Source organism: Canis lupus, chromosome X, assembly GCF_011100685.1.
Source record: "Canis lupus familiaris isolate Mischka breed German Shepherd chromosome X, alternate assembly UU_Cfam_GSD_1.0, whole genome shotgun sequence".
In the NCBI taxonomy this organism is placed as follows: Eukaryota; Metazoa; Chordata; class Mammalia; order Carnivora; family Canidae; genus Canis; species Canis lupus.
This window is the reverse complement of record NC_049260.1, coordinates 46592875-46664963: the sequence shown is the minus strand read 5'-3', so window position 1 is coordinate 46664963 and position 72089 is coordinate 46592875. Positions and strand designations below refer to the sequence as shown.

Here is a 72089-nt window from a genome sequence, read left to right as displayed (position 1 = left end):
TTCCCCTAAGATCAGGAACAAGACAGGGATGTCCACTCTCACCACTGCTATTCAACATAGTACTGGAAGTCCTAGCCTCAGCAATCAGACAACAAAAAGACATTAAAGGCATTCAAATTGGCAAAGAAGAAGTCAAACTCTCCCTCTTCGCCGATGACATGATACTCTACATAGAAAACCCAAAAGTCTCCACCCCAAGATTGCTAGAACTCATACAGCAATTCGGTAGCGTGGCAGGATACAAAATCAATGCCCAGAAGTCAGTGGCATTTCTATACACTAACAATGAGACTGAAGAAAGAGAAATTAAGGAGTCAATCCCATTTACAATTGCACCCAAAAGCATAAGATACCTAGGAATAAACCTCACCAAAGATGTAAAGGATCTATACCCTCAAAACTATAGAACACTTCTGAAAGAAATTGAGGAAGACACAAAGAGATGGAAAAATATTCCATGCTCATGGATTGGCAGAATTAATATTGTGAAAATGTCAATGTTACCCAGGGCAATATACACGTTTAATGCAATCCCTATCAAAATACCATGGACTTTCTTCAGAGAGTTAGAACAAATTATTTTAAGATTTGTGTGGAATCAGAAAAGACCCCGAATAGCCAGGGGAATTTTAAAAAAGAAAACCATATCTGGGGGCATCACAATGCCAGATTTCAGGTTGTACTACAAAGCTGTGGTCATCAAGACAGTGTGGTACTGGCACAAAAACAGACACATAGATCAGTGGAACAGAATGGAGAATCCAGAAGTGGACCCTGAACTTTATGGGCAACTAATATTCGATAAAGGAGGAAAGACTATCCATTGGAAGAAAGACAGTCTCTTCAATAGATGGTGCTGGGAAAATTGGACATCCACATGCAGAAGAATGAAACTAGACCACTCTCTTTCACCATACACAAAGATAAACTCAAAATGGATGAAAGATCTAAATGTGAGACAAGATTCCATCAAAATCCTAGAGAAGAACACAGGCAACACCCTTTTTGAACTCGGCCATAGTAACTTCTTGCAAGATACATCCACGAAGGCAAAAGAAACAAAAGTAGAAATGAACTATTGGGACTTCATCAAGATAAGAAGCTTTTGCACAGCAAAGGATACAGTCAACAAAACTCAAAGACAACCTACAGAATGGGAGAAGATATTTGCAAATGACATATCAGATAAAGGGCTAGTTTCCAAGATCTATAAAGAACTTATTAAACTCAACACCAAAGAAACAAACAATCCAATCATGAAATGGGCAAAAGACATGAACAGAAATCTCACAGAAGAAGACATAGACATGGCCAACATGCACATGAGAAAATGCTCTGCATCACTTGCCATCAGGGAAATACAAATCAAAACCACAATGAGATACCACCTCACACCAGTGAGAATGGGAAAAATTAACAAGGCAGGAAACAACAAATGTTGGAGAGGATGTGGAGAAAAGGGAACCCTCTTACACTGTTGGTGGGAATGTGAACTGGTGCAGCCACTCTGGAAAACCGTGTGGAGGTTCCTCAAACAGTTAAAAATATACCTGCCCTACGACCCAGCAATTGCACTGTTGGGGATTTACCCCAAAGATACAAATGCAATGAAACGCCGGGACACCTGCACCCCGATGTTTCTAGCAGCAATGGCCACAATAGCCAAACTGTGGAAGGAGCCTCGGTGTCCAACGAAAGATGAATGGATAAAGAAGATGTGGTTTATGTATACAATGGAATATTACTCAGCTATTAGAAATGACAAATACCCACCATTTGCTTCAACGTGGATGGAACTGGAGGGTATTATGCTGAGTGAAGTAAGTCAGTCGGAGAAGGACAAACATTATATGTTCTCATTCATTTGGGGAATATAAATAATAGTGAAAGGGAAAATAAGGGAAGGGAGAAGAAATGTGTGGGAAATATCAGAAAGGGAGACAGAACATAAAGACTGCTAACTCTGGGAAACAAACTAGGGGTGGTAGAAGGGGAGGAGGGCGGGGGGTGGGAGTGAATGGGTGTCGGGCACTGGGTGTTATTCTGTATGTTAGTAAATTGAACACCAATAAAAAAAAAATCTTAAAAAAAAAAAATCTACAGCTAACAAACCTAATTACTAAAGACAGAATGCTTCTCTTCTAAGGTCAAGAAAAAGCCTGGTACACCTATACTCACCATTCTTATTCAACAAGGTACTAGAAGTTCCACCCACCACAATAAGGCAAGGAAAGGAAATAGAAGTGTACAGATTAAAAATGAAAAAGTAAAACTGTCTTTTATTCACAGCTGATTTGATTGTTTTTGTAGAAGTCCAATGAAATCTACAAATAGCTATACAACTAAGTTTAGAAAAGTTTCAAGATTTAATATCTACATACAGAAATTATTGTATTTATATACACTATCAGTAAATGGCTGAAAATCCTAATTTTATTTTTTTTATTATTTTCTAAGATTTTTATCTGTTTATTTGAGAGAGAGAAAGAAAGCCAGCAAGAGAGCATGAACTAGGGGAGGGATAGAGGGAGAAGCAGGATCCCTGCTGAGCAGGAAGCCTAATGTGGGATTCAGTCCCAGGAACCTGGGATCATGCCCTGAGCCAAAGGCAGCTGCTTAACTGACTGAGCCATCCAGGCACCCCTGAAAATTGAAATTTTAAAAATACCATGTATAATCCTTCAAAAATATGAAATATACTTGGGACTCCTGGGTGGCTCAGTTGACTAAGTGTCCACTCTTGGTTTCAGCTCAGGTCATGATCTTGGGGTCATGAGATCAAGCCCCATGGCCAGCTTTGTACTCAGTGTGGAGTCTGCTTGAGATTCTTTCCGCCTCTCTTTCCCTCTGCCTCTGTTCCTCCTCTCACTCACTCTCTCTCTCCTTCTCTCTCTATAATAAATAAATAAATAAAATCTTTAAAATACATATATATGAAATACACTCAGCACAAAAATTTTTTTTATTAAAACTTAAGCAGAGGACCTGAATAAACAGTTTTCCAAAGACATGCATATGACCAACAATCACATGAAAAGATGCTCAACATCACTAATCATCAGGGAAATGCAAATCAAAACCATAGTGAGATATCACATCTTACACCTGTCAGAATGGCTAGTATTAAAAAGACAAGAAATAACAAGTGTTGGCAAGAATGTGGAGAAAAGGAAGCTCTCATACATTGTTGGTGAGATTTTAAATTGGTGCAACCACTGTGGAAAACAGTATGTAGACTCCTCAAAAAGTAAAAATAGAAATAACATATGATCTAAGAATCCCACTACTGAATATTTACCCGAAGAAAATGAATACGCTAATTTGAAAAGATACCTGCACCCCTATGTTTATTGCAGCATTATTTACAATAACCAAAATATGGAAGCAACCTAAGTGTCCATCAATAGATGAATGAATAAAGAAGATGTGGTATGTATATATGATGGAATATTATTCAGCCATAAAAAAGAATGAGATCTTGTCATTTGCAACAACATGGATGGACCTAGAGGATATTATGCTAAGTGAAATAAGTCAGACAGAGAAAAACCCAATGCCATATGATTTCACTTATATGTGGAATCTAAAATAATTTTTTTAAATGAAAGTAATCCAGAAACGGATACATAAATACAGAGAACAAACTAGTGGTTACCAGAGGGAAGAAGAGTGGGGCAATGGGCAAAATGGATGAAGGGGAGTGGGAGGTACAGGCTTCCAGTTATGGAATGAATAAGCCATGTGGATGAAAGGTACAACATAGGGAATATAGTCAATGTTACTGTAATAGCATCGTATGCTGACAGATGGTAGCTATACTTGTGAATATAACATAACATGTAGAGTTTGAATCACTATGTTGTACACCTGAAACTCATATAACATTGTATTTCAACTACAATAAAAGAATTTTATAAACAGCCAAAAAATATATGAAATATTTAGGAAGAATTCTGGGGAATAAATGTGAAAGACGTGTACATTGAAAATCACAAAATATTGAGAAAAATTGAAGACCTAAATTAAAGGAGGAATATATCTTGTTCATGAGCCAAAGACTCAATATTGCTAAGATGTCAATTCTCCCTTAACAGTGATCTACATATTTTATGCAATCCCAACAGGTTCTTTTGTAGAAACAGACAAGTTGGGACGCCTGGGTGGCTCAGTGGTTAAGTGTCTGCCTTTGGCTCAGGGCATGATCCCTGAGTCCTAAGATCAAGTCCTGCATCAGGCTCCCTGCATGGAGCTTGCTTCTCCCTCTGCCTATATCTCTGCCTTTCTCTCTCATGAATAAATAAATAAATAAAATTTTAAAAAGAAAGAAAAAGAAACAGGCAAGCTGATCCTAAAATGCATATGGAAATGCAAAAGACCCCCCCCAAAAGCCAAACAACTCTGAAAAAGAACAAAGTTGAAGAACTAAGACTATCTGATTTAAAAAATTAGCATAAAGCTACTGAAATCAAAACAGTGTCATTTTGCATAAAGATAGACAAATACAACAGTGGAGCAGAAGCTCCAGGAATAAACCCACACATATATAGACAACTGAGTTTTGACAAAAGCACAAATGTAATGCAATGGAGAAAGGATAGCCTTCTCAACACAAACTGCTAGAATAATTGGGTAACTATACATGGAAAAAAAAAAGATTATGGATCATATCTTATACCGTATGCAAAATTAACCCAAAATGGACCATAGACCTAAATGTAAAACCTAAAACTATAAAACTCATAAAAGTAAACATAAGAGAAAATCTTTTTAATCTTATGTTAGGCAAAGATTCTTTAGGGGCACCTGGCTGGCTCAGTGGATAGAATATGCCACTCTTGATCTCAGGTTGTAAGTTCAAGCCCCATGTTTGGTGTAGATATTACTTAAAAATAAAACATTTAAAAATATTCTTTAGATATGATGTGAAAAGCATGATCCAAAAAAAGAACAAAATGATAAACTTCATCAAAATTAAAATTTTCTTTGGGCACCTGGGTGGCTCAGTCTTCAGCTCAGCCACATAGGGCTCTCTGCTCTGCAGGAGAGCGAGCTTCTCCCTCTCCCTCTGCTGCTCTCCCTGCTTGTGCTCTCTCTCTCAAATAAACAAATAAAATCTTTTAAAAATTAAAATTTTTTCCTCAGAAGACACTGTTTAGATCAACAAATAATGTTGGGAAAACTAGATATTCACATGCAAAGAATGAAATAAGACTCTTACCTTATGCCATATACAAAAATTAATTCAAAATAGGTCAGATGTAAGAATTAGAACTATAAAACTCTTAGAAGAAAATATAAGATTATGACATTGGATTTGGCAGTGATTTATTGGATATAACACCAAAAGCATAGGCAACAAAAGAAAAAAATAGACTATGTCAAAATTAAAAACTGAGCCATTAAAGGACACAATCAATACAATGAAAAGGCAATCCATGGAATGACACAAAATATTTGCAAATCATATATCTGATTAGGGTTTAGTATGTACAATATATAAAGAACCTCTACCACTCAACAACAACAAAAGCAAACATTCCAATTTAAAAATAAGCAAAGAAGGCATTACTCAAAGAAAATATACAAATGACCAGTAAACACATGAATAGATGCTCAACATCACTAATTATCAGGGAAGTGCAAGTTGAAACCATAATTAGATATCCCTTCATACTCATTAGGATAACTACTATCAAAAAAAAAAAAAAGATGCAATGACATGGATGAAGCTATAGAGTATAAATACTGCTAAGGGAAAGAAGTCAGTCGAGAAAGACAAATGCCATATGATATCACTAATAAGTGCAATTTAAGAAATAAAACAAGCAGAGGGAAAGAGAGAGAGAGAGAGAAACCAAGACACAGACTCTCAACTATAGAGACCAAACTGATGGTTACTGGAAGGGAAGTGTAGGAGTGGGTGAAATAGGTGAGGAGAGTAAGGAGGGCACTTGTGATGAGCACAAGGTGATGTATGGAATTGTTGAGTCACTAAATTCACACCTGAAACTATTACACTGTGCATTAACTATACTAAATTAAAATAAAAACTTAAAACAACTGCAACAACACAGAGAAGAAAGACTACGATCAATGGAATGGTTGCAAAGCATTAAGCACAATCTGTGTGTTCAGATAAAAAAAGCTGTTTTTTAAAATTAACTATGGCAATTAGGGCACTAATCAGGGTGCCTAGGATTAGACTGAATATTATAGTGAATTTAGGACAGAAGCAAAAGGGAGGATATGATATATAGTTTGTTATTTTGAACAAAAGAGAAAAGAATAAACCTCTTGTGAAAAAGAAAGAAAATAACAAGTGTCGGCAAGGATGTGAAGAACCTGGAACCCTAATGCACTATTGGTAGGAATGTAAAATGGTGCAGCTGCTACAGAAAACAATATGGCATTTCCCCAAAAAACTTTAAAATAGAATTACCATATGATCTAGTACTTCTATTACTGGATATTTACCCAAAGAAAATGAAAATACTAATTTGAAAATATATCCAAAAAAATGAAAGTAGGGACTCAGAGGTATTTGTACATTTGTGCACAAAGCAGCATTATTCACAATAGCTAAAAGATGGAAGCAATCCAAGTGTTCATCAACAGATGAATGGATAAACAAAATATGGTGTGTAATATAATGGAATCTTATTCAACCATTAAAAGGAAGGAAATTCCGACATAAGCTACAATATGAATAAGCCTTAAAGACATGATGTTAAGTAAAATAAACCAATGACAAAAGGACAAATACTGTATGATTCCACTTATAGGAGATACCAAAAGTAGTCAAATTCATTAGAATGGTAGTTGCCAGAAGCTAGAGGAAGAAAGGAATTGGTGTTTTAGAGGGTATAGTTTCAGTTATGCAAGATGAGATGAGTTCTGAAGATGGATTGTGGTGATGGTCACACAACAATGTGAATGTATTTAATGCCACTGAATTCTACACTTAAAAATGGTTATGGGGGATCCCTGGGTGGCGCAGCGGTTTGGCGCCTGCCTTTGGCCCAGGGCGCGGTCCTGGATATCCGGGATCGAATCCCACGTCAGGCTCCCGGTGCATGGAGCCTGCTTCTCCCTCTGCCTGTGTCTCTGCCTCTCTCTCTCTCTCACTGTGTGCCTATCATAAATAAATAAAAGTTAAAAAATTTTTAAAAAATGGTTATGATGGAGGGGCACCTGCGTGGCTCAGTCAGTTAAGCATCTGACTCTTGATTTCAACTCAGGTCATGATCTCAGGGTGGCAAGATCAAGCCGCACATCAGGCTCCATATTCAGCCTAAGAGTTTACTTGGGATTCTTTCTCTCCCTCTCTCTCTACCTCTTCTCCTTTCTCTCACTCTCTCAATAATTAAAACCTTTTTAGAAAAATGGTTACCATGGGGAACACCTGGGTAGATCAATTAAGTGCCTGACTCTTGATTTCAGCTAATGTCATGATCTCAGGGTGGTGAGATCGAGCTCCACAACAGGCTCCATGCTTATGCAGAGTCTACTTGGGATTCTCTCTCTCCCTCTCCTTCTGCCCCTCTCACTCCTCTCTCTCTCTCTCTTTCTCTCTCTCTAAAAATAAATTTAAAACAATTTTTTTTAAAAAAATGGTTACCATGGGGGGCGCCTGGGTGGCTCAGTAGGTTAAGCATCTGCCTTCCGCTCAGGTCATGATTCCAAGGTCTTGGGATCAAGCCACACATCGAGATTCCTGGTCAGAGGAGAGCTTGCTTCTCCAACTCCTCCCCACTCATGCTCTATCTCTATCTCCCTCTCTCAAATAAATAAATAAATAAAATATTTTTTAAAAAAGAATGGTTACCATCAAGTAACACCCAAGAGCAGCTAAGCTGAAAGCCTGAAAAGCTGAAGAAGACACCTGTGCGCCACACAGCTGAGTGTGCTTAATGGCCCATGTGCTACAATGTATGGCTGAAGTACTAGAAATGCAAATTTGGAGATAATTTGCCATCTAAATGCTTGGCTGGATTAAGTGCCTAATTAGGATGTTTTTTCAACAGGTGGAGTAAGCATGCAATTGTTATTTGGTCTGGGAAGCTATATGGTTCATCTCAAAATATTGTAAGGAAAATTGGTACTAATATGTCTCTGATCCAGTGTCCAAGATAGTGGTTTCAGCTTACCAGCCCTACAGCAGAATGGAGCCCCAGCCATCCAGAATAGGATGTGGTGATGTCTTTGGCTAATGTTGGATGGGTAGCCAAAGAAGGAGTGTATTCAACAAGACAAAGGACAGAGGTCAGGTCAAGGCAACCCCTTCGGGATGACCTTTCTTTCTTTGAGAAGCCCCCAAGCCCCCAAGCAGGCAATTTTCCTCACTAAACCTGTCTCCAGAAGAGCCTCAACTACAAAATGAGCCTACAGCTCTCAGCTCAGAATGCCAAAATTGTGACCCTGCACAAACGGCAGAAGCTCATTTCAGGTGATTTAGATTCTACCATATCTGTTACCATATCACTCTCTGTCCCACCGCCTTCCCCTCTGCCACTTCCCCTGCCCCTTCTTCCATAGGGCTCCACCAAAATGTATCAGTTAAGCATCTGTCTTTGGCTCAGGTCAGGATCCCAGAGTCCTGGTATCAAGCCCCATCTTTGGCTCCCTGCTCAGCAGGGAGTCTGCTTCTCCCTCTCCCTCTGCCTACCACTTCCTTGCTTGTGCTCTCTCTCTGTGTGTCAAATAAATAAAATTTTAAAAAAAGAACAGTCCAAAGAAACCTGATATGCCAAGTATGCTAGAGATCCTTAAATATATGAACAGTGTAAAACTTAGGTCAATAGAAAAGGTCAAAACAAGATATAAAGCCCAAACTGGCGGATGTTAACTGACACTGCTGCCCTCACAGCAGAGACTCTGAGAAAGAAACTTGCTTATCAGCATCAAAGGGATAGCCAAGGTGAACTTGAAAAAGGAATTGCAAAATCTGATTCAGAGGCCACCTTAGAAACAGTTTTGTTTGGGCCACACATGCTAACGTCTATAGAGAAAATGAAGGTTTTATTTATTTTTTAAATTTATTTATTTTTTCATGAGAGACACAGGCAGAGGGAGAAGCAGGCTCCATGCAGGGAGCCCAACATGGGACTCGATCCCGAGTCTCCAGGATCACGCCCTGGGCTGAAGGCGGCGCTAAACTGCTGAGCCACCTGGGCTGCCCAAAAATGAAGGTTTTAACTGAAAATGTTTCAACTTCTAATAGACAATGAGCTGAGAAAAACTATCCTTGTTCAGTTGATTGCTAGTAGAAATCAACACTATGTAGTAAATATCTGATTGTAGTATTCATTGGTCTCCTTTTAAATTTAGAGGATTAAGCAACAACAAAAGCACTCTTAAGTTTATGTTTGCTTTTATGAGTTCTTTTTTTTAAAGATTTTTATTTATTTATTCATGAAAGACACACAGAGAGAAAGAGGTAGAGACACAGGCAGAGGGAGAAACAGGCTCCATGTTTGGAGCCCAATGTGGGACTCGATTCCAGGACTCCAGGATCATGCCTTGGGCTGAAGGCAGGTGCTAAACATGATGAGCCACCCAGGAATCCCGAGATGATCAGTTCTAAAGTTCTTCAAAACATGTATATTCTGATATAACATGTTTTTAATGGGTAGCCAGGATATTTAGCTTTCAAGTATTGAAAACAATTAGATGGATTTCAGAAGAAAGGATATTTCAAGATGTGAGTTTTCAATTCTTAACACTAATTTATCTGTGCAAATGTTTTACATGCATATATTCAGATATAAAACATCTATGTAAAATTTAGTAATGATGGCAGTTGAGGGTACATCATTACTATTCAATGATGGAACAGCTGGTATAACCCCAATTGTTGGAGTAAAATATTTGAGACTGGAGTTTTCTTACCTTGAACAAGAAGGACTTTTACCTTACATTCTTTCTCACATTTTCTTGAAGATGAGGTTTAAATAGGAACTATATATAATGTTTACTGCTAAAAATTCCATGATGCTTTCCTTTAAAAGGAAGTCAAGGATGTGAAAGCTGCTTCCACCTCAGTGTCATCCAGTACTGATAAAGAAAATGTAGTTGTAGTTTTCAAATGGTAAGATATCAAATTATTTAATTAAATCTCTAAAAAGTGAAAACCAGAATGTACCATTTTCTTTTGCTTTATTAATAAGTGTCATCATAAGGATGACTTGATAATATTTCTGGAAATGTCAGCATAATGGAGTTTTAAATTTTTTTAATATTGGTCAAATGTAGTAGCCTTATAATGAAACATTGAATAGGCAAGAGAATTTCCTGTAAGTTGTTTATCATTGGTCAGAATACTGTTTTGTTGAATTTCATTATGCAAGCAAGCCTTAGGTGCTGTTAGAAAGTGGACAACAGCCTTTTCCATCAAGGGCTTTGAAAGAATAGCTGTAAGTGATGTGTTCTCCGGATCCTCAGGGTCACAGGAAAACCAGGGGTACCTGAGTGCAACAGAGTTCCCAGGTATCAGAGTGGGGAAACCAGCTGCAATCAGCCCACCCTGGAGTGGGCTCTCAGCTCAGGGTTGCCATAAAACTCGAACCCTGCCATAGTCAGCAGGACTGCTCTCTGAGCAGGGGCCCAACAAATAGCAAAACCTGCAAGAACCCCTTCCTCCCCCAGGAGGAGCAGCGCAGAGCACTCTGTATGAGTCTGAAGGGTTTGGAGACTCTAAACGGGGTCACATGCCTGAGATAGAAATGCTCAGTCACAGGCTGGGTGAGCACTGAGTGCAGATGGAGACTAGGAGACAGGAGTGACTGACTGCTTTATCCTGAAGGCATACAGAGGAATGGGGCTGTAGCTTTCAGCTCCAGGGCTGAGACTGGGAGACCACCATTTTCACTCTCATCCTCTAAAGCTGTGCAGAAAGCCTTCAGGGAATAAAAGCCACATAGAGCAATTAGGAGATTAGTTAGCCTGGCCCCCTGGCCTGGGCAGTGCAATTCCCCCCAGGGCAAAGACACTTGAGAATCAACAAAATAGGCCCCTCCCCCAGAAGATCAGCAAGAACATCCAGCCAAGAACAAGTTTACCGATCATTGAAACTGTAAAACTCCTGTGCTAGGGGAATATAGCATATAGAATTCATGGATTCTTTTCCCCATAATTCTTTAGTCTTTCAATTTTATTTTTTTCTCCTTCCTTTTTCAACAAATTTCCTATTTTATCAATATTTTTTTATCTTTTTTAATTTTCATTTTTACAGTTACATTCTATCCATTCATTGTATATAATTATATATATATGTTTTTCTTTCTTTATAGTTTTGTGATGTAGTTTCTTCTAACAGACCAAAATACACCCAAAATCTAGTATAGCTCTGTTCTCTTCACGTATCTGATCATATTCGCTTTTTTCCTTCCTTTTTTGCTTTTTTCTGTTTTATTAGTCTAAAATTTTCATCCTTACATTCTATCTTTTCAATGTATTTAATTTTATTTTTGTATACATGTATGTTTTTCTTTCTTTATAATTTTGAGATGTAGTCTCTTCTAACAAACCTACCAAAATACACTCAGGATATAGTGTATTGCTCTGTTCACCTGTCCATTTATATTCCTTATATTTTGTCTTTAATTTTCATTTTTACAGTTATATTCTATTCTTTCAATGTATTTAATTTTTTATACAAATATACGTTTTCCTTTTCTTACAATTTTGGGATCTAGTTTTCTAACAGATGGACCAAAATATACACAGGATCCAGTGTATTGCTCTATTCTGTTCACCTGTCTGATTGTATTGTCTTTCTTTTTTTTTCAGTTTCAGGTCTCTTCTGATTTGTTTAGTGTATATTTCTTTAGAGTTGTTGTTGCCATTTTAGTATTTTCTTTTCTCATTCATCTATTCTCTGGACAGAATAACAAGATGGAAAAACTCACCTCAAAAAAGAGAACAAGAGGCAGTACTGACTGCCAGGGACCAAATCAGGAACATAAGTAAGGTGTTGGAACTAGAGTTCAGAATAATGATTATAAAGGTATTAGCCAGGCTTGAAAAAAGCATAGAAGAAACTATAGAGTCCCTTTCTGGAGAAATAAAAGAACTAACATCTAATCAGGTCGAAATCAAAAAGGCTATTAATGACATGCAATACAAAATGGAGGCTCTAAGTGCTAGGATAAATGAGGCAAGAGAGATAATTAGTAATATAGAAGACAAAATGATGGAAAATAAAGAAGCTGAAAAAGAGATAAACAACTATTGGATCACAAGGGCAAAATTCGCAAGATAAGTGATACCATAAAGCAAAACAATATTAGAATAAGTGGAGCCCAGAAGAAAAGGAATGAGAGGGGCAGAAAGTATATTGGAGGAAATTATAATGGAGAAAGTTTCTAATCTGAGGAAGGAAACAGGCATCCAAGTCCAGGAGTCAGAGAAACCCCTCAAAATCCATAAAAATAGCTCAACACCCTGACATATAATAGTGAAACTTTCAAATCCCAGAAACAAAGAAAATCCTGAAGGCTGCCGAGGACAAGAGGTCTATAAACTACAAGCATAGAAACATTAGACTGGCAGCAGATCTATCCACAGATACCTGGCAGGCCAGAAAGAACCGGCATAATAAGAGATGAATAATGACATTATATAATAATTAAAGGGTTTATCCAACAAGAAGATCTAACAATTGTAAATATTTATGCCTCTAACATGGGAGCAGCTATTAATATAAGCCAATTAATAACAAAATTAAAGAAACATATTGATAATAATACAATCATAGTAGGGGAAGCCTGACTCACAGCAATGGACAATTCAACTAAGCAGAAGATCAACAAGGAAACAAAGGCTTTGAATGTCACACTGGACTAGATGGATTTCACAGATATATTCAGAACATTCCATCCTAAAGCAACAGAATACACATTCTTCTCAACTGCACAAGGAACAGTCTCCAGAATAGATCACATACTGGGTCACAAATCAGGTCTCAACCGGTAGCAAAAGATTGGGATCATTCCCTGCATATTTTCAAACCACAATGCTTTGAAACTGGAACTCAATCACAAGAGGAAATTTGGAAAGAACTCAATACATGGAGGCTAAAGAGCAGCCTACTAAAGAATGAATGGGTCAATCAGGAAATTAAAGAATTTTAAAAATTCATGGAAACAAATGAAAATGAAAATACAACTGTTCAAAACCTTTGAGATGAAGCAAAGGCAGTCCTAAGAGAGAGGTATATAGCAATACAAGCCTTTCTCAAAAAACAAGAAAGGTCTCAAATATACAACCTAACCTTACACCTAAAGGAGCTGGAGAGAGAACAGCAAATAAAGCCTAAACTCACCAGGAGAAGAGAAATAATAATGATTAGAGCAGAAATCAGTGAAATAGAAACCAAAAGAACAGTGGAACAGATCAACAAAACCAGGAGCTGGTTTTTTGAAGGAATTGTTGAGATTGATAAACTCCTGGCCAGACTTATCAAAAAGAAAAGAGAAAAAAAAAAAAAAAAAAAGAAAAGAGAAAGGACGTAAATAAAATCGTAAATGAAAGAGGAGAGATCACAATCAACATCGAAGAAATACAATTATAAGAACATATTATGAACAACTACATGCCAACATATTAGGCAATCTGGAAGAAATGGATGCATTCTTAGAGACATAACTACCAAAACTGAAACAGGAAGAAATAGAAAACCTGGAGAGACCCATTACAAGCAAGGAAATTGAAGCAATATAAAAAAACCTCCCAATAAACAGGACTTCAGGGTCAAATGGCTTTCCAGTGAAACTCTACAAACATTAAAGATGAATTAATACCTATTCTTCTGAATCTGTTTCAAAAAATAGAAATGGAGGGAATCCCTGGGTGGCTCAGTGGTTTGGCGCCTGCCTTCTGCCCAGGGCATGACCCTGGAGTCCCGGGATCAAGTCCTGTATCAGGCTCCCTGCATGAAGCCTGCTTCTCCCTGTGCCTGTGTCTCTGCCTCTCTCTCTCTCTCTCTCTCTCCCTCCCTCCCTCTCTCTCTCTCTGTCTCTCATGAATAAATGAATAAAATCTTTAAAAAAAATAGAAATGGAAGGAAAACTTCCAAACTCTTTCTATGAGGCCACTGTTACCTTGACCTCAAAACCAGACAAAGATTTCACCAAAAAGAAAAATTTCACGCCGATATCCCTGATGAACATGGATATGAAAATTCTCACCAAGACATTAGCCAATAGGATCCAACAGTATATTAAAAGGATTATTGCTGAGTGAAGTAAGTCAGTCGGAGAAGGACAAACATTATATGTTCTCATTCATGTGGGGAATATAAATAATAGTGAAAGGGAATATAAGGGAAGGGAGAAGAAATGTGTGGGAAATATCAGAAAGGGAGACATAACGTAAAGACTGCTAACTCTGGGAAACGAACTAGGGGTGGTAGAAGGGGAAGAGGGCAGGGGGTGGGAGTGATTGGGTGACGGGCACTGGGGGTTATTCTGTATGTGGGTAAATTGAACACCAACAAAAAAAAAAGGATTATTTACCACCACCAAGTGGGATTTATTCCTGGACTGCAAGGGGGGGGGGGTGTTCAACATCTGTAAATCAATCAATAAAATACACTATATGAATAAAAGAAAGGACAAGAACCATACAATTCTCTTAATTGATACGAAAAAGCATTTGACAAAACAGCATTCTTTCTTTTTTTTAAGATGTTATTTATTTATTCCTGAGAGACACACACACACAGAAGCAGAGACACAGGCAGAGGAAAAAGCAGGCTCCATGCAGGGAGCCTAATGTGGGACTCAATCCTGGGACTCCAGGATCACACCCTGGGCTAAAGGCAGGTGCTAAACCACTGAGCCACCCAGGGATCCCCACAGCATTCTTTCTTGATTAAAACTTCACAGTGTAGGGATAGAGGGAACACACCTCAATATCATAAACATCATCTATGAAAAACCCACAGAGAATATCATTCTGACAGCTTTTCCCCTAAGGTCAGGAACACAACAAGGATGTCCACTATCACAGTGGTGACACATCTGTTCAACGTAGTACTAGAAGTCCCAGGGATCCCTGGGTGGCTCAGCGGTTTAGCACCTGCCTTCGGCCCAGGGCATGATCCTGGAGTCCCAGGATCGAGTCCCACATCAGGAACCCTGCATAGAGCCTGCTTCTCCCTCTGCCTATGTCTTTGCCTCTCTCTCTCTCTCTCTCTCTCTCTCTCTCTCTCTCTTTCTCTCTCTCCCTCTCTCCCTGTCTCTCATGAATAAATAAATAAAATCTTAAAAAAAAGAAGTCCTAGCCTCAGCAATCACACAACAGATAGAAATATGGTTGCAGATGATATGATACTCTATATGATACTCTATGTGGAAAACCCAAAAGACTCCACCCCAAAATTACTAGAACTCATACAGGAATTCAGCAACTTGGAAGGATATAAAATCAATGCACAGAAGTCAGTTGCATTTCTATACATGAACAATGAGGCAGAAGAAAGAGAAACTAAGGAGTCAATCCCGTTTACAATTGCACTCAAAACCATAAAATACCTGAGAATAAACCTATCCAAAGAGGCAAAGAGTCTGTATTCAGAAAACTATAGAACACTCATGAAAGAAATTGAGGAAGACACAAAGAAATGGAAAAACATTCCATGCTCATGGGTTGGAAGAATAAATATTATGAAAATGTCTATGCTACACATAGAGCAATATACACATTCAATGCAATCCCTGTCAAAATACCATGGACATTCTTCACAGAGTTGGAACAAATAATCTTAAGATTTGTATGTAACCAAGAAAGACATTTACATTAAGGAGGACACATGATATAATGAGCACTGAGCATTATATAAGACTGAAGAATCACCGACGTCTACCTTTGAACCAATAATTATGTTACGTATTAATTGAATTTAAGTTAAAAAAATAATAGCTGTAAGCAATCATTTGTGAATACTTGATAAATCTTTGTGGTTTTACATATTTCTGTTAAACTCAGCTACAGTTAATGCCAGAATCTCCTGAGTAAATATTTGGATTTATTAAATCTAGTAAAAAAGAAAAGTTATATTTCCTGGGGGGATTGGGAGATGAGAAGTGCAATAGACATTCACTTAAGTTATTGAAAATATGTATAATGTTCTAAATATTAGCTGAGATGTTTTACATGGTTTGGCTTTTCAGCTTAAATTTGAACTGTGGCTTTAGATATGTTATTAATATACATTATTTCTAATTATTTCATATGGCTTAACAATTCTGCCTTTAAAAGAAATTCAGAAAAATTGCCTGACATACATATCTTGACCTCTTGAAAACTTTATATTTGTATCAGTATTGAATTTTGGCCAGTGCTCTAACATAAGAAGTTACTACTTTGAAATGCAGCAAACTTTTTTCCTTGGGAAAAACTGGTTAAGATGGTAAATTTTATGCTATATGTATTTTACCACAATTATTAAAAATTTTTAAAAAATCTATTAAAAGAGGTTTGGGGAATGGAAAATAAAGACACTTTTATAGAATGAAAAGGCAAACCACAAACTGGGTCAAAATGTTACAAAGCATATACCTGACAAAGAACTTGTATCTAGGGCAGCCTGGGTGGCTCAGCGGTTTAGTGCCTGCCTTCAGCCCAGAGCATGATCCTGGAGATCTGGGATCGAGTCCCACGTCAGGCTCCCTGCATGGAGCCTGCTTCTCCCTCTGCCTGCGTCTCTGCCTCTCTCTTTCTCTCTATGTCTCTCATGAATAAATAAATAAAATCTTTAAAAAAAAAAAAAAGAACTTGTATCTAATGTAAATATATAGAATGATCAAAACTCAACAATAAAAGAACCCAATACAAAATGTGGAAGAAAAACTGAACCAAAAAAATGTGTAAGAAATTTGAACACTTTGCCAAAGAACATATATGAATGACAAATAAGCACATGAAAATATGTTCAACTCACTAGTCAGTAAGGAAATGTAAATCAATCTTTTTTAAAAAATAAAATAAATTTAAAAATTTTAAATGAGGCTGGAATTAAGATGGTGGGGACCCTGAGCTTGCCTCCTTCAAACACAACTAGATCAATATCCAACCATTTTGGACAACTAGGAATACAATCTGAGGATTAAAAATCTTCACTATTGGAGCAAGAGAACATAGCAGATGCAAGGTTTGGAGCCATGATGTGGAGGAAATAAAAGACTGACCACGAAGCTGAGGGAGTTGTTTTTTTAGCAAAAAAGTCAGGGAGTGGAAGAAAGTGGAAGAGAGTGCATCAGATGGGGATTGTAAAATAACTTGCGTCAAGGAGATCCCCTCGGTCGCATTGGGAGAGATCTCTCCCTTTTCTGGAGTGCATTTGGAAGACCATATTTTTCCTCTGCAAGGACAAAAGTCAGCCGGGAGCCAGTAAGCGGTGCTCAACGGTAGGGTCAGAGGTTTGCACACAGGGCAGAAAACCTTTTAAAACTTTTTGCTGTGAGCCACAAGAGGCTTAAACCTCTGTCTGTGCACAGAGCAGCTGCTTGTGTGTGGCAGAACTGAACAGAGAGAAGAGACACGTGCAGACTGCAAATAACCTGGCCGCTGCGTTTCCCTGTCTGCTGCAATAGATTCAAGCCTCTGTATGACTGCTTTTCTCAGACAGAACAGAGTAGAGGACAGAGTCATGCTCAGATGCTAACCTGGTTCTAGCTTTTTGCTGAGCATTAAATAAACTCTAGCCTCCGCATAAGTACTGTGTGACTGCTTTTCAGGGACAGAATGGTGCTAGGCACTCCACGAGACTCTCCTTCGAGGGAGGGGAGTGGACTCACACAATACCAGGCCCTTTAAAGGGGGAAGGGAGAAGAAAAGGGTAGGAAATATCAGAAAGGGAGACAGAACATAAAGACTCCTAACTCTGAGAAACGAACTAGGGGTGGTGGAAGGGGAGGAGGGCGGGGGGTGGGGGTGTATGGGTGACGGGCACTGAGGGGGGCACTTGACAGGATGAGCATTGGGTGTTATTCTGTATGTTGGCAAATTGAACACCAATAAAAAATAAATTTATTATTTTAAAAAAGGGCTATAAACACCTAAAAAAAAAAAAAACTTGGGTTTTGGGGATGCCTGGGTGGCTCAGTGATTGAGCATCTGCCTTTGGCTCAGGGTGGGATCCCAGGGTCCGAGGACTGAGTCCCCCATCAGGCTCCTTGTGGGGAGCCTGCTTCTCCCTCTGCCTGTGTCTCTGCCTCTCTGTCTCTCACGAATAAATAAAATCTTAAAAAAAAAAAAACCAACTTGGGTTTTGAGTCCCAGCACACACTAGAGATAAAATACTGGAGATCTATAGCATCAGGCATACCAACACCTGGGAAGAGACAGGTTAAGAGCATAGAACTGATGAAAGCCCAGGACACAAGAGATTGTTCACTACCCTGAGAGGGCCTCCTGAACAGCAGTGGCAGAGCGTTCCCTTCCCTGGGAACAAGAGGGCAGGGTGAAGCCATATTCTTCCTCCACCGCCACCCCCTCCAGATCCCCCCAAGCCCACCTACCAGCAAAATCCAACTTCAGAGAGGAATAGTACATCCAGAGGAGTTCCTTACACTACACCCCACTCCCCTGTAACTGGCTGAAGCATCTTTACAAGGGCAAGTCAGCTTGTGAGCGAGCCCAGCAGACTTCTCCCTCAGAAGATTAACACAGGCTCCCATATGTATCAAGTCTACTGATCAAAAAATGTGCCAAAACATCAACTTATTATGGAAATAGGACAAGGCTTGCTTCTTTCTTTCTTTTCTTAATTTTTAAAATTTTTAATTTTTAATTTTTCTATTTATTTGTTATCTTTTATATTATTTTTTGTTTTATTCTTTTTTGCTTTTTTTTATATCAGGCTTATAATTTTTTGTTCATTTGTTGCTTTGTTTCCTTCTCTTATTTTTTGAATCAGGCTTCTTATGGCTTTTTTCCTCTTCTTTCCTTCTTCTTTCTTCCTTCTTTCTTTCTTATTCTTTGGAATCAGGCTTATAGGTTCTTGTTTGTTTGTTTGCATTTTTGTTCCTTTTTGTTTTGTCTTGGATCAGGCTTTTTTGTTCTTTTTTGTTCTTTTCTTCTCTTTTTACTTTTACAGCCTTACCTTGACAAGCAAATCAAGGTACAACTAATTAAAGGTCCAAACACTCTCCCATACAGACACAGAGGAGCTCTAGAAAGGACAGACCAGTGGGAAAGAGCAGCCAAAACCCAATAGTAGACTGTAAAAAACATACACCAGAAACACTTCCTGAAGTTCTTGTTGTTGTCATTTTTGACTTTCTTCTTTTTCTTTCTTCCTTTCTTTTCTGCACAAAATGACAAGATGGAGAAATTCACTCCAAAAGAAAGAACAGAAGGTAGTTCTCACTGTCAGGGAATTAAGAAAATAATTAAGATATCTGAACTAGAACTTAAAATAAAAATTATAAAGATACTAGCTGGGCTTGAAAAAAGGCATAAAAGATACTTAGAGAACCCCTTACTATAGTGATAAAAGAACTAAAATCTAGTCAGGCTAAAATTAAAAATGCTATTACTGAGATGCAGTCCCAAGTGGAGCCCATGAAATGAGGCTGAACAAAGCAGAAGATTCAGAGATATAGAAGACAAAATGATAGAAAATAAGGAAGTTGAAAGACAGAAAGAAAACTATTATATCACAAAGGGAGACTTAGAGAACTCAGTGATCCCATAAAGAGAAATAATATATGGATAATAGGGGTCCCAGAAGATGAGGAATAGGAGAAAAGGGCAGATTTATTTGAAGAAATTATAGCTAAGAACTTCCCTACTCTGGGGAAGGAAACAAACATTCAAGTCCAGGAGGCACAGAGAATCCCCCTTAAAATCAATAAAAATAGGTCAACAACTTGCCACATTATAGTAAGTTTGCAAATATCAAAGATCAAGAGAAAATCCTGAAAGCAGCTCGGAGACAAGAGGTCCTTAACCTACAAGGCTAGAAGCATAAGGCTGGGGGTGCATGGGTGACTCAGTTGGTTAAGCGTCTGCCATTGGCTCAAGTCATGATCCTGGGGTCCTGGGATAGAGCCTCGAATCAGGCTCCCTGCTCAGGAGGGAGTCTGTTTCTCCCTCTGCTGCTCTCCCTGCTTCTGCTCTTTCTCTCTTTCTCAAATAAATAAAATCTTTAAAAGAAAAGAAAAGAAACATAAGGCTGGCAACAGACCAGCCCACAAAGACCTGGCAGGCAGGAAAGGATTGGCCATGATATTTTGACATGATAAATGGGAAAAATATGCACCCAAGAACACTTGATCCCGCAAATTATTATTCAGAATAGAAGGAGAGAGAAACAAAATGGATGAAAGATCTAAATATGAAACAAGATTCCATCAAAATCCTAGAGGAGAACACAGGCAACACCCTTTTTGAACTTGGCCACAGTAACTTCTTGCAAGATACATCCACGAAGGCAAAAGAAACAAAAGCAAAAATGAACTATGGGACTTCATCAAGATAAGAAGCTTTTGCACAGCAAAGGATACAGTCAACAAAACTAAAAGACAACCTACAGAATGGGAGAAGATATTTGCAAATGACGTATCAGATAAAGGGCTAGTTTCCAAGATCTATAAAGAACTTCTTAAACTCAACACCAAAGAAACAAACAATCCAATCATGAAATGGGCAAAAGACATGAACAGAAATCTCACAGAGGAAGATGTAGACATGGCCAACATGCATATGAGAAAATGCTCTGCATCACTTGCCATCAGGGAAATACAAATCAAAACCACAATGAGATACCACCTCACACCAGTGAGAATGGGGAAAATTAACAAGGCAGGAAACAACAAATGTTGGAGAGGATGCGGAGAAAAGGGAACCTTCTTACACTGTTGGTGGGAATGTGAACTGGTACAGCCACTCTGGAAAACTGTGTGGAGGTAAATTGAACACCAATAAAAAATAAATTAAAAAAAATTTTTAAATAAATCAAAAAACAATAATGATAAGATATCCAACCATTTCAAACAGCTAGATTCACGTTTTGAAGTCCTCACTTTTCTTCAGGAAAAAAAAAATAAATAAAAATAAAAATAAAGCAGGAATAAAAATGTTTTAAAAAGCTAAAAAAAAAAAAAGAGTTAAAAATACACCTGCCCTATGACCCAGCAATTGCACTGTTGGGGATTTACCCCAAAGATTCAGATGCAATGAAACGCCGAGACACCTGCACCCCAATGTTTATAGCAGCAATGTCCACAATAGCCAAACTGTGGAAGGAGCCTCGGTGTCCATCGAAAGCTGAATGGATAAAGAAGATGTGGTTTATGTATACAATGGAATATTACTCAGCCATTAGAAACGACAAATACCCACCATTTGCTTCAACGTGGATGGAACTGGAGGGTATTATGCTGAGTGAAGTAAGTCAATCGGAGAAGGACAAACAGTGTATGTTCTCATTCATTTGGGGAATATAAATAATAGTGAAAGGGAATATAAGGGAAGGGAGAAGAAATGTGTGGGAAATATCAGAAAGGGAGACAGAACATAAAGACTCCTAACTCTGGGAAACGAACTAGGGGTGGTGGAAGGGGAGGAGGGCGGGGGGTGGGGGTGAGTGGGTGACGGGCACTGAGGGGGATACTTGACGGGATGAGCACTGGGTGTTATTCTGTATGTTGGTAAATTGAACACCAATAAAAATTATTTTATTAAAAAAAAACAAAGGAGAGAGAAGTATATAGTAATACATGCTTTCCTGAAGAAACAAGAAAAGTCTGAAAGACACAACCTTATCTTAAACCTAAAGGAGCTAGAAAAAGAACAGCAAATTAAGCCTAAATCTAGGCTTTATTTACCAGGAGAAGAGAAATAATAAATATTAGAGCAGAAATAAATTATATATAAATCCAAAAATCCAGTAGAACTGATCTATGAAATTAGGAGCTAGTTCTTTGAACGAATTAATAAGATTGATAAACTGCTGGCCAGACTTATCAAAAATAAAACAAAATGGACCCAAATAAATAAAATCATGAAAGAAAGAGGAGAAATCACAACCAACACAGAAGAAACATAAACAATTATAAAAGAATATTATGAGCAACTATATGCCAATAAATCAAGCAATCTGGAAGAAATGGATACGTTCCTAGAAACATATAAACTACCAAAACTTAAACAGGGAGAAATAGAAAAGCTGAACAGATACATAACCATGAAAAAACTGAAGCAGTAATCAAGAATCTCCCAACAAACAAGAGTCTTGGAACACATGGCTTTGCAGTAGAATTCTACCAAACATTTAAAAAAAGAATTAATATCTATTCTTCTGAAACCATTACAAAAATCGAAATAGAAGGAAAACTTCCAAACTCTTCCTATGAGGCCAGCATTACCTTGATCCCAAAACCAAAGACCTCACTGAAAAGGAGAATTACAGACCAATAAACCTGATGAATATGGATGTAAAAATTATCACCAAGATACTAGCTAATAGGATCCAACAGTATACTATTTGCCACAACCAAGTGGGATTTATTCCTGGACTACAAAGGTGGTTCAACATCCACAAAGCAATCAATGTGATACACCACATTAATAAAAGAAAGGACAAGAACCTTATGATCTCTTCAATCGAGGCAGAAAAAGAAAAATACAGCATCCTTTCTTCATAAAAAACTCTCCGCCATTTAGTGATAGAGGGAATAGAACTCAATATCATAAAAGTCATATATGAAAGACCCATGGCAAATAATCATCCTTAATGGGGTAAAACTGAGAGGTTTTCCCACAACGTCAGGAACACGACAGGGATGTCCACTCCCACCACTGTTGTTCAACATAGTACTGGAAGTCTTAGCCTCAGCAATCAGACAACAAAAAAAAAGAAAAGACACCCACATAAGAAAAGAAGAGGTCAAACTTTCACTCTTCACAGACGACATGATACTCTATGTAGAAAATCCAAGACTCCCCCCAAAACTGCTAGCACTCATACAAGAATTCAGCAAACTGGCAGGATACAAAATCAATGCACAGAAGTCAGCTGCATTTCTATACATAAACAAGGAGGCAAAAGAAAGAGAAATCAAGGAGTCAATACCATTTAAAATTGTACCCAAAACCATAAGATACCTAGAAATAAACTTCACTGAAAAGGTAAAGGATCTATAATCTTAAAACTATAGAACACTTCTGAAAGAAATTGAGGAAGACACAGAGAAATGGAAAAACATCTGTGCTCACGGATTGGAAGAACAAATATTGTAAAATGTCTATGCTACCCAGAGCAATCTACACATTCAATGCAATCCCTATCAAAAATACTGTCAGCTTTTTTCACAGAGTTGGAACAAACAATCCTAAAATTTGTATGGAACCAGAAAAGACCCTGAATAGCCAAAGGAATGTTGAAAAGAAAATCAAAGCTGGAGGCATCACAATTCCAGATTTCAAGCTGTATTACAAAGCTATAATCATCATGACAGTATGGTCCTGACACAAAAACAGGCACATGGATCAATGGAACAGAACAGAAAACCCAGAAATGGACTCTCAACTCTATGGTCAAGTAATCTTCAACAAAGCAGGAAAGAATATACAATGGGAAAAAAAGTCTCTTCAACAAATGGTGTTGGGAAAATTGGACAGCCACACTCAGAAGAATGACACTGGACCACTTTCTTATACTGTATAAAAAAGTAGACTCAAATATTAAATGTGAGACAGGAATCCATCAAAATCCTAGAGGGAAACTGAGGCAACAACCTTTTGACCTCGGACGACACAACTTCTGGCTAGACACGTCTCCAAAGGCCATGGAAACAAAAGTAAAAATGAACTATTGGGACCTTGGCAAGATAAAAAGCTTTTGCACAGCAAAGGAAACAGTTAACAAAACTAAAAGGCAACCTCTGGAATGGGAGAGGATATTTACAAATGTCATACCAGTTAAAGGGCTAGTATCGAAAAATCTATAAGGAACTTATCAAACTTAACAGCCAAAAAACAAAAAATCCAGTCAAGAAATGGGCATTAGACATGAAAAGACATTTCTCCAAAGACATATAAATGGCCAACATCACAAGAACAAATGCTCAACATCACTCGGCATCAAGGAAATACAAATCAAAACTACCATAAGATAGCACCTCACACCGGTCAGAATGGCTAAAATTAACAAGTTAGGAAATTACAGATGTTGGCAAGGATACAGACAGAGAAAGGGGAACCCTCATACACTTTTGGTGGGAATGCAAACTGGTACAGCCACTCTGGAAAACAGTATGGAGGTTCCTCAAAAAGTTAAAAATAGAGCTACCCTACAGCCCAGCAATTGCACTACTAGGTATTTATCCAAAAGATACAAACGTAGTGATCTGAAGGAGCACATGCACCCCAAATGTTACAGCAACAATGTCCACGATAGCCAAAATATGGAAAGAACCCAGATGTCCATCAACACATCTTCTTTATCAATTCATATATGTATGTATATATATACAATGGAATATTACTCAGCCATCAGAATGAAATCTTGCCATTTGCAATGATGTGGATGGAACTACAGGGTATTATGCTAAGGGAAATAAGTCAGTCAAAGAAAGACAAATACCATATGGTTTCACTCATATCATATGTGGAATTTAATTAACAAAACAGATGAACATAGGGGAAGGGAAGGAAAAAATAAAATAAGATGAAAACAGAGAGGGAGGGAAACCATGAGAGATGCTGCACTTTAGGAAACAAACAGGGTTGCTGGAGAGGAGATGGGTAGGGGGATGGGGTAACTGGGTGATGGGCATTAAGGAGGGCATGTGATGTAATGAGTGCTGGGTGTTATATGCAACTAATGAATCACTAAACTCTGCCTCTGAAACTAATTTTTCAGTATATGTTAACTAAATTGAATTTAAATAAAAACATTTTAAATGAGGCTGGGGCACCTGGGTGGTGCAGTACTTTTAGTGTCCAACTCTTGGTTTTAGTTCACGTCATGATCTCAGGGTCATGAGGTCTCATGACTGTGTCAGGCTCCATGCTCAAACCAAAGTCTGCTTAAGATTCTGCCTCCCTCTCCCTCGGTCCCTCCCCTCCCCACACTCATATTCTCTTTCTCAAAAAAATTTTAAAAAAATACTTTTTTTTTTAAATGAGGGAAAGGAAAAAAATTAAAATGAGGGAAAGGGGCACTTGGGTGGCTCAGTTGGTTAAGCATCTGCCTTCAGCTCAGGTCATGATCCCAGGGTCCTGGGATTGAGCCCCACGTCAGGCTCCCTGCTCAACTGGGAGCCTGCTTCTCCCTCTCCCTCTGCCTGCCGCTCCCCCTGCTTGTGCTCTTTCTCTCTTTATGTCAAATAAATAAAAATCTTTTTTAAAAATTAGGGAAAAGACTCAAGAAACACTTTTTTTAAAAAGTTGTGATGTGGCACCCAGGTGGCTGACTCTTGGTTTCAGCTCAGGTTATGATCTTGGGGTCATGAGATGTAGCCCCACATCAGGCACCACTATCATTGGGGAATCTGCTTAAAATTATCTCCCTCTCTCTGTCCCTCCCACCCCAGAGCTCTAAAATAAATCCTTAAAAAAATAAAAAATAATAAAAAGTTGTGATATGTTGTAGAGAATTTGGGGTCCCACATTTTTATCCTGACATGACTGCTTTAGTTCTTGTTTAAGCCAAATTATGTTCCCATGCTTTTTTTTTAAGTAAGCTCTATGCCTGGCACAGGGCCTGAACTCACCAAGAGACAAGTTGCATACTCTACTAAGCCAGCCAGGCACCACTCCCATGCTCTTTCTTACTCAAGATACCTCTTATGTCTAGAGGTTACCAGTATCTCTTAGGAGCACTAGAAAACATTTTAAATGTTCAACTATGAGGGGCACATGGGTGGCTCAGTGGTTGAATGTCTGCCTTTGGCTCAGGTCATGATCCCAGGATCCTGGGATCGAGTCCCACAGAAGGGTCCCCACAGGGAACCTGCTTCTCCCCCTGCCTATATCTCTGCCTGTGACTCTCATGAATAAATAAATAAAATCTTTTTTAAAATGTTCAACTACGGGGAATCCCTGGGTGGCTCAGCGGTTTAGCCTGCCTTCACCCCAGGGAGTGATTCTGGAGTCCCGGGATCGAGTACTGCATCGGGCTCTCTGCATGGAGCCTTCTTCTCCCTCTGCCTGTGCCTGTGCCTCTCTCTTTCTCTCTCTGTGTGTCTCTCATGAATAAATTTTAAAAATTTAAAAATAAAAATAAAAAATAAAAATGTCCAAATATGAAATGCCATAGAAGTTGTAAAATGGCCTTAGCTTTAGCTATCTATATCCCATTTTTTTCATTGTAACATTATTTACCTACCAGGAGAGTTTGATAATGAGATAGTAATAAGTTGGACCCCATCCAAAAGGACTTGAAGTGGGATTTTTAGCAAGACCGTTTTTTAAACTGACAAAAGAATGCATTCAAAGGGCTTGATAATAGAGGCTGGCACCCCTTAGGCCCAGTAGGTGCTTAATTAATGTTAAGGAGATAGTATAATGCAGAGGAAAGAACCCACACACAGCTTTTTATCACCTCTGGGTTCTAATCCTGGCACCAACACTTAGTATGTCTTAAGTATGTCCTAACAGCTTCCTGAGCCTGTTGATCTTTCCTATGGAGAGACTAATCCCTTACTGGCAGATCTGTATGGAAGGTTAAAGGAACTAACAGGTTTCCAGGGTTTGGTGTAATTTGTGTTCAAGTAGTACTTAATTATCTTCTTTGGCTAGAATGAAGTGGGCTGTACTTTCCTGCCAATCAGTCTGCAGCCTGCTCCAGTCCATCATGTTGTTCTGCTCTTAAGGATTTGAATAGGTAAATTAGGAGGTGACTGAGATGTGGCTATGGGTTCAAAGATGACATGACAGCTTGGGGTTGGGAGAAAAGACTGAAGGGATCTAACGGCCACTCCCTTCAAATATGTTCAGTTTCAGGTAGATTGCTGGGAAAGAGATCATGTGCACAACCCAAACCCTGGTGAAGATGATTGCGTTCCTGGGGCCATCTACTCCAATCCCCTCCTGAGGGCCTCTTGACACTCTTTGATGGGGTAGGCCCCCTATAGGTGGCTAACTGTATTTTAATGGGGTATAATTATCATTTCAGCCAACGGACCCCCAACATGGCAGCCCCCTTGAGGATACAGGCTGTGAATAAATGGTACCAGAACCCTCTTGAATCACAGAATTCAAATGCTGGTGCTAGATGAGAAGTAGTCATGGAAGGTTGGGGCCTCAGTTCAAGGGATTCCCCCAACCTAGTCTGCCTGGAAATGCCCCAAGGAGTGGCTTGCCCCTAACACATCTAGCCACCCTACCAACAGGCACCTTGTTTTCCCTTCATGCAAACAATGTGGAGCTTACCACACTTCAGCAACTAACCAGGCTTATGGTTCTCCCCTCTATCCTATCCCCAGACCCTTCCAGAGACAAGACTCATCACTGTTCCCCCTATTGTTACTGACACCCAGGTGAGGATCTACAAACTTGATGGAAGATGAATAGTCTACAGCCCATCACAGGAATGTCTTGCTGCTGAGATCTATTGCCGACTGATAAAGAAATCGTCACCCACTCAGGGACCCCCGGGTCTACCAGCAGCCTCTAGTTTCCCATGTAGCTGTTCAAGAGGGTTTTGTGAGTTATTCCTCTAGACCAACCTACAGGATGAGGGATAAATTGTTAGCATCAGGGATCTGATAAGTTTATTTCTCTTGTAAAACAGAATAGAGGTTAAATAAAGGGTATGGGGCTTGCTAGTTTCAGCAACTTGGAACTCTTTTTCTTGAAGAATGGAGGTGACAGTGAGAAGAGGCATGGTGGGTGAGTTCTTTGAATATGCAGGTACTTCATGGAGAAACACACCATTTCATCTGTATTCCTCCATCCCACTGGAACTGGTGCTTGGAGGGACAAGGAAGGGTGAGATAAGTCGGATCAGTCACTAGCACTGTCATCAGTGTTGCCAGAGAGGTCGAGGACAGACATCATGGAATCAGATAACTTGCTGGCGAGTTTATCTGCAGATGGAGAAATACAGGCAGTCACTTGGAGGCTGGCTTGCCAACAGGAGGCCTGCAGGACCTGGACTATTGTCTACCTTGGTCTACATCAAACTCCCAAACTGGCTCACTTACCTCCATCAGTAAACAAAACAACTGCGGGGAGGGGGTCTTGGGAGCCAGTGTGCAATCTCAGAGGTAGACCCATTTATCTACCTGTGAAATAATCACTCTAATATAGTTTCTATCTCAGAGTGTAAGACTCACTGGGCTCCAAGTATGTTTATCCCTTCCTAGTATCAAAACAGCAATTTTCTTTCACCGTGTTGAGCTTAACACTCTGACATTACCCTCAAAGCTCTCACAGCAAAGTGGCAGCATGGATGGAGGGGCTTTAAGGCTGAATGCTCACCTCTCATCCTCCAGCCATACCCTGTTGTTCTTCAGGATTCCCCTCAGACATCATCTCTTCCAGGAAGCCTTCTCTGATCACCATCTGGGTTAGGTTCACCAGGCTGAGTTAAGTTTCCTTACTCTGCTTTCTTTGTCTATGAATACTCTATGTTGCCAATGTCTATTTTCTTATTTCTTCCTCATTTCCTTGTAATAAGACCAGGAGGAGTTCAAGGGTAATTCTTTTCCAGATTCCCAGCACACACTGTGAAACCAGGCCAAGAGCAAAGAATTGGACTTATGGGGTTGTAAACCCAATCCTAGGTTTACATTCTGGCTCCATTAAATACTAGTTGTTTTACCCTGAGTGTGCCCTTTAATGTCTCTGGGCCTCAGTTTCCTCACTTACCAATGGGGGTAAGACTTGCAATGAGTCAGTAAAGATTGGTATAGCATTAAGACCTAAATCAGCCAATTACACAACAGACCACCATTAAAATGAAGGAAGAAGTTCTTTTGTGAACTGACATTAAATGGAAACATGATGTGGCAAAGCTATGTTCAGGTAACTAGTGTTTGCATAGAAAAAGAGAACAAAAATATATAGATATGTGCCTCTGTACTTATCTCAGGAATGAGATAGAAGAATTTAACTGGTCACTTCTGTGAGGAATCCTAGATGACTGGAAGACTGGAAGGAGACAAACATTTCACTGTATATCCTTTTCTACCTTTTGAATTTTGAGTACATTGCTTATGGATAAAATAAACATTATATATGACCTGTAGGCTTCCTAACACATGGAAAACAGCTAAGAAATAAATGGTGGCTATGTGGCACAGAGACTAGGCCAATAGTTCTTCAAGTATGGTTCCCGGAGGAGCAGAATTAGCATCAACCAGGAACCAGTTAGCAACACAAATACTCCGGCCCCATGGCCAACATATTCAATCAGAAACTCCAGGGTTGAGTCCCAGAAATCTGTGTCTTAACAAGCCTTCCAGGCAATTCTAACAATAGTTTTAGAAAACTATTTTAGAAAAGCTAAAGTTTGAAAACCACTATGCTAGTAAGTGAGCCTCCTAACCCATCCCTGCTCCTTAACCAGGGTTAGCCTGGCACTGGACACATGGAAATGCTCATTCAGGAGCACCTAATCAAGGCCCAAGGGGGCGCTTTTTTGGAGCCTGGGAAAGAGGGGTATGGTCAGATGCCCCCACCAGTACGCTTCTGCATCTTCTTCTTATTCTTCAGGGCAGATGCAAGAGCCTGGCCCTGCTGCAGGGGGTCTGTCTCCATGATCTTCTGCAGCACTGGGCGGCGGTCCACAGGGCAGACGTCCACCACGCTATTGTTCCTGGGGCAGTGGTCCACATTGCGTTTAGCCCACCCCATCTGATGTCGGTTTGGATTGGTGCAATACCCAGTAAGATCTCCAATCTAGAGAGAGAGGGGACAACAGTAAGGTCTGGGGCCCCAGAGTACCACCAAAGACTTCTGCAGAGGAGACAGGGACAGGTTTGGTTAAGAAGAGGAAACCTAGAGCCACACAGAACTAAGCTTCCAAGTCTGGCTCTATCACAAACTAGAAGGTGCTTAGTTAATCTCTCAACTGCAGTTGGCTCATTTGTCAAATAAGATACACAATGGATAGCTTGTATGGCTTTGACAAGAATAAAATAAAAAAGCAGCTACTCGATCAATGACAATTGGTATTATTCTTTCCTCAAGTAACCCTTCAGTCTTACTCAATTTAATAAATATTTTCTGACATCTATTCTGTGCCCAGCTCTATGTGGGGAAATGTTGAAGAAATGAGTCAGATGCACTCCCATCTTTGAGAAGCAACCGGTCTAAAGAGGATACAACCAACCCACAACACAGGCCAAGTCAGGGTATGTTAATTGCCCACCAGAAAGACACAGCAAAAGTGGCAGAGGCCATGGGGAAGGCAGTGGTCAACATGCTTCTACTGGTGAGAAGGTCATTCCTCACTGTGAACAATGGAAAAGCACAGAACATACCTGAGCACCCGAAAGGGTACCTGCCTGGCTGGCACAGACATGGGTCCATATGGGTAGTAAAAGCTAATATTGATAGAAAGCTCACCATGTGTCAGGTACCATTCTAAGCACACACAAATGTATGTGTGCGTATACATACATACACACACACACACACACACATTAACTCATTTAATCCTTGCAACAATGCTATAACAAACAAAGCACCTAAGGTCACATAGCTGGTAAACAGAATAAATAAGAACCCTACCAGTGAGGCTTATATGCATGTATGACAACTCACTACACTACAGTGGGGAAAAGGCAAAGCTACCAACCTATACAACTCTGGGGTTGCAGCAGGGGGTCACCATTCACAATATGGCACAGTTGTACAATGGTATCTCTCAGAGTTGTACGATGAAATGGTCCTGCTCAGGTTCCCTGAACCTGAGTCTGGAACCTCTAGCATAGAGCAAGGAAGTACTGTAGGTCCCTAAGGAAAAATGGTATATTCTGGGGCTTATGGGCTCATTTGGAAATATCACCAGAGGATGGCCTTAAACAGACAACTTTACACTGGTTTTCCTGTAAGCACCAAGGGAACCTTTAAAACTATGTGAGAATGAGAATGTCATGATTCTTGTCATTACCTCATCAACTCTTATAGAATACAGCTGAGTTTTCCTTCCTAGACCCACTGCCTCTACCCTGGTCCCTTTCTTTCTAACCTGATTTTCACTCTGGCTGCCTGGGTGAGACAGTTCTAATACACAAACCTGACCATGTCATTTCCTTGCTTAAGAAACCCTTCCAGGGGATCCCTAAGTGGCGCAGTGGTTTAGCGCCTGCCTTTGGCCCAGGGTGCGATCCTGGAGACCCGGGATCGAATCCCACACATCGGGCTCCCGGTGCATGGAGCCTGCTTCTCCCTCTGCCTATGTCTCTGCTTCTCTCTCTCTCTCTGTGTGTGACTATCATAAATAAATAAAAATTTTTTAAAAAAAGAAACCCTTCCAGATAGTATGTAGCCATCAGAAACAAAGAATGGCTCTTTAAGTAATCAGGTGAAACAATCTATAAGATGAATTTGTAAGTGAAATGAGCAAAATGCAGAACAATCAAATAGCATGCTGTTATTTGAATTAAAATAGATCTCTGCATCTGCATATATGTACATATGTATATACATAAAGATGGAATAGCTAGAAAAGGACATTCAAATCTGCTAATAGTGACTGCCTCCAAGGAGGGGACAGGTAGCTGGGAGATAGTTGCAGGAGAGAAACTTATTTTTCACTGCATACCCTTTAGTACCTAAATTTTATACCACGTACACACATTACCTAGTCAAAAAATAAATAAAAGGGAAAGAATATTTTAAATAAACAAAATAGGGGGAAAAAGACTTTTTGACAGAAAAAAATAACCAATTTTCAGGGTTTTCCTAATACCCATGGTTTAAAGTCAAATTCAAGCATGTTATGTATGATCTGATTCCAGAAACTTTCCTTGCATCCACTCTCATTCCAACCACCCCACATCACTAACGTTTCCCCCAAACACTACTTTTTTGGGCCTTGGCATAAGCAATGGCTAAGCTCCTCACCAAACTGTAACCTCCCAGAGGACAGAGATAGGGTAACTGGCAGAAGAAGCTGAAAAAGCCTCCAGATATCATAGCATGGCATTATGGCTTAATCATATAGGTGTAGGGAACCATGGAGCCATGACAGAGGAGGTGACATGGTCAGACTGGGCTGTTAGAAACTATGGGACATATATCCAGGTGAGAAAGGGTTAGAAGCTTAGACCAGTTGTTATAGAAATGGTAGGGATCAAAAGAAGCTGATAGCTTCTCAAGAGACTTAGGAGGGAGAAGCCATAGTACTTGCTGACTAACTGTATGGGCTACTGGATGCTAGTTGGAGGGAGGAGTCAGGGGTACCCAGGTTTGCAACTTGAAAAACTGAGTGGCTGAATGGGAATACCTGTTCTCTAGGTTGGAGCCAGGCTGGAAAAACTGCCTGAGAGAGCAAGCCTCCTCCTTGGACTTGCCATTGCCTGGTAAAAGATGCACACTACCTGATGCCCAGGAGCCCACAGGGAATGAGTGAATGACCTACATCTCCCCAACATTACAGGCAGACCTTGTGGGAGCAAGGCAGAAGGGACCAACCACTCCCTAGAGCCCTGGGAAGAGGAGAGGGTTACCATGAAGAAAGGGAGCAGGTACCTTATACACGGTGGTTTTATTTTCCATGGCATCTGCTATTTTCACCATCGGAGAATGGAGCCACTTGATCTCCATTTCGAGCGGGTCCATGTCACCCAACAGTTCATCTGATTCTCCAGTGGCCAAGCCTTTAACACAACCAACACCACTGTCAGGGCCCTAGCTCCTCCCTGCTGCCAGCACCCCCCGCCCCAATATCAGGCCTCAGTGGAAAGGATATGTGGAGCTGCCCAAGGGAGTTGGGAGAGAAGGGCTTTTTCATTTCTGATGGGAGGCCACATGACAAAGGATTAAAGGCATGGGTTTTGCAGTAGGGCATTCACCTGCTGGGAGCTGGTCTAGGAGCCTTAGCTTCCTCATCTGGAAAATGAGAACACCACAAGCCTATGGCTTGGGGCTGCCCTCACAGGAGAGGACACTTGAAACACACTGGCCTAAGACACTGCTCAGTAAATGGCAGCCACTGGGTTTCCTTCCAGGACCAGGCCTCTCCACCTGCCTCCTGGCCCCTTGCCTGGAGATGGCCTCCACTGCAAACCATTCATGTACCCACTGCCTTGGGCCCATAGTATCCTCCCACCTACTTCCAAACTTTGTCTTCATCCCCTTCTAATTCCTACTCACTCTTCAAGATACAACACTAGGGCCAATTCCTCTAGAAATTTCTCACCATTAACCTCTCCCTCTCCTCAATTTCCCCAACCCACCTACTTCCAAACTTTGTCTTCATCCCCTTCTAATTCCTACTCACTCTTCAAGATACAACACTAGGGCCAACTCCTCTAGAAAACTCTCGCCATTAACTTTTCCCTCTCCTCAATTTCCCAGACCTCAATCTTTTGCCAAAGTACATTCTCACTAATGGAGTCCCCCTTGCCCTCACATGCAGCCAGGGTCAAGTATCATCATAGGAACATGAGCTCTAATTCCTCCCAACCATCTACTTGGTAGAAGAGGGAAGTAAAGTTCAGAAAGAGAACTGACTTGCTAGCAGCCATGTGGGGAATAAACTCTGAAGTAGACAAGTCCTCTTGTCCTCATCGCTAATCTAAGGACACAAAAAAGCCCAGAGAAGAAAAGCCCTCAAGAGAAATGGAGAAACCAGAAGCCAGGCCAGCCAGGCCTTTTTCCACTATCCAAGGGTCCACAAACAGGTCCAGAGAGCACTGGGCACCTTTCCAAGGTGGAGTAGAAAGGAGGGAGGAGCCATAAGCCAAGGTTGCAAATGGTAGTATCTGAAGAGAACATATTTCCTATAGAAGTTTCTCAAAGCCACACCTCTGTACCCCAGCAAATGATCATCTTAATAACAACTAATATTCACCAAGCATGTACTATAAGCCAAGCACTGCTCTGAGTGTTTTTATGAATTAAATATGTGTTTGTGACCATCTTATTGGGTAAGTGCTACTGTCCCCATTTTACAGTTGATGTCACTGAGACATGGCGAAATTAACTGTCGCAGCATCATGGAGCTAACAAGAAACAAAACTTGAACTTGAATCCAGGCAATCCATTCTTTGAACCCTTAGCTACTCTGAGCTGGGATAGTCTTAAGACTATGGGGCAGAAGAGTTGCTTTGAATGCCACCTGTCTGCCACTGATCGTGCACCATTCAGGAAATACCAGCCTTCTATGACTCAGATGTCTCCCCACCAATGGGAGAGAGGACAAAAATCTAGGAATAGACATACAGTAGCTGAGGCAAAGCCTAGGGCAACATGAGGGAAGGGGTTTTGAAGAGAAGTATTTTAGTCCACTCCAGGTCCCAAGAGATGGGGAAAAGACCCACACATTTCCTGAGCACCTCACTGTATACACAGAACTTTGCTGACTTTTTTCCCTATCTACCAAGAGCCCACAATCACCCCCATGGCCCAGATTAGAATTCTCCACCTTGTGGGAGGAAACACTAAATTTAGATTGGTTAAACAATTTGCCCAAAGCCAGAGTAGGGCCAGGGCAGGGGAAGGTCAAACATGGGACCTGGTGTTGGGTCTGTGGGGCTCCCATCCAGCGTAAGACAAAGTACTTATGCCCCTACTTACATTCCATGGTGTCTTCGTTGGCCTGCTCAGTATCTTCAATGTCAAAAACTTCAGTCATCTCCTTAATGATCTCAGCACTGAGATGGGCAGGCAGAGTGTGGGTGGCAGGTGGAAGTGTGTAGAAGCTGATCTTCCCGCTGCATTGGGAGATGGAGATAGGAGGAAATTGGTGAGGTCATTAAGAGAACAAATGACCAAAGAGAGAATGAGTTAGAAACAAGTCAGAAACAATGAGGAACAAGAAAATCCACAGAAGCTTCTGAACAACAAGAGGTTAAGTTGCTGGATTGTCACTGGCCAGAAATTCCTGACCAGGACATGACCTGGTGCCTTCACTTTCCCCCAGGAAACAGGATGTCAGGCTGCCCCACTGCTGCAATAAGCACAGATGTACCCCCTTATGGAGCCTCTCAACAGGTCTACCCTTACCTTACTTCTTAGCCCTCTCCTCACCTCACCCAGTCTGCTAAAACAGCTTTGGCTGCCTGCTCGTGACTGTATACGCCTCCTTTCTTCTTCTTCCCCAAGCGGTGAGCCACTGCAGTCAGAAAGTGCTCAGTGGTCTGGAACCCGGAGATGCCATAATAGTTGGAAATCTGGTGAAGAGAGGAAGAAAAGAAATCATGAGGAAAAAATGAAGGGCCCTTGGAGTGGGGCGGGGCAGGGCAGGAGCAAGTGCCTTCTGTACCTCCTCCAGGTTACAGCGTTGCAAGATGGTCTCTACCGGGGTCACAGGGTCTGCCAAATTCTGCACTTGGACGCAGTTGCGCAGGATAGTGCCAACCTCTGAGTTTGGTCCTGGGACAATGCCTGGGGCATCCAGCAGCCTGATGAACTTATCCAGATAGACCTCCTGCATGAACCTAGGACAGGAAAGAGGAGATAAAAGAGAATGTAGGACACTGATGAGCTGGGATGTATCTGGTATCCCTTAATCCCCAGACACAGCTGAGAAAGGGGTGAGGGGCAGAGAGCATACATATAGATGAAGATAGAGAGATTTTGGGCTGGGGGTCTTGGGCCTACAGACCTGGGACTCATTCTAGTCTAGTCCCTACCACCAGGGACTGAGCTGCCAGACTGTGGGCAAGTTTCTGACTTACTGAGCCTCCACTGCTTCATCTAGGAAGTGCAGTTGCTTATCTATACCTATACCCCAATATTGCATGACTGCTAAGAAACTTCAAGGAACTGAGGGGGGAAGTACCCAGCTGTGTCCCTGGCCCACACCTAGGATGTACCAGGTAAATGGGGACTGTTAGTGAGAGTCCCATGCCCAGGTAAGAATCAGAGGCTGGGCCAAGATAAGGAAAGGGGCAGATGCCAAAGTCATGAAAGATAGAGAAATGGTAGGGTCAAGAAGCAGTGGACTGGTGGAGCAGGCAGGTAACTTACTTGGTGACGCCAGGAACAGCTCCCACACTACACGCTCGGCTGCGCTTCAGACTATTGATCAAGCTGCTCTTCCCAACATTAGGAAGACCTACAAAGGAGTAGCAGATGGCTCAGAGCAGGAAGGGCCCTCAGGAACATTTCGGCCAGCCTACACATGGGTGATCCATGCTGGGACAATGACCAAGCTATGGCAAAACCAAAAACAGAACCTGGACTCCTGCCTTCCCATCCCAGGCCCTGAGCAAGCCCCAATATGGCCTAGCTACCCCTTTCCTCCATTTGTGAGCATACTGAGTACACATGACCCTCTCACTAGATATGACACTCACCTCCCACCTCCCACCAGCCAGGGAAAGGTGCTCAATGCAAAGCCTCTGTAACATGATCCAACAGAAGGTTGACATCAGGAAATGTCTTTGAAACAGAGAACCATCTGTCCTGGTGTCAAATTCACCTGGTAGGGGGTTGGGAGAGCCCTCTCCAGATGTCATTCTCTCTGAGCAGCTGTCTGCCTGTGGTATATGTTTCTCTGTTGAGGCATCTGTGAGCACCTCCAGGCCTGAGGACATCTTTGTGTGCTACTCTCTCACCAGGTCTCTCATTCTCACTATTCTCCTTCTCTGTGTGTCAGAATTTATGCATAGACTGCTCTCTCATGGACGTACCTGTATGTGTGCACTCCTGGTGTGTGGAAGTCTCTGTACATCATCCACGTGCCCTTGCACATATATGTGTGTATGCAAGCACACATCTCTTGGTTGTTCTCGTACTAAATATCACTGTTTTTTCCATGTTGACTTTCTCCTGCTCAGTCTTTTTTACTACCATACATTTCTTTCTCTGTGGATAGCTCTAAGCACCCTTCTCTGCTGGTTTGTCTCTTTATCTCTCATTCTGGCAATTGTCTTTCTGCTTCTCCCCACCCCACCAACTCTGCCTCTCTAATTCCCTCAGCACCAACTTCTCCCGGCCTCCTTCTGTGCTCCTTCTCCCCATGGGCTCGTCTCTGTAGGCCTCTTTGTAGGTGTCTCACTGTGCCTTCTGTCTCTGTCTGCATATTCCCAACCCTCTCTCTGTCTCTATGTCTCTGTGAATATCTATCTCATCACAGACACATTTGTGCATTTGTCTCCCTCTGTGGCTCTGGGCATGTGACTGTGTCTGTGGGTCCAGCGCATCTGGGTTGCATGTGTCTCTCTGTGCCTCTATCTGCTTGTGGGGAGCAGAACATATGAGAAGGACTTGGGTCTGCATGTGTGCTACCTCCGGGTCTGAACAGGTCTGCACCAGTGTAGATCCATACGTGTATTGGTGGATATGAATGTGTTCATAGGGGTGTGTGTGTGTGTGTGTGTGTGTGTGTGTGTTGTGTATTACACCATGTCTACCTCTTTACTCCTGGCTCCTTCCATGCACCCTGTCCTCTGAAGCTGTCTCTCTATCTCTGCATCTGCCTATCTCTCTCATTCTTTCTTTGGTATGCACGTCTGCCTCTCCATATGCACAAAGTATCTACCCCTTGTGTCTCTATGCACACTGCCTGTCTCTACAGTCCTTCTGGTATCTTTTTGTGATTGGTATCTCCCTCTCTACCTGCCTCTGTCATTTAAACCTATCTTTCCTTTCCACTCCCCACCAATCCCACCATTTCCCAGTTATCTTTTTTTTAAGATATTTATTTATTTAAGAGAGAGAAAGAGAGAGAGCAAGCATGAGAGAAAAGGAGAACACAAGCAGGGGGAGCAGCAAGCAGAGGGAGAGGGAGAAGCAGACTCCCCGCTAAGCAGGGAGTCTACTTGGGACTTGATCCCAGGACTGCAGGATCATGACCAGAGCCGAAGGCAGATGCTTAACCGACTGAGCCATCCAGGTGCCCACCCAGTTCTTTTTCCAGGTCTATTCAGGTCTGTCTATCTATACCATTTTCTCAGTGTCCAGTTCTCTCGAATATCTTTTTCTTTTGGCCTCACTTCCTCTCTCTGACAGTCTATCTCTGCTTCTCTCAATTTCCCTATCCTCTTCCCCATCACCCTTCCCTCACTACCCTGGATTCCAGACAGGTCCAGGTTTGAGTATCAGCTCTACCTTTTTTTTATATATAAATTTATTTTTTATTGGTGTTCAATTTGCCAACATATAGAATAACACCCAGTGCTCATCCCAGTGCCCCCCTCAGTGCCCGTCACCCAGTCACCCCCACCCCTGCCCACCTCCCTTTCTACCACCCCTAGTTCGTTTCCCAGAGTTAGGAGTCTCTCATGTTCTGTCTCCCTTTCTGATATTTCCCGCTCTACCTTGTCTCACACAGAGCTGACCCCCACAAGTCCCTTTGCCTTCTCTGGGCCTCAGTGTTCTTATCTGTAAAAGGGATATATTCACTCCTCCCCCCACCCCACAGCTCTGGTAGGATGAGATGACACAATGTCCAAGCACAACCGTGTGTATTTGGTCCACGTTTCTAATACTCCGTGCATGGTGGTGATTCTCAGTATGCCTTCCCATGTCCTCCACCAATACACATTACAAATCATAAAACCATTCTCTAACCATTCATAACCCTCTCTTCCCTACCAGGGTAACACAAAGCTCCCAGAATCCTTTGCCCAGTGAAAGCTCTGCCCAAGGAAGGAGCCTGGGCCCCATGGCCTCCCCACAGGCCTTACCCACAACACCCACACGGATATGGGTGCGCACTTCACCAAGGCGGCAATAGTTCCCCAAAACCCTCATGAGGTTTTCAGCTCCAAAGCAGGCTTTGCTTTTCAGCAGTGACTCAGAGGCCTGATCCACTGGCACAGTACAACGATTCTGGAAAACAAGGGGTATTATACAAGAGGCATCAGGTGGGAAATGTAGTCTGACTCCAGATTTCCAACTTTCAGTGAAACCTTCAGGACCACCTCCCTGTGATCGCTGAGACCCCAAGGCTAAAACAGGACTTCTCACACTGGCCCTGAATACCTGCCATTTCCCTGCTTGCATAAGGCCTGTTTTTCCACGGTCGTGTCTTCAATCTTCTCTGTCCCTAACTCTCTCTAGACATACTTATCTGTGGCCTCCCTCAGCAGGGTAAGGATGGCACCCTAGCATCTAGCCAGCAGCTCTGCCTCTCACAGGTGTGTGTGTGCATCAAGTTCTGCTTCCCTTCTCTACGTCTCAGTGCCCTCATCCACAAAATGGAGACACTGTCCTCCCTGCCTTTGGTAGGAAGACAGTATCTGGCCCATAGGCTACCTTCCCTTAACTCCTCACACAAGACAAGGCCATTCCAGCCTCCATCTCCTTACTCCTGATGCCACCTCCTCTGCCCACAATGCCATTCCATCTCTTCCTCTTTCCTCACCCACCATGGCATTGCAAAATACGAATTAAGCTAAATATCCATCAGTAAGAAATAGTTTGAGGAAATATATCCTAAAAGTGGAATACAAATGAAAGAGAGCTGTTAGAAGGGATGCTCACCATATTTCTGTCACCAAGAAGGCCAAAAATTATAAATGAGAGGTCAGGTTTCTCCCAAATGAGTCAAGATTAAAATGTTTAATGATATCAAATGTTGGAAAGGATGTAGGGAAAACAGCCCTCTCCCACATTCATCTACCCTAGCAGGAGGAAGATAAATTGGTACAGCCACTGAAAGGCAATTTGTCAGTGTCTAGGAAAATGTAAAATACATAGCCACTCCACCTCTCAGTACCCAACCTATATAAATACTTGCCTACCAGCCATGATAACATGTGCAAGGGTATATGTTAAAGTACTGATTATAATGATTAAAAATTCCAAACTAAGTTTATTTAGCATCAAAAAAGTGCATCTCTAAAGAAAATTGCCAAAAGAAACATGCCCCAGGATGACACATAGGACACTCCCAAACACTTCCTTTCTCTCTATATATACATCTACATATATATACAGCACAGAAAAACATCTGAAAGGATACACACCAAGCTAACAATGGTAGTTACACCTGGGTATGGATAAAGGAAACTAGAATTAAGGGTTTTGGTAAAAGGGTATTTAAACTGTCTGTAACTGTTTTTATTTTTTTTCTACTTTATTTTTTCATAAATACTAAGTTCTACACCTGGTGCAAAGTTGAAAAGTGTCCCCCAGCAGCCAGTTTCTGTCTTCAGAAGCAACCAATGTTTCTGTAATACTTTTAACATTTTACAAAGAAACTGTATTTCTATGTTAATTACATAATTAGAAAGTAGAGTGATTTGTGTTAAAGAGAAAAATGAAGGTGTCTGTTTTTAAAAGCTAACACATAGCTAACTGTATTTTCCAAATTTTCTATGGACAGTATGTATTATCTTCATATCTAGGAAAAAAAACCTTCCCAAAAAGCTAAAATGTAGGGAGGAATAAAGTAAAACAAATATTAAAAGGTCATCTAGTAAGGCAAAAAGCTCAAAGTTGAAGGCCCAGTTCAATTACCAAAGGGCTGGGGATCCCAGTCCAAGTCATGATCCTCCAACCCTGGCCCCAGGCTACCCTGAAAGAGGCTAGCTAGATGCCCCTGGTCCCAGCTTACCAGGTTTTTGACCTGATGCTGTGTGCTGGCCTTGAAAGCCACTGTTGGCAGCTCATTCCGAAGGTAATCCAGCCACTTCTCCACAATCTCTTTGGGGACCAGATCTGGGGAAAATAGAAACACATAGGACTAGTAAGGAGAACATCACTTCGATGGCTCACGCCAAAGATACATCCACCCACATCCAAGGCTAGGCCCACCTCCTGCCAACAGATGTCAGTACCTGTCCAGCTGTCCCTGGCCCTATCAGTACCTGTCCAGATCCCAGGTTAGAATTAGAAAGAAAAGTCCAGTCTAGGGAGGGGGCCAATTGGCCCTCCCCGAGGGGAACTCTGTCCCTTGGGGAAAATGGGCAAATTAGCTGTTTGGTCCCAGATGCCTTCCTTCCAAGCCAGGCTTCCTAAAGATTGCATTTCCCATCCTCTCTGTGGATCATTCTAGGTTGGGCCAAATGTCAAGAATAACTCTGACAAGTATATGGCTACCATTTGTGGAGTACTAACCATGCATATACCAAGCACTTTATCATTAATTCTCACAACAACCCAATGAGATTGGGACAATCACAGCCCATTTTACAGCTAGAGAAATGGAAACTCTCAGGTGATACGACTTGTCCAAGATCCCAGAGAAAACTGACAGTACAAATGGAATAAGACCAAGACCTCAGTGACTCCTGGGCTCATGTGCTCTTCTGCCCTGGTCTGTGGGTTCCAGCTTGGAGTCACAGGAACTCTCCAGGGTTGACCAATAAGGCTCAAAATGGCAAGAACAAGGGACTGAAAGGCAGACAGGCTTGGACTCCATCCCCAACTTCTGCCAAACTGTGTGTGTGTGTCTTTAAAAAAGTGATTTCACCTCTTGGATTCCTGGCTTTAAAAACTGAACACGAATTCCTCACCTTACACAACCACTGAGTTGCTGAGTCCCAGCATCTGGTCTGAGCTAGTCTTTCAAGAAGGTCTGGCCCCTGCCCTGCCTTACCAATTCTGCCCAACACCCACCAATCTTGTTCAAGACCAGGACCAGCTTCTTGTTGCCTTCTGCCTGCAGGACATCTTCCTCCATTTGGAAGCAGCGGCAGCCCAGTGGGTCCCTGGCATCCAGGACTTCCAAAATCACATCAGAATATTCTACCACCTGCAGGGCAAAGGACAGGGGATGAAGGCAGGCAAAGGACTGGGTGTGAATCATACAGGCCCATAAAAGAAAAGGTCTCCATCTCAGTCAGGAAAAACAGAAATGGAGAGGAGATGGGATGGGATTGGTACCCTCTCTAAAGAGTCTTAAGAAATGGGCCCTCATACCTTACGGAACTCCTTGTAATAAGCCTTCCTTGTAGCCTCATCATCCAACTGAGGAAACATATTTAATTCCTGTAAAACTTCCTCCTAAAGGAAAAAAAAGAGAGAGAAGAAATGGTTCAGGGAGAAAAGAGAGAGTGAAAGCCAGGACTTTGGAAACCATGAGAGGCTGGGGGAGCCACAGGAATCCCAGCCCACCAAAGAGTAACTGACCAGCCAATAAAGCTGGGAACTGGAAGAATGGAAGCAATCATATGATGCATGTGTATGCTGTTTAAGTATGTGTTCAAGCACTAGCTAGGGACCTGAGTGTGCACCTGTGTGTACAAGGAAGGAATATGAGAGGGAGTTATAAGTGAAAAAAACAACCCATGTGGGAACATGAGATGGGGGAGGCAAAACATGCACTTTATGTTAGAAAAGGAACTTTGAACTAGAAAGGGCATATTCTGTGAGATGAGAATGTACATCAGAAGGGCAGTAATAAGTCCAAGAAGGAAGATGGCATCCCTCTCACATACACTCTTCTGTCGACCCTTCTCTTACACTTATTCCCTCTCCCCGCCCCATCTCCTGATCTCTCTTTCCCTACTCCCAACCACATCTTTGGGGTCCAGCTTAGGAGAGGACCTATTCAGGGTTGTCCAGTCAGATAGGGCTCATAATGGCCCTGTGTTTCCCTCTCATACCTCCCTCCATCCCTCTTTCCCCACTGTTTCCCATCTTCTTTGCACTAATTTCCTATGTCCACTCCAACAGTCTCACATCTTTCCTCTTTCCCTTTTACAGGGCAATGGCAATAGATGCTTCTGAGCAAACCCAAACCCATCTGACTCTGAAGCAAAGGCTATTCTCTTACCTTATGCTCAAATTTCTCCTGGCGTTGCAGGACATCCTGACAGTAGGTCTCAATGGTCCTGCGTCTGTGCTTCTCTTGCTCCCGGGCAGCCTGCTGCTTCTCCCTTATCTCCTCAACCTAACAAGTGAACACACAGCAGGACTATAGCTGACTAGGTCTGTAACCTAAGAAAGGGATGGGAGACAGAGTAACAGGGAATAACAGGGAGTGGATGACAGAGGGAAGAAACAGTGTTGACATGGCAGAGGTAGGAGGAGCAGGGATACAAGGAGAAAGTAGATATGATAGCAGGAGATAAGCAGTTTGAGAGAAAGGAAACAAGAGATGAAGGAAAGGAAGGTGTGGCAGAGAAAAACAGTATAAAATAAATAAAAAGACAGCCATGTGAAGCTGAGAGAGAATGTGTTCTAGGCAAAGGGAATCAATTAAGATCAAGGGAGAAAGCAGGTAAGGTCCTCTTTAGATGCTCCATCATCTAAAGACCAGGTAAAGGAAGGAACAGCAAAAGAGACTAGGAAAGAGGAACAAGGACATCCACGAGAGTGAGATGACAAGAAAGTCAAAGTGAGAGTGCTTCAAAGAAAGCATGGTTTCAAATCCTGACAATTCGGATGAGATGACAGAAGGAAACTATCCATGAGTTGTGATGTCACAGAACGAACTGGTGAGGCTAACAGGAGTCATTTCAAAGGAGCAGGGGGAACACAGAAGGGCAGCAGTGGACCAGGAGGTGAGGGGGAGATGAGCACACGGAGACACTAAATCAAATATCACAGTGACCACCTTCTCTTCCCTCTTCTGCAAACAGCCTCAACAACCCCAACAACTCTGGTCTTTGCCCTTCCAGTCACCACTTCTGTGGACCTGGCATCAGGCCAGGCCCTCTCTCTCCCCCAAGGTCAAGGGCTTACCCTCTTCTTCTTTAATTCAGCCTCCCGATTGGCATGATCATTGGAGTGAACAAACTGGGGAGCAGAGGCTACTTTGGAAGCTGCTTTCTTTCCATTCTGCTTTGCAGGCTGGTCACCACACAAAAGGAAACAATCAGAGCTAATCAACTCATGGAAATCACCCTTCCTGGAGGGTTACAGCTGCTCAAAAGTGTAGTTGTAGGGAAAAGAGAGGAGTAAGCAAAAAGAAGGGCTCTGTCCCCAGAAGTCTGCCCATCTGGCTAGAGAAAGACCCTCCCTCTCCTAGGCAGGCACTGATCGAAGCACCCCAGGAAACGTGGGGACAAATGGAAAAGTTTCCCAAGTAAAGGCCAAAGGGAAACGCTAAGTAGCTAAGTGTGGCTCTTGGACCATGAACACCATCACCTGGGAACTGGTTAGAAATATAAATTATGGGACACCACAACAGACCTATTGAATCAGAAACTCGAGGGTGGGCATCCCAGGTGGCTTAGCAGTTTAGTGCCGCCTTTGGCCCAGGGTGTGATCCTGGAGACCCGGGATCGAGTCCCAGGTCAGGTTCCCTGCATGGAGCCTGCTTCTCCCTCTGCCTGTGTCTGTCTGTCTGTCTGTGTCTCTCATGAATAAATAAATAAAATCTTTTTTTTTAAAGGAGAAACTTGAGGGTGAGGCCCAGCAGTCTGGGTTTTTTGTTTGTTTGTTTTGTTTTTAAAGATTTTGCTTATTTATTTATTCATGAGAGACACAGAAAGAGAGGCAGAGACACAGGCAGAGGGAGAAGCAGGCTCCATGCGGGGAGCCCAATGTGGGACTCGATCCTAAGTCTCCAGGATCACGCCCTGGGCTGAAGGTGGTGGCTAAACTGCTGAGCCACCCAGGCTGCCCAGCAGTCTGGGTTTTAACCAGCCCTCCAGGTAATTCTGGGTAATTACCTGGAGGGCTGGTTAAAGTTTGAGAAATTTAACCCCATTAAAATTTGAGAACCACTGCTCTGGCCCATCTTATCTCCCTCCACCTCGCCTAGCAGGGCCAGGAGCTAAAGCCAAAGGTGATATCTTGGCCTCCTTCCTCAACAAGAGCAATAGGGACTTGGGAATCAGATAGACTCAAGTCACAGCCATGCTACCTTGGACCTAGGAAGCTCCTCACTGTGGCTCAGTTTCTTCATCTTAAAAATGGGACGATGGCAATCCTTTCACCAAGGTAACTCAAGCACAAAGCAGCACATGGCTTGTGGTGGAAACTTAATAAATGCTACTGATTCTCTACCGCAGCCAACCAGAGAGGGAGGGAAAGCTGTATCCTTTGATTCCAATTCAGTGCTCTGTCTGGAATGACCCAACATCTACTGCAGTTTGTAGGCCTCTTCTAGGGCAGGGAACCCATTCCTGACCTTATCCCCAACAATGAGTTACTTTACCTGAGGGTGAAGCCAACTTACCTTCTTGCAGCCTTTGGAACCTTTACCTGGTTTTTTATTTTCTAAAAAAAAAAAAAAAAAAAAAAGCCATTATCTACCTACCCAATATCTGTCGATACCTTAATCAAAGCCAGGCCACACTGGGAACCTAAGGTGGACTCAAGATACCATGTCTATCCAGGCCTAGAAAAAACACATGGAGGAGGTAGCCCGGGTGGCTCAGCAGTTTAGCACTGACTTCAGCCCAGGGCGTGATCCTGGAGACTCAGGATCAAGTCCCACGTCGGGCTCCCTGCATGGAGCCTGCTTCTCCCTCTGCCTGTGTCTCTGCCTCTCTTTCTCTCTCTGTGTCTCTCATGAATAAATAAATGAAATTTTAAAAAAAAGAAAAAAGACATGGAGATGACAGCACCAGGGTCAGAGGAAGTACTGAATAAAATGTTTGAGGCATTATTTCAATGCAGACTGAAACAATGCTTATGGGAATCCTGTGAAGAGAGTTACCTGAGTGTTAGCTCGTGATTCCTCTCTCTCCCCTAACTTCTGGCTGGGGGCAACTCAACAATGGCCACTCCAAGTTAGAGGCTGACAGCATGGAAAGTTGATCTGAGGAGTCCCAGGAGGCTAAGCTAAGGCAGATGCCCTCAGCACATGGGGAGATAACTGTTCCTTCCTGTTGATCCTGCTAAGGCCATTACCTCCAAGGGGACTTGCCCTAGTTGGCCAATGTGTGGATTCCCTTGGATATAAGGAAGAGAGAGCTCATCTTCTTCAATCACATATAAACAAAGCCCAAGAACTTAGAACGCCTCACCCTCTTCATGAGAAGTCCCATCTGTCATCCCCTTCACAACTAGCCTCTTGGGGAAGAATGGCTGCCTTAATTCTTGCCACCTGCAAGGAAGCTAAAGTAATTCCTAGAGGGGGAGGTTCTGGAAGATGTCAGGATATATACAAACAAATATCGGAGCAGCTTGAGAGTACCAGAGAACAGGCTTCCCAATTATATAAGGTGGTTCGCACTGAAGCAGTCAATATAGGAAACAGAATTTAAATACTATCACAAACCATGAAAGACTCCTGACTCTGGGAAACAAATAAAGTATTGCAGAAGGGGAGGTGAATGGAGGGATGGGATAACTGGGCATTAAGGAGGGCATGTGATGTGATGACATGGGTGACACTGGGTGTTATACTATATGTTGGCAAACTGAATTTAAATTAAAAAAATAATAATAAATAAATAAATAAATAAATAAATACTATTGCAAATACTTTTAAGATTTTTTAAAAGATTTTATTTATTTATTCATGAGACACAAAGAGAGAGGCAGAGACACAAGCAGAGGGAGAAGCAGGCTCCATGCTGGGAGCCCAATGTGGGACTCGATTCCGGGTCTCCAGGATCCCACCCTGGGCTTAAGGCAGCACTAAACCACTGAGCCACCTGGGCTGCCCTAAAGATTTTTTTATTATTTATTCATGAGACACACAGAGAGAGAGAGAGAGAGGCAGAGGCACAGGCAGAGGGAGAAGCAGGCTCCATGCAGGGAGCCCAATGTGGGACTTGATCCGGGGTCTCCAAGATCACATCCTGGGCTGAAGGCGGGGCTAAACCACTGAGACACCCGGGCTGCCCACTATTGCAAATACTTAAGGAGATTCAAGAAAATACCTCAAAGGAACAGTGTGAGAAAAAAATTCCCAAAACTTGATAATGAATAAAAATTCAATAGATGTAGTGAAAAACAGCATAGACATCATTAACAACCAAACTAATAAGCTGGAAGATCAAGAGAAGAGCTTGATTAAAACAAAAATCTAAAGAAATAGAAATTATGAGTAAAAATAGAAAATGGAGAATGGACCCAGGAAGCCTAATATCTAAATAACAGGAATTCCTAAAAGAGAAAATGGTACAAATGGAAAAGCAATTATTTTTTTTAAATAATAGATGAAAGTTCCTTAAATTCAAAACAGGCTTGATGGTTCAGATTAGAAAGGCTCATGGAGCACCAAGATTAACTAAAAAAGACATACCATAGGCATACCTGATAAAAATTCTGAACTCCAAGGATAAAAAGAAAATTTTATAAACTTCCAAACAGGAATTTCCAACAAAGACAAGAGAAGCAGACAGCCTTCTCAAATCAATCTTAACATTTAAGACAGAATAACCATTGCAAAGTTCTATTTTTGAAAAGATGTATTTACTTATTTGAGAGAGAGAGAGAGAAGGAGAGGGAGAGAGAGAACATGCACACAGGAGCAGGAGGGTAAGAGGAAGGAGAGAGCATTTGAAGCACACTCCACACTGAGCTCAGAGCCCGACACAGGGCTCAATCTCACAACCCTGAGATCGTGACTGGAGCTGAAACCAAGAGCCAAAGGCTTAATCAACTGTGCCACCAGGCACCTAGAACCATTACAAAGTTCTGAAACAAGGAACTGTGTACCACACTAAATTCCAATACTTAACCAACAGATCACTCTTACACAAAGGTAAAAGGCATTTTCAGATGTGCAAAGATCAGCACCTGTGTTCCGGTAAAACTACACATGACCCTTGAACAATTTGAGTTTGAACTCCACAGATTCACTTACATACAGATTTTTTTATATAAATGCAGTGCAGTACTGTAAATGTGTTTTCTCTTCCTTATGATTTTAATAATATTTTCTCTAGCTTCCTTCATTGGAAGAATACGGTACATAACCAATCTAACAAAATATGTGTTAATATAGACTGCTTGTGTTACTAGTAAGTCTTCCAGTCAATAGTAGGATATTAGTAGTGAAGTTTTTGGGGTAATCAGAAGTTATATGCAGATTCTTGACTGCACAGGGGCTCAGGGCCCCTAACCTCCATATTGTTCAAGGATCAATTGTACTTGAGGAAGTATACCAACAAAAATAAAAATAAACTCAGAATAAAGATCTCAAGATAAAGGAAACACATAATTACGGGTAGGAAATCTATTAAAACTTACCACTGAATAAAAAACAAAAAAAACCCATACCATTAAATCTTTAAAAATGTTACTAATGTAGCTAAGAACTGTAACACATATTTAGAAAAGATTTTTTAAAACCAGATAACATCATAAGCAAATAGCTCAGAACCAAAATACCAAATTCTTTCAACAAATCCTGGAATCAAGCAATAAGGGTTGGAAAAGCAAAATCATGAAAGCATGATCCTACTTTGGAAAGGTAGGATAAAAATAGTTATTATTTAACTTTGGTAAAGTGACAGAGAAATTCAAGTTTAATTATGTTTGATATAAACATGAATGCAACTAATAACTTTATAATCACTGGTGGAGCATTTTTTTGAACTTGAAAAGTAGATAAATAAGTGACTAAGAAGAAACAAACAAAAAATATAAAATAAGATGGCAGAAATTAGACCAAACATATTAGTTACCATAATGAATGTGAATCGATCAAATTTCCCTGTAACAACAACAACAAACAGGAGACCTCACGTCCACTTTTCTTCCAAAGTACTCATGTTGCAATGAAAAGAAAGTGAGGTTGGGAATGAACCAGGACTGAGTGGCCAATTTACTCAACAATTTCTGTCCACCTAACTTCCCTGGAAAGTGAGGGCCTATGCCGGATACAGGCACACAATAAAAGAAAATACATCACTTACTGAAGGAGAAAACACTCCTTGTAGGACTTCTCAATAACCTCCCCAGATTTAACCATTATCATTACCATCTGGGTCCACGGTATTGCTGAGAGCTCAGGTAGCTGCACCATGAGGCACCTCCCCCCACCAGCCACTGCAGTTCTTCCAGTTAATCTGATCATTACTTAGTTGCAATTTACCAGTCTGTGTTTTATGAGCACACGTAAAGTTTCTGTTTAATAGTCACCATTTTTGGGGATCCTTTGGTGGCCCAGCGGTTTAGCGCCTGCCTTCGGCCCAGGGCGTGATCCTGGAGTCCTGGGATCAACTCCCACATCAGGCTCCCTGAATGGAGCCTGCTTCTCCCTCTGCCTGTGCCTCTGCCTCTCTCTCTGTGTGTGTCTCTAATGAATAAATAAATAAAATCTTTAAAAAAATAGTCACCATTTTTCCCACTCATGTAGATGAATTCAATTGTTCTTTAACAGGTAACAGTCATATGGTTCCAAAATAAAAAGGTGTATTTTGAGAGGTCTTCCACACTTGACCCTAGCCACTGCACTCACTTACTACAATAAGAAGCCACTTATTAGTGCAAAGGCAAATATATCTAATCTTATTTCCCCCACTCTCCCATTAAAGACAACATAGTATGTCCTCCTGTTGACAACTTGCTTTTTTCACTTAACAAATCCTTAAGATCTTTCCATCTAATAGTTTTTCCATATGTCTTTCTATATAATCTTTTCATACAATAGCTCATCATTTATTTTAAACTGCCAGGGTTCTTTTGTATGTATATACTCTACTTCAGTTAACTAGCTAATTATTGTCTTTTCATCACCCTCAAATTTATTATCATCTGGTATTTGATGTTCTTAAGTAGAATATAATTAATTTTGTTCATTTTTCTTTGGTTACTTGAAAAAAAATGATTATTTGCTTTTGGTATTCACATAACCAAAGTCTGATTCTCGTTGACATTTTTTCAATGATTATATAAATAAAGTAAATGTATTAAATTTTTTTCACCAAGCCCACATAGGCAGGGCCACCATTCACACAGAGTATGAAGTCACTGGGTTGCACAAGTCTTGTCCAGCCTATATTGTCATTTTCTACGTGGACTACAGCAAGATAAAGGCAGGAAACACAGAACCGGACCTGCCCAATGCCCTTGCTTTCCCTCTTATATGGGAGAGTCAATGTATCACATTTGTCTTCTCTCTCTAGACTATAAGTATAGTGGGAGAAGGAGGAATTGAGTTAGCATTACTGAGATATTCTAGTGACTGGCACACAGTAAATACCAAATAGCTATGTCTGGTCATGCTAGGCCCATGGGACAAAAAGATAAACCAGATGTGGGTGAGAAGTTAACAGTGCAGTAGAGGAGGCAGACCCAATCATAGGGTGTCAATAGCCCCAGTTCCTATGGGTACAGACTGTGAAAATCAAGGGAGAAGTTTAATGGGAGAGATTCCTACAGGAAGTGATGTGTAAGTTGAAATCTGAAAAACGAGCAATTTATCCAGTTGAAGAATGAGGAAGAAGAGAAGTATTTCAAAGGCAGAAAGAACAGCAGTTTGTCCCCGATGTCTGGTATTTACTGCTATTCACCTCAGATCAGGTCACTTAACCTTGCTGAGTCTCAGTTTCCTCAAATGTAAAATGGGAATGGGGGATAAGGGGAACATCACCTTCAAGGAAGTTGGGAAGACAATAATGATACTAGTAGAAAACAGACTAAATAATATAGCTGACAATGTTACACTAGTTTCAGGTGTATAACATAGTGATTCCACAAGACAAGTCTAAGTCTATGCATTATGCTCTGCTCACAAGTGTAGCCACCATCTGTCACCACACAATGCTACTAGAATACCATTGACTATATTCCCTATATTTTATCTTTTAATCCATTTATCCATTCCATAACTGAAAGCCTATATCTCTCACTCCCCTTCACCTACTTTTCCCATCCCCCCCATGCCATATTAAGCAATTTTTAAAAATAGAACTACACTATGAACCAATGATCATACTACTGGATATTTACCCAAAAAATATAAAAACACTAATTCAAAAGGATGCACATACCTCAATGTTTATAGCAGCACTATCTACAATAACCAAATTACAGAAACAGCCCAAGTGTCCACCAACTGATGAATGATTAAGATGTGGTATATGTATATGTATATATATATTTATTTATATTTATATTTATATATTTATATATATATTTATATATATATAAAAGAATATTACTCAGCCATAAAAAAGAATGAAATCTTGCCATTTGCAATGATATGGATGGAGCTAGAGCATATAATGCTAAGCAAAATAAGTCAAAGAAAGACAAATACCACATGATTTCACTCATATGTGGAATTTTAAGAAACAAAAAAAATGAACAAAGTTAAAAAGAGAAAGACAAACCAAGAAACAGACTCTCAACTACTGAGAACAAACTGATGGTTACCAGAGGGGAGGTAGGTGAGGAGGATGAGAGAAATAGGCGATAGGGATTAAGGAGTGCACTTGTCATAATGAGCACTGGGATGTATGAAAGTGCTGAATCACTATACTGTACACTTGAAACTAATATAACATTGCATGTTAACTATACTGGATTAAAATTCTTGCCGAGGGCAGCCCCGGTGGCACAGTGGTTTAGCGCCGCCTGCAGCCCAGGGTGTGATCCTGGAGACCCTGGATCAAGTCCCACGTCAGGCTCTCTGCATGGAGCCTGCTTCTCCTTCTGCCTGTGTCTCTCTGTGTGTGTGTGTGTGTCTATGAATAAATAAATAAAATATTTTAAAAAACAAGTTGCCAGGATGCATGAGTGGCTCAGTGGTTGAGGTCTGCCTTTGGCCCAGGGCATGATCCTGGAGTCCCAGATCAAGTCCCATATTGGGCTCCCCGCGGGAGCCTGCTTCTCCCTCTGCCTATGTCTCTGCCTCTCTCCCTCTCTGTGTCTCTCATGAATAAATAAATAAAATCTTAAAAAAAAGAAGTTGCCATGAAATACTACAAATATAAAGCTTAGCATTGGGGGGCGCCTGGATGACTCAGTCAGTTAAGCACCTGCTTTTGGCTCAGGTCATGATCCCAGGGTCCTGTGATCAAGCCCCACATCCAGCTCTCTGCTTAGCGAAGAACCTGCTTCTCCCTCTTTCTCTGCCTGCTGCTCCACCTGCTTGTGCTCTCTTTATCTCATTCTCTGTGAAATAAATATATAAAATCTTTAAGAAAAAAAAGCTTAGCATTAAGAGAGGGTGGTAAAAGGAACTCACTGTGTCTATGTTTCATCATGATGACTAGCTTGAAAGCAGGTAGGTTCAAATCCACAGGCTTTCTTCCTGTCAGAATGGAAGAACCAATGTGAAAACAGAGGCAGGAACCACAGAAGGGGGGCCACAAGCCCCCTTCTGAGTCCCCTAAAGGCAAAATGAAATGTGAAAGAACTTGATAAGGAAGCCCTAACAACTGGAGGAACTAGGAGAAGAGGCTATAACGGAGTTGGGGCCTGGTGAGCTATCTACACAGGGAAAGCAGCATCACACTACCCAAAAGGAAGCTAGGTCTAAATCTCTCTTCCTGGGTGCAGTCAGTGCCTCAATGTATCAGATTGAGTCCATGGTCCTCAATCCTCTACCCTGTAGTGTTATATACCCTAGCACTAAACCTGTCTATGCTGAGGGGAGAAGGCATACAAGGATGGCCTGTTTCTACGTATTAATTAAAAGTACCTCTTTTCCCAAGTAGGGAGTTCTATGTCTGATCTACCCTGGAAGCAGGGGTAAAGACAGGTACCAGGAGTCTACCCCAGGGAAAAGGGACCTCAGAGTGCTTTTAATCTGTGTTTGTTAAACTGAGGCTAGGAATGAGTGCAAAATTTTGTGTGGAAGGGATGTATTCCTGCATGTGTGGTTGGGGTCCGTTCCTTGGTGAATGGGGGTAAGGAGATGCCTTTTGTTACTCTACTCTGGGGTGTAGAGTAACTGGGAAAACCAGCCCATCGGCTGCGTGCATCTCTGCTGCATGGAAGAAATGCATGTCTGTACATCTCTAAGTTGGGGGTGGGAGAGGAATCTTGGGTCTCTTTACCCTGGGGAGGGCTAGGGTGAGGGGAAGATGATATGCCTGTCTCCACTACAAGGTGATATTAGTTGCCACACTAACAAAGGGGGGGGGGGGGATTATGCAGTTTTGCATGAATGGGGTCTGCACCTTGCCTGTAGTGGGTTATTCAGGACCCTTCCATGGAGGTGGGATGGAGAACAATCCGTTTACCTTTTATATGGGTTGAAGTCAGCACTGTGCTAACACTGAAGTGAATAAGACTTCTGGTTCTCTGCATGGTGGTAGGAGTAGGAACAGAGCTATAAATTCAGCGGATCAGCCCTTACACTTTGCAAGGGGGGCGATAATACTGGTTGGAGAGCAAGAGATTTGAGCTTGGGAAAGGGGAGGGCCCACATGCACAAAATGTAGGGTGATCAGTGACATCACTGCCAGGAGGGGGAGCTGCACCCCTCTGCTCCCTTGGGGGGGGGTGTCTCTCTTTTGCTACATTTGGTGATTCGAAATCTTTGAGGGAGGAGGATGGGAGGGATGATCTGTTTACCTCAAAAGGAGAACAAATCTGAGCCCCTCTACCAACGGGGGCCTCATTAGGGACAGATCTGACAGCATTCCCGGGGTTAAGGTCTGTTTCTCTTTGCTGCCACGCATTTTTGCGGCAAGGCCTTTACATATTCAGTAAACCAGAGCCTCCTTACGGGGTAGGGTGAGGACTCAGGTCTGAATTTCCACAATGGGGACTCACTCTTGGCAAGGAGAGGAAAATCTGCATAGTTCTCTATGGGCTAAGGCTGGTGCCAACCACTTGGAAGGGGGTGATCTAATATCTCTGCGGTAGCGGGGGCGGGGCTTCCACAATTAGTTACATGGGGGCGAGGCGGGGAGGTCTCCAGCTCTTCTGTCAATGTATATTAAACGTATTTAAGCTCCTCTGTACTGGCGATCCCGCCAGGGCAGGCAGGAGTGTATGTCTGCAGAGGAGGTAATACATCAGAGCCTCTGTCCAAAGCGAAGAGTTGTGGCGAGGTGGATCTGTGTGCCTTAGCGCCTGTAAAGATCCACGCCGCTCAGCCCGGGGATGGGCGGAGGAGGGAAGGGCTGTTTGTCCTAGAACCATGGGATCGATGTCGCCACGCGGAGACGCCTGTCTACACTGGAGGAGTGCAGAATGGAGCCTCGCTATCCTGAAGGCAAGAGGGCACTCGATGCTTCTCCACACAAGTGGGGTCTGTGACGTTCTACGTGGTGTGACCAGGGGTCTACACCTGCCTAGATGGGATGGGGCCCTGCTCCTTTACCTAGCAAGAGCGCATTTGCGCACATCCACACGTGTAGAGCGATCCCTCATGGGGGCCCTTCTACCCTGGATGATAGCCGATTCTCTGTCTCTCCATTCCAGGGTGGAGGAAACTCCTAGTCTTCACCTCAAATACACGATTTTTTACCGCGCAGCTGGCTGGATGAGCGCTCACAACGAGAAAAGAGGAGAGTTGTCGCTTACCTCCACTTCCGGCGGGATCAGACAGGAGAGAATAGCACCAAGACAGGGTACGTCTGCAGGCTGCGCTCGCGCCGCTAACCCTCCGACTTCCGGATCCCAGCCTTGCAGCGCTGGTCCGCCCTACTTGCGTCCCCCGCAGGGGCGGGGCTTCGGATTGACGGCTCGCGTCCGCCATCCCTACTCCGCAAGCGCCCTGGTCCCGCCTCCTCTCTGCGGGGTGAGGGGAAGGGAAGCCGAGAGCCGGTAGGTTGGGAGCGGCGTGTTCTACTGTGGCTATATAACCTACTTGTAAGCCAAGATCTTGTCGCTGGCCTCTACCTGGGGCCAAATATGCGTGTTTCCGAATCTTACAGACCAAGCAATCACCATGACCGCATCAGACAAGGGTGGGGATCAGTCCGTTTGTCTACAAAGGAAGATGGCGACGGGCAGGGTGTGAGAAAATGGCCGCCTGGGTCACACGTCTTGCCGAGTGCTCCCCACCTTTTAGGTGACTTTTAGGGACTTGGTTAGCTGTTCCTAACAAACTTACTGGCTTGTAGGGCCCCTGACTAACCCTGAAGCAGGCACTCCCAGCTCTTTCTGCGGAAGTTCAAATCCATTGTCAGGCCCAGGAGCCGAACAACTGGAAACCTCTCCCACCCGTTTGTCCTCTTCCCCTCCTCCCTCCTTCCCTTTGGCCCCAGAGCGGTGAATGAAAAAAGGGAATGAGTATATATCTCTGAAGTGAGGACAAATAAGGATTTCTTTTGAAACCATCTTGAGCTCCTAACATAGCCGGAGAGTGAGATCTCCCCTTAAAAACAGTAAATGCTAGTCTGAAAATGTCTTCTTTCTGATATTAGATTCCAGCTTCTCTTCCAAAAAACCTAAACTTTGGTGTAGGGCCCAGCCCCGCTACTCCTAGTGTATGTTTCTCCACTTAAAGAATAATCCAGGCAGAAAATGATTCCCTCTGCCTACTCTGACCCCTTACATATGCACTACTCGCTGGCTGCCCCTACATTGATGAAAGGCATCTAACTTCTCACTGTGGAGATACAAAATTCCTCTGGACTCCAAACCAAGCCCTGACCATCTTCCCCTTGCATTGGCAGACTCTTCCTGTTTTTTAAAGAACTAACTCTTGTCACTTCTATGAATTTTCCAACTGAGTTAGAAACTCAGAACACCTTTCTGCACTTATCCCTTAATACTGTAATCATTTATGTGGCTGCATCTACACATAAATGGATTTGCAGTCTCACCTCCTGAGACTAGGGGCTGCATGTCTTCAAGACTTCAACAAGACCCAGCACAACACTGGTACAAATCAAGTTTCAGCAAATATACATGAATGAGTAAGCTTACAGGCCTGTACCACAAAATCAATGGGAAATGGACAATTTAGTAGGTAGCTTTGGGAAATTTGGCTCACCATAAGGAGAGAAAACTAGATCCCGACATTTCCACATAAGATGGTGGAGAGTATCTTTGTCACCTACAACTGGGGAAAGACTTTTTCAACAAAGTCACAAATGTGCAAACTATAAGGAAAAAAATGCAATGAAATCTTGCAAAGAAAGAAATTTGGTGTTACTACTTTGGAAAACAATTAGGAAGATATCCAGAAGAGTTGAAGGTGAGCCCTGGGACCCAGCAATTCTACTGGTAAAGGTGTATATAACCTCTAGACTTTAAGTCCTAGAGAAATTCCTATACATATGCACAAAGGGGCATGTGCAAGAATATTCATTGCATACCTGTTTATAATAGAGAAAAAATCTGAACGATCTTAAAGTTCAATAGAATGAATAAATAGTTCAGCTATACAACAGAATACTATACAGCAGTGGAAAAAAAATGAAATAGGGTTGCATATATCAATCCAGGTAAATTTCAAAAACAGTGCTGAGATAAAATACAAATTATAGAAGGATATATGAAATATGAGACATTCATTTTAAGTAATCTCTGCACCCAATGTGGGTGCTTTACTGACTGAGCCAGCCAGGCTCCCCTATGTAGATTTTTAAAATCTAGAATATGCACTATGTTATTTATAGATTATATAAATATGTAAACAGTATTTTTTAAACAATGGAATTAAATAGTGCAGAATAGTGATTAGTTCTGGGGAAGCAAACAAAGGAACAGAGTAAGAGATACACAGGGGACTTCAACTGTTTGTCTAATATTTTATCTAGGCAATAGGTACATGGGTGTGTGTTATGTTATTCTCTTATTTGTATGCCTAAAATATTTCATACTTTTTTTTAGAAAGATTACAATGATCAATCACAAAATTAATGATAGTTACATCAAGGGACGCCTGGGTGGCTCAGCGGTTGAGCATCTGCCTTCAGCCCAGGGCGTGATTCTGGAGTCCCGGGATTGAGTCCCACATCGGGCTCCCTGCATGGAGCCTGCTTCTCCCTCTGCCTGTGTTTCTGCCTCTCTGTGTGTGTGTCTCTCATGAATAAATAAATAAAATATTTTAAAAAATAATGATAGTTACATCGAGATGGTTAAACCAGCATCAGAATCAGTGGGAGGGCTTGTCAGAACATTGATTCCTGGGCCCTATGCCCAGAGTTGTGTTTCAGTATGTCTGGTAGGGCCCAGGAATTTGAATTTCTAAGTTTCTGAGCAATGATGATGATGATGATAATGATGAAGAAGAAAAAGGTGGGGGGAAGAGAATGACCATCTGCTGCGGCTAGTCCAGGTACAATATTTTAAGAACTACTGACAGGGACGTCTGGGTGGCTCAGCGGTTGGGCAACTGCCTTCAGCTCAGGTCATGATCCTGGGATCCGGGATCAAGTCCTGCATCTGGCTCTTGCGAAGAGCCTGCATCACCCTCTGCCTATGTCTCTGCCTCTCTGTGTGCGTGTCTCTCATGAATAAACAAATAAATCTTGGGCAGCCCCGGTGGCTCAGCGGTTTAGCACTGCCTTCAGCCCAGGACCTGATCCTGGAAACCTGGGATCGAGTCCCGTGTCGGGCTCCCTGCATGGAGCCTGCTTCTCCCTCTGCCTGTGTCTCTGCCTCTCTCTCTCTCTGGGTCTCTCATGAATAAATAAATAAAATCTTTAATAAATAAATCTTTTTAAAAAAAGATTTCTGAGAGAGAAAATGAGATTATCAGTGAATTTTGTTGTCTTCATTGTGCTTTTCTGTTTTCCACATATCAATGAATATGAATTACTTTACAGAGAGGTTTTTGTTGTTTCTTTTAAGTTCACCTTAATCAGGGCACTTGGGTGGCTCAGTCCATTGGCCTTTGTCTGGGTTTGTGATCCCCAGGTCCTGGGGTCGGGCCCCACATCAGGCTCCCTGCTCAGTGAGTTGCCTGCTTCTAACTCTGTGCCACTCCCCCTGCTTGTTCTCTCTCTCTCTCAGATAGATATAATATTGAAAAAATATTAAATTAACCTTAATCTCTACTTCAACCTATTATTTCTCCCATAGGCATCCATTCTATGGTGTTTTATGCAGATCTTTTTGCTTATATGTGTTCTTGCAAAATATGTATTGTTATTTTAGGTGCATATATTTATCCCCAAATTTTTATTTTTTACTTTTTGAAAATTCAGAACATTTGAAAGAATAGTACAATGAAAGCCCATATACCCTTAATATTTTGCGAGACTTCCTCTACTTCTCTTTATGTATGTATGTATACATTTTCTTTTTGGATGAAGCATTTGAAACTTGCAGGCAATGTAACACTCCACCCCTAAACACTTCAGCATACATCTACGAGAATAAGGACATTCTCCTACACAACTACAATGCCATTATCATGCTCAAGAAAATTTAACAATTAAATAATACCATTAAAGATACCCTATATTCAAATTTTAAAACTGTGCCCAAAATATTTTAGATTTGATCACTATTTGATCCTAGGATCTAATCAAGTTTTATGTATTACATTTGTTGGTTGTATTGCTTTAAATTATTTTATTTTTCTATTTTTTTTTAGATTTTATTTATTTATTCATGAGAGACACAGAGAGACAGGCAGAAACACAGGCAGAGGGAGAAGCAAGCTCCATGCAGGGAGCCTGATGTGGGACTCCATCCCTGGACTCCAGAATCATGCCCTGGGCTGAAGGCAGGCACTAAACCACTGAGACAGACGTCCCAGCTTTAAATTCTTTTAATCTGGAATAGTACTTCTATATTTTGTGTGTGTTTTATATTACACTGATGTTTTTTAAGAGTCCAAGCAGTTTCTTCTAGAATGTCCCACATCTAGATTCATCTGCTCTTTCCACATGATTAGAGTCAGGTTAAATATTTTCAGCAATAATAATTTACTTCATATTGTATCACTTCAGCAGGCACATAAACATCAGGTTATCCTACTATGGAGGATGCTTTATGTGTGCATTTTTATTTTATATAAATGATACATTGTTATTACTTTTTTCATTCAACCTTGTGTTTTTAAAGTCTATCCATATGGCTGTGTATACATCCAATCCATTGCTTCTACCTGCTCATCCTAACCACAGCCTGCCTTCACATTTTCCCTGAATATTCCCCCAATGATAGAAGATTGCTTCCAGCTCCCTGATACCACAAATAAAACTTTGATGAACATTACTGTGCATGTCCCCTTATTGACCTATATGAAAATTTCTTTTAGAACATACACTCAGGACCAGCATGATTGCATCATAAAGAGTGCATATACTCGGGATCCCTGGGTGGCGCAGCGGTTTGGCGCCTGCCTTTGGCCCAGGGCACGATCCTGGAAACCCGGGATCGAATCCCACGTCGGGCTCCCGGTGCATGGAGCCTGCTTCTCCCTATGTCTCTGCCTCTCTCTCTCTCACTGTGTGCCTATCATAAATAAAAAAGAAAAAAAAAACTCAAAAAAGAAAAAAGAGTGCATATACTTAGTTTGACTAAGAACACTAATACTGCTAAATGGTTCTCTGGGAGGCCTACACCAGTCCACAGTTTTACCATGAGTGTACAAGGATTCCTGTGTCCCTACATGCTCACTAACACTTGACATTTTCCAGCTTTCTAATTTTTGCCAGTCCAACAAGTTTATAAGTTATAAACTTGTTTATACAACAAGTATAAAGTAATATTGTGTTTTAGTTTTCCTTTCTCTGATTGCTATTGAATTTTTCAATGTTACTTCACATGTGTGTTAAATGCCTCTTTTGTAAATTGCCTTCTTATATAGTTGGCCCATTTTTTCCAATGAAGTTTCTATCTTTCCTATTGATTTGCTAGCTCCTCATACAGTGGAGCTATTGCAAATATTCTCTCCTTATTTTAACTTTGTCCATGTTATCCTTTTTTGAACAGAAATTGTTAATTTTAATGTAATGAAATCCATCACATTTTTGCTCTATGGTTTCTGGTTTCGGGGTCTTGTTTAAAAACTAGTTCCTCCTCCCAGGTCACAAAGATAGTCTCCTACTTTTTTTTATAATAAATTTATTTTTTATTGGTGTTCAATTTACCAACATACAGAATAACACCCAGTGCTCATCCCGTCAAGTGCCCCCCCTCAGTGCCCGTCACCCATTCACCCCCACCCCCCGCCCTCCTCCCCTTCCACCACCCCTAGTTCGTTTCCCAGAGTTAGGAGTCTTTATGTTCAGTCTCCCTTTCTGATATTTCCCACACATTTCTTCTCCCCTCCCTTATATTCCCTTTCACTATTATTTATATTTCCCAAATGAATGAGAACATATAATGTTTGTCCTTCTCCGATTGACTTCACTCAGCATAATACCTTTCAGTTCCATCCACGTTGAAGCAAATGGTGGGCATTTGTCATTTCTAATGGCTGAGTAATATTCCATTGTATACATAAACCACATCTTCTTTCTATGGACACCGACGCCACAGTTTGGCTATTGTGGACATTGCTGCTATAAACATCGGGGTGCAGGTGTCCCGGCTAGTCTCCTACTTTTTAAATTAACTTTACAGTTTCTCTTTCACCATCTAGAATCTTACTCATATGTAGTGATATATAAGGGATGCAATTTTCTTTTTTCTTTTCTTTTTTGTATTTTTTATTGGAGTTCAATTTCCCAACATATGGTGTAACACCCAGTGCTCATCCCATGAAGTGCACCCCTCAGTGCCCATCACCCAGTCACCCCATACCCCTGCAACCTCCCCTTCCACTACCCCTTGTTCGTTTCCCAGAGTTAGGAGTCTCTCATGTTCTGTCACCCTCTCTGATTTTCTCTCCTTTCCCCTTTAATCCCTTTCACTATTTTTTATGTTACCCATATGACTGAAACCATATGATGATTGTCCTTCTCCAATTGACTTGCTTCACTCAGCGTAATACCCTCCAGTTCTATACATGTTGAAGAAAATGGTGGGTATTTGTCATTTCTAATGGCTGAGTAATATTCCATTTTATATATAGACCACATCTTCTTTATCCATTCATCTGTCAGTGGACACCAAGGCTCCTTCCACAGTTTGGCTATCGTGGACAATGCTGCTATAAACATTGAGATGCAGGTGTCCTGCCATTTCACTGCATCTGTATCATTGGGGTAAATACCCAGTAGTGCAATTGCTGGGTCGTAGGGTAGCTCTATTTTTAACTCTTTGAGGAACCTCCACACAGTTTTCCAGAGTGGCTGCACCAGTTCACATTCCCACCAACAGTGCAAGAGGGTTCCCTTTTCTCCACATCCTCTCCAACATTTGTGGTTTCCTGCCTTGTTAATTTTCCCCATTCTCACTGGTGTGAGGTGGTATCTCATTGTGGTTTTGATTTGTATTTCCCTGATGGCAAGTGATGCAGAGCATTTTCTCATGTGCTTGTTGACCATGTCTATGTCTTCCTCTGTGAGATTTCTGTTCATGTCTTTTGCCCAATTCATGATTGGATTGTCTCTTTGCTGTTAAGTTTAATAGTTCTTTATAGATCTTGGATACTAGCCTTTTATCTGATATGTCATTTGCAAATATCTTCTCCCATTCTGTAGGTTGTCTTTCAGTTTTCTTGACTGTTTCTTTTGCTGTGCAGAAGCTTTTTATCTGGATTAAGTCCCAATAGGTCATTTTTGCTTTTCTCCCCCTTCCCTTCATAGACGTATCTTGCAAAAAGTTACTGTGGCCAAGTTCAAAAAGGATGTTGCCTGTGTTCTCCTCTAGGATTTTGATGGATTCTTCTCTCACATTTAGATCTTTCATCCATTTTGAGTTTATCTTTGTGTATGGCGTAAGAGAATGGACTAGTTTCATTCTTCTGCACATAGCTGTCCAATTTTCCCAGTACCATTTATTGAAGAGACTGTCTTTCTTCCAGTGGATAGTCTTTCCTGCTTTGTCGAATATTAGTTGACCATAAAGTTGAGGGCCCATTTCTGGGCTCTCTATTCTGTTCCATTGATCTCTGTGTGTTTTTGTACCAGTACCACACTGTCATGATGACCACAGATTTGTATTACAACTTGAAATCTGGCATTGTGATGCCCCAGGCTCTGGTTTTCTCTTTCAATAGTCCCGTGGCTATTCGAGGTCCTTTCTGATTCCACACAAATCTTAAGATGATTTGTTCCAACTCTCTGAAGAAAGTCCATGGTATTTTGATAAGGATTGCCTTAACTGTGTAAATTGCCCTGGGTAGCCTTGACATTTTCACAATATTAATTCTTCCAATCCATGAGCATGACATATTTTCCATCTCTTTGTGTCTTCCTCCATTTCTCTCAGAAGTGTTCAGTAGTTTTTAGGATATAGATCCTTTACTTCTTTGGTTAGGTTTATTCCTATGTATCTTATGTTTTCAGGTGCAAATGTAAATGGGATTGATTCCTTAATTTCTCTTTCTTCAGTCTCATTGTTAGTATATAGAAATGCCACTGATTTCTAGGCATTGATTTTGTATCCTGCCACATTGCCAAATTGCTGTATGAGTTCCAGCAATCTTGGGGTGGAGTCTTTTGGGGTTTCTCCATACTGTATCATGTCATCTGCAAAAAGGGAGGTTTTGACTTTTTCTTTACCAATTTGAATGCCTTTTATTTCTTTTTGTTTTCTGATTGCTGAGGCTAGGACTTCTAGTCCTATGTTGAATACCAGTGGTAAGAGTCCACTCTCACCTTGTCGTGTTCCTGATCTTAGGGAAAAGGCTCTCAGTGTTCCCCATTGAGAACAATATTTGCTGTGGGCTTTTTGTAAATGGCTTTTAAGATGCTGAGGAATGTTCCCTCTATCCCTATACTTTGAAGAGTTTTGATCAGGAATGGATGCTGTATGTTGTCAAATGCCATCTCTGCATCTATTGAGAGGATCATATGGTTCTTGTTTTTTCTCTTGTTGATATGATCTATCACGTGATTGTTTTATGAGTGTTGTACCAACCTTGTATCCTGGGCATAAATCCCACTTGGTCATGGTGAATAATCTTCTTAATGCACTGTTGGATCCTATTAGCTAGTATCTTGTTGAGAATTTTTCCATCTGTGTTCATCAGGAATATTAGCATATAATTCTCCTTTTTGGTGGGGTCTTTGTCTGGTTTTGGAATTAAGGTGATGCTGGCTTCATAAAATGAGTTTAGAAGTATTCCATCTCTTTCTACCTTTCAGACCAGCTTTAGTAGAATAAGTTTCTTCTTTAAACGTTTGATAGAATTCACCCTGGGAAGCCATCTGGCCCTGGACTTTTGTGGTTTGGGAGGTTTTTGATGACTGCTTCAATTTCCTCCATGCCTATTGGCCTGTTCAGGTTTTCTATTTATTCCTGTTCCAGTTTTGGTAATTTGTGGTTTTCCAGAAATGCATCCATTTCTTCTAGATTGCCTAATTTATTAGTGTATAGCTGCTCATAATACGTTTTTAAAATTGTTTGTATTTCCTTGGTATTGATTGTGATCTCTCCTTTTTCATTTGTGATTATATTAATTTGAGTCTTTTCCCTTTTCTTTTTAATAAGGCTGGCTAATGGTTTATCTATCTTATTAATCTTTTCAAAGAACCAACTTCTGGTTTTGTTAATCTGTTCTACAGTTCTTCTGGTCTCTATTGCATTGAGTTCTGCTTGAATCTTTATTAACTCTTTTCTTCTGCTTGGTGTAGGTTTTATTTGCTGTTCTTTCTCCAGTTCCTTTAGGTGCGAGGTTCGCTCATCTATTTGTGTTTTTTCCAATTTTGTGGGGGATGCTTGTATTGTGGTGTATTTCCCACAGACTGCTTCTGCTGTATCCCAAAGATTTTGAATGGTTGTATCTTCATTTTCATTAGTTTTCCATGAATCTTTTTAATTCTTCTCTAATTTCCTGGTTGACCCATTCATCTTTTTCCAGGATGTTCCTTAACCTCCACATGTTTGAAATCCTCCCAAATTTCTTCTTGTAATTTAGTTCCAGTTTGAAGCATTATGGTTTGAAACTATACAGGGGACAATTCCAATCTTTTGGTATTGGTTGAGACCTGATTTGTGACCCAGTATGTGGTCTATTCTGGAGAAAGTTCTATGTGCACTTGAGAAGAGTGTGTATTCAGTTGCGTTTGGATGCAAAGTTCTGTATATATCTGTGAAATCCCTCTGGTCCAGTGTATCATTTAAAGCTGTTTCCTTGGAGATGTAATGCTTAGAATATCTGTCATTTGCAGAAAGTGCAATACTGAATTCTCCCAGTATTAGTGTTATTATCTAAATATATCTTAACTTTGGTTATTAATTGATTGATATACTTGGCAGCTCCCACATTAGGGGCATAAGTATTCATGATTGTTAGGTCCTCTTGATGGATAGTCCCTTTAAGTATAATATAGTGTCCCTCTTCATCTCTTACTACAGTCTTTGGGATAAACTTTAATTTATCTGCTATGAGGATTGCTACCCCAGCTTTCTCTTGAGGATCATTTGAATGGTAAATGGTTCTCTGCCCTTTCATTTTTAGGCTGGAGGTGTCCTTAGGTCTAAAATGAGTCTCTTACAGACAGCAAATAGGTGAGTCTTGCTTTTTTATCCAGTCTAAAACCCTGTGTCTTTTGATGGGATCATTTAGCCCATTCACATTTAGAGTTACAATTGAAAATTATTCATTTAGTGTCATCATAATACCTATTCAGTCCCTGTTTTTGTGGATTATATCTTTGGACTTCCTCTTTCTTTTACAGGATATCCCTTAATATTTCTTGCAGAGCTGGTTTGGAGGTCACATATTCTTTCAGTTTCTGCCTATCTTGGAAGCTCTTTATCTCTCCTTCTATTCTGAATGAGAGCCTTGCTAGATAAAGTATTCTTGGCTGCAGGTTCTTCTCATTTAGGACCCTGAATATATCCTGCCAGCCCTTTCTGGCCTGCCAGGTCTCTGTGGAGAGGTCTCCTGTTAATCTAATATTTATCCCCATGTAAGTTAGGGATCTCTTGTCTCTTGGTGGTTTAAGGAATTTCTCTTTATCTTTGGAATTTGCAAGTTTCACTATTAAATGTCGAGGTGTTGAACAGTTTTTATTGATTTTGGGGGAGATCCTATCTCCTGTATCTGAATGCCTGTTTCCCCCCCAAATTAGGGAAATTTTCAGCTATGATTTGTTAAAATATGCTTTCTGGCCCTCTGTCCCTCTCAGCGCTCTCTGGAACCACAATTATACATAGATTTTTCCTTCTGAGGCTATCATTTATTTCTGTTCACCTTTCATCATGGTCTTTTAATTGTTTTTCTCTTTTTCCTCAGCTTCCTTCCTTGCCATCAACTTGTCTTCTATGTCACTCACTCTTTCTTCTACCTCGTTAACCCTCGTTAGGACCTCCAGTTTGGATTGCATCTCATTTAATTGATTTTTATTTTTTTTTGTAAATTTATTTTTTATTGGTGTTCAATTTGCCAACATATAGAATAACACCCAGTGCTCATCCCATCAAGTGCCCCCCCTCAGTGCCCGTCACCCAGTCACCCCCACCCCCCACCCACCTCCCCTTCCCCCACCCCTAGTTCGTTTCCCAGAGTTAGGAGTCTCTCATGTTTTGTCTCCCTTTCTGATATTCCCCACTCATTTTTTCTCCTTTCCCCTTTATTCCCTGTCACTATTTTTTATATTTAATTGATTTTTAATTTCAGCCTGATTACATCTAAATTCTGCAGTCATGAAGTCTCATGATTTTTTTATGCTTTTTTCCAGAGCCACTGGTAGCTTTTGTAATTGTGCTTCTGAATTGGCTTTCTGACTTTGAATTGTAATACAAATTCTGTAACTTTATGGCAGAGAGTACTGTTTCTGATTCTTTCTTTTGTGGTGAGTTCTTTCTAGTCATTTTGTTCAGTGCAGAGTGGCCTCTGGTTTTTTAAACTGTAAATCCCTCGACTTCCCCTGGAGCTTTCCAGTGCTGCTTGGTCAAGAACTTACTTTTTCCCTGTCCTTCCAGCTGGTCTTCTAGGAGGAGCCTGCTGTGCTGATTCTCAGGTGTGTACCTGGGGGAGATCCCTGCTCCCTTGTTAAAAGTGAAATCCCTTCTCTCTGTAGCACTCCAGCTATTCTCTCTTTAAATCTCAGGTCAAATTCCTAGGTTTTCAGGATGGTTTGAAAGTTAACTAGGTAAGTTGGTGAGGCCAGGTGAGTTAATGACCCCTACTCCTCTGCCATATTGTTCCACCCCTCACAATTTTATTTTTTCTACACAGTAAGCCACATTTCCCACCATCAAACACTAAACAATCCTTACTTTTTCATTAATTCGGCATGCCACCTTTGTTACATATTATGAAACACACACACACACAAGTCTGTTTCAGTTCTTGCACTGATACTGCCTTACTTTTGATATTTTGTAATATAACATCTGATAGGGCAAGTACCTCCACTTTAGTCTTCTTTTAGTATTGTCTTAGCTATATCTCCACATAAAATTTTTTAAAAGATTTTACTTATTTATTCATGAGAGACACAGAGAGAGGCAGAGAGAGGCAGAGGGAGAAGCAGTCTCCATGCAGGGAGCCCGATGTGGGACTGGATCCCGGGTCTCCAGGATCAGCCCCGGGCCGAAGGCGGCACTAAACTGCTGGGCCACACAGGCTGCCCCTCCACATAAATTTTTAAAAAGAGTTTATCAAGCTCTTTAGAAATCCAACTAGAGTTTTTATTAGGATCACACTAAATTTATAGGTTAATTTGAGGGACTTGACAACATCAAAATATTAACTTGTCTTATCTAAGAACATGGGATATATTCTCATTTGTTGAATTCACCTTCTATCTGTGTCCTTCATTAAGAGTTTCAAATTTTCTCTTTGGAATTATATGTTTTTACTAATTTAATTCTTAGTTGTTTTATAGTTTTTGTTACTACTGTGAATATTTTATATTTATTTTTTAATAGATAATATACATACATTTTGAATATCAAGACCATAGAAAAATTATACTTTGAAAAGTGTCACTCTTGTCCATTTCACCCATTTGCCACCATACACATCCCCAGCAGTTACCACATTCTTTTGTTTTTTACTGAAATATAATTAATATGCAGTCTTATATTATTTCAGGTATAATGATTCAGCAATTCTATACATTACTCAGTGCTCATCAAGATAAGTGTATGCCGGGATCCCTGGGTGGCGCAGCGGTTTGGCGCCTGCCTTTGGCCCAGGGCGCAATTCTGGAGACCCAGGATCGAATCCCACGTCGGGCTCCCGGTGCATGGAGCCTGCTTCTCCCTCTGCCTATGTCTCTGCCTCTCTCTTTCTCTCTGTGACTATCATAAATAAATAACAATTAAAAAAAAAAAAAGAAAAGTGTATGCCTAATCTCCTTTATCTATTTTACCCTTCCCCCCAGCCATGTCCCCTCTGGCAACCTCCAATTCATTCTCTGTATTTAAGAGTATGGTATATTGTGTGTGGTTTTTTGGTTTGTTTGGTTTTTTTTTTTGGGGGGGGTCTCTTTTTCCTTTGCTCATTTGTCTCTTAAACATGAATGATATTATGTGGTATTGTCTTTCTCTAACTTATTTCACTTAGCATTATACCCTTTAGGTACATCCATATTGTTGCAAATGGCAAGACCTCATTCTTTTTATGGCTGCATAATATTTCCATTAGATGTGGAATATTTTATAGTTAATATTTTGTCTTGTACTTGAGTTTACTTTCAATAATCAAGACAGACTCTATGAATGAAAAGAGATTTAAAAAACTCAACCTTTTAACACGCTTTTTTTTTTCTTAAGTTTCACTTTCTTCCCCCCCCCCCAATCTGGTACTTTTTTTAAAGATTTTATTTTATTTATTCATGAGAGACACAGAGAGAGAGAGAGAAGCAGAGACACAGGCAGAGGGAGAAGCAGGCTCCATGCAGGGAGCCCGATGTGTGACTCAATCTGGGTCCCCAGGATCAGGCCCTGGGCTGAAGGTGGCACTAAACCAATGAGCCACCCAGGCTGCCCCACTTTTTTTTTAATTTAAATTCAATTTGCCAACATATAGTATGACACCCAGTGCTCATCACATCATGTGCTCCCCTTAAATGCCCATCACCCAATTACCCCATCCCTCTTCCACCTCTCCCCACCAGCAACCCTCAGTTTGTTTCCTATAGTTCCTCATGGTTTTTCTCCCTCTCTGATAACTTACAATTCAGTTTTTCCTCCCTTACCTTATGATCCTCTGAGCTATTTCTTATGTTCCACATATGAGTGAAACCATATAAGTGTCTTTCTCTGATTGACTTATTTAGCTCAATATAACACCCTCCAGTTTCATCCATATCACTGTAAATGGTAAGTATCCATCCTTTCTGATGGCTGAATAAAATTCCATCGTGTATATATACAACATCTTCTTTATCCATTCATTGATCAATGGATATCTCGGCTCTTTACCCAGTTTGGCTATTGTGAACATTGCTGCTATGAACATTGGGATGCAAGTGCCCCTTCAGATCACTACATTTGTATCTTTGTGGTAAACACCTAGTAGTGCAGTTGCAGGGTCATAGCTCTATTTTTAACTTCTTCGGGAGCCTCCATACTGTTTTCCAGAGTGGCTCTTCTCTTTTTAATAATAACCATTCTAACAGGTGTGAGGTGATATCTCATTGTGGTTTTGATTTGCATTTCCCTGATGATTAGTGATGTTGAGCATAGATTTATTGGCCACTTGTATGTCTTTTTTTGAAAAATATCTATTCAGGCTTTTTGCCCATGTTTTAATTGTATTTTTTTCTTGGTGTTGAGTTGTATAAGTTCTTTATATATTCTGGATATTGACCTTTATCAGAGGTCATTTTTAAATATCATCTACCATTCAGTAGGTTGCCTTTTCACTTTATTGATAGTTTTCTTTGTCATGCAAAAGCTTTTTATTTTGGTATAGTCCCAATAGTTTAATTTTACTTTTATTTTCCTTGCCTAAGGAAACTTACCTAGAAAAATGTTTCTACAGCTGGAGTCCAAGAAATTACTGCCTATGTTTTCTTCTAGGACTTTTATGGTTTGAGGTCTCACATTTTAGGTCTTAATCCATTTTGAATTTACTTTTGTGTATGGTGTAAGAAAGTGGTCTAATTTTATTCTTTTACATATAGCTGTTCAGTTTTCCCAGCACCATTTGTTGAAGAGACTATCTTTTCCCCATTATATATTCTGCCTCCTTTGTCACAGATTAAGTCACCATATAATCATTATTTCTGGGCTCTCTATTCTGTTCCACTGATCTATGTGCCTGAGTTTTATGACAGTACCATACTGTTTTGATTCAGTTACCAATTTTATTAATTTTTTATTACCCCAGTGGTTTTTTTTAATTTTACAAGCATTTTTATTTTATGTTATTTTTACTCTAGTAACAGCAACAGAGAAACAAAATGTGCCATTTGGGAGGCCCAGGGTTATGCAGAAGAACAAGGAACACTGTCTTCTCTATCACAGGGAATATGTCAGTGGATTTGGAAAAGCTATCAAGATGCCCTTGTGGAGCTCATATACAGTACCCAAACCAGTAAGTTCCTGTGTCCCTTGATCCATGAAGGCTGGAAAAAAAATCTATTCCAGTGTTTCTTTATGCAGCTACAAACAAATATAAATGTATCATATTCCATCTCCCCCTTCCTTACACATGTGTATTCTGTTATATATGTTGCTTATTTCTCTTAATAATACTTCCTGGAGGTCTTTCTATATCAGAGAATTAGAGTTTCCTGTACATAGAAAGGCACTGTATGGAAGTGTATAGAGTACTTATTCAAAATGTCACATTATGTAGATACATAATAGTTTTTTTTAATGACTGCAGTCTCCTCTTGTGGATGCTTGGGATGTTTTTAGTCCTTTGGTATTACAAATGGTTCCATAATGAATACACATTTCATACATATGCAGATAATTATGTAGGGAAAATTCAATAATTATATTTGTAACTGGTAGATATTGCCAAAATTTCCCTCCATAGGTGTACCATTTTGCACTTACCACTCATGTATGAGTTTATCTGTTTTAACAGCCTCACCAACAGAGTGTATTGTTAAAGACCTAGATTTTTTTACAGTGTGATAGGTAAGAAATGGTATCTCATCATATATTTAATTTACATTTCTCTTATGAGTGAGGTTGAGCACCTTTTCATATGTTTAAGGGTAAATTTTATGTCTTTTTCTGTGAATTGTCTATATCTTGTATTTTTCTATTGGGTTATTGGGCTTTCCTTGATTTCTAGAATGTTTTTCTATAATTGAGAGATTAGACCTTTGTGAATTATATCATTTGTCAGTGTTTTTCCCCAGTTTGTTATCCTTTTGACTTTGTTAATGGATTTTTTCCAGGCAAGTTTTATTTTATGTAAACAAATTTATCTATGTATTCTTTTATGGATTCTAGATTTTGAGTTGTTGTTGGTGACAGATTGTATTAATGACCCCAATTTTTTCATGTGTCTATGTATCCATACCCTTTCATAGTGCTCTGCTATATTGAATCTGAGTGTGGCCATATAACTTGATTTAACCAACAGGATAGCAGCAAACTGGATATAAGAAGAGACTTGAAAAAGTTCTTGCATATTCTGTTTCCTCTCTTGGACACCTGCCACTGTGAGCTATACCCAAGCTAACCTTGGAAAGATGTGAGAGACATGTAGAAATGAGCCTAGTTCTCCCAGTCAAGGCATCCTATAGTAGTAGCCAATCTCTAGCCAAGCCATTAACTTAGTGCAGACACATGAACTAGCCCAGCTGAGATTAACAGAACCTGATCCAGATTGTAGAACCCCCCAAATGACCCACAGACTTTGTCTAAGTTTCAGCACATAAATATTCATTTTGTCTTTTTATAGAGCATTATTGTGGCAATAGTCCCACATCATTGTTCTTCCTTTTTGGAGATATCCTGGCTATGCTTGCTTGTTATTTTTCATTTGAACTTTTTAAAAAAAGATTTTATTTATTTATTTACTTATTTATTTATTTACTTATTTATTTACTTGAGAGAGCACACATGGTACACACACACAAGCCAGGGAAGGGGCAGAGGGGGAGGGGCAGAAGGGGAAGGAAAGAGAATCTCAAGCCAACTCCCACTGAGCAGAGAAAAATGGTATTTTTAATGAGTTTATACCAAATTTATAAATTAATTTGACATCTTTATAAGTCTTAATTTTCTTATTTAATAACATGGGATACCTTTCCATTTGTTCCTTCAGAGTGTTATAAATGTTTTCTCATACAGGTTTTGGACATTTCTTATTGAATTTGTTTCTAGGTATTTGTTTGTGTGCCTCCAAAATTTAGATGTTGAAACCTAATCCTCACTGGGATGGTATTTGGAGGTAGGTCATGAGACTGGAGCCTTCATGAGTGGGATTAGTGCCCTTATAAAAGAAGCCCCAGTGGACACAGCCAGAAGATGGCTATCTATGAACCAAGAAGCAACCCTCAACAGACACTGAATCTGTCTGCCTTGATCTTGGACTTTTCAGCATACAGAAATAAATTTCTGTTGTTTATAAGCCACCCAGTCTGTGGTATTCTGTTATAGCAGCCAAAACAGACTAAAACAGTATTTTACCTTTTCTGTTGCTGTAATAAATAGAACCTTCTCTTCCATATATCTTCTTTTGTGAAAAAGATTTTATTTGAGCCCCCAATGTGGGACTCAAACTCACAACCCCAAGATCAAGAATCACATGCTCTACCAACTGAGCCAGCCGGATGGCCCTCTTCCATATATCTTCTAACCCAAATGATTTCTATATATTAATTTTATATCCTGCTACCTGATCTTGTTTATAGTAGTTTTTCTATTGATTTGCTTGGGGGTTTGGGCTATATAATCTTATCGATAAATAATGATAGCTTTACCTCCTCAATTCCAATTTTATACTTCTAATTTTTTTCTTTCTTAATTACAATGCTTACGACTTCCAATATAATGTTAAATTATAGTGGAAAGAGTAGACATCTTTACCTGGTTTCTGATTTTAGCATATAAATGCTGCTAGTGTTTCCAGGTTAACTGAAATGCTGGATTGCTGGATTTGGGGAGATATACACACACATATAATTAAATCATATCGAGGAAAAAAATCCCTATATTCATCTTATTGAATGTTTTTATAAAGAATGGGTATTGGGGATGCCTCGGTGGCTCAGCAGTTGAGTGTCTGCCTTCGGCTCAGGGCGTGATCCTGGAGTCGGGGATCAAGTCCCACTTTGGACTCCCTGTGAGGAGCCTGCTTCTCCCTCTGACTGTGTCTCTGCCTTTCTGTGTCTCTCGTGAATAAATAAATAAAATATTTTTAAAAAGAA

The 72089-nt window shown here is 41.0% G+C and overlaps 1 protein-coding gene and 1 pseudogene across 2 annotated transcripts; one reads left to right on the top strand and one right to left on the bottom strand.

Moving 5' to 3' along the window:
• Nucleotides 1-7979: 7979 nt before the first annotated feature.
• On the top strand, nt 7980-10555 carry LOC111094937 (annotated as a pseudogene).
• Nucleotides 10556-27699: 17144 nt separating this feature from the next.
• On the bottom strand, nt 27700-54514 carry GNL3L (G protein nucleolar 3 like). Of its 2 annotated transcripts, XM_038587523.1 has the most exons (16): nt 54358-54514; nt 52067-52132; nt 45152-45192; nt 43711-43818; nt 42800-42916; nt 41944-42027; nt 41641-41776; nt 40637-40740; nt 38763-38907; nt 36100-36187; nt 35393-35567; nt 35158-35300; nt 34705-34841; nt 32656-32783; nt 29637-29856; nt 27700-28040 (listed from the first exon to the last, which is right to left on the bottom strand). In XM_038587523.1, exons 2-16 carry the CDS (start codon nt 52083-52085, stop codon nt 27958-27960), a joined length of 1728 nt encoding a protein of 575 aa, XP_038443451.1. In that variant the 5' UTR covers nt 52086-52132; nt 54358-54514; the 3' UTR covers nt 27700-27957. The 2 variants fall into 2 exon arrangements, with proteins under 2 accessions (XP_038443451.1, XP_038443452.1); XM_038587524.1 differs by lacking the exon at nt 43711-43818.
• Nucleotides 54515-72089: the final 17575 nt, after the last annotated feature.

Coding starts and splice junctions, on each gene's coding strand:
- GNL3L (XM_038587523.1), bottom strand. Junction 43,819..45,151: donor GTTCCAAAGGCTGCAAGAAG/GTAAGTTGGCTT, acceptor TGTGGTGACCAG/CCTGCAAAGCAGAATGGAAA. Junction 28,041..29,636: donor GAAGATGCAGAAGCGTACTG/GTGGGGGCATCT, acceptor CTCCATCTGCAG/ATAAACTCGCCAGCAAGTTA.